Source organism: Ambystoma mexicanum, chromosome 1p (genome assembly GCF_040938575.1).
Source record: "Ambystoma mexicanum isolate Mex_15411 chromosome 1p, UKY_AmexF1_1, whole genome shotgun sequence".
Taxonomy (NCBI): Eukaryota; Metazoa; Chordata; class Amphibia; order Caudata; family Ambystomatidae; genus Ambystoma; species Ambystoma mexicanum.
This window is the reverse complement of record NC_090921.1, coordinates 1,157,568,990-1,157,641,078: the sequence shown is the minus strand read 5'-3', so window position 1 is coordinate 1,157,641,078 and position 72,089 is coordinate 1,157,568,990.

Here is a 72,089-nt window from a genome sequence, read left to right as displayed (position 1 = left end):
CATCTTGTGATATGGTACCCGATATAGGCAAAAATAGTGGCAATAAACAACATCCCACACCTGTCGATACTATCATTATAGAGGATTCTGTAATTGAAAGACTACCTGTCTCCAATTCCTCCCTTACACCAGAGTGCCCTTTCAATGGGATTGAGAGTTGTTCTGATATTGATACATGCAGAAAAGCCTTACTGCAAACAACGGTGCTAATTCACACCCAACAAACAGGTGCTACTGACCTTATCAGCATTCAAGGGGAATAATACAAAGAACCAAAAATTATTAAAAAGGCGTACAATTCATTGTTAAAATGGTTGCGCAATCTTTTAATAATTGATTCCCTGAAAAGATCGTAGAAGCTGCTTAAAAGAAGAGAGTGGTCTGGAGATTCACCCTGTTAGCCCGAATGGTCATTTGGCCTCAAGTAGGCTGGTTGAGCATTCTGGATGGTAGGGTGACTTAATCTATAAAGTTATGCAAGGAAGTCAAGCAAGGTTGTGTGCTGGCTCCCCTGCTATTTAATCTATGCATCTCAGATCTCCCTTAGCGATGCAGGCCAGTTCAAATTGTCCTCCTAGGATCAGAAGGACGAGGGTCGCCAGCATGTTATATGCTGACGACTTTGTCATTTTCGATCATACTCTCTCTGGATGTAGATCTATGTTAGAGGAACTGGCACATTATGCAAAAGAGAATGATCTCGTAGTCAACATTGAGAAAACTAAGACTATGTGAATTTCCAGGAAGAGGGTTAACAGAGTGGTGTTGACCTCCAAAGTGGTAAATGTGGACTACATGGATCATTAGCATTATCTTGGGTTGGAGATGAGTGCAGGGAGTAATTAACCCTACATAATTTCTATTAAGTAAAGAAAAACTGCTCTATTAACTAACCATCTTTGCAGTTTTTCACACCCGACCGCAGGCAATTCGCTTGAGAGCATATTTCTATACAAGCAGTCCTTCTGCCAGGCTATTTTATACAGTCTTGAAGCACTGAGAATGAAGGATTTGAACCGGCTCAACTGTGTGGAGAGAGTTTTCTGGAGGAAGATATTGAAATTTAGACCATCATTATCTATGGAATTGCTGCATTTAGAACTCGGTTTGATTTCATTAGGAGGCCAGGTGGAAAGGAAGAGGGGAGAATGATACTTAAAGGCCAAATTGTCACCCACATGCCCCATTTTGAAAATTTTGGGTACCAACTGCGGGAGGGATCATCTTACTAGTGGCAACAGTTTTCATGATCTTGTAATGACTACATTTAAAACCATGAATTATTACCCAAAATGGAAAACAAGGGGCGGCTATCAAGTTTGAAAAGTCTCATTCAAAGCCAAATATTAATTATGGGATTGGAACACAAATTACAATGCTATTTCCACCCTAAAAAGTCTTTGGGCCTCATTATGAGATTTCTGCAAAAATCGTAGCCATTACCGGCATGGAGGTATTAGCGCGTCCATGCACCCTCGACGCCGCCAATAGCGGCTGATTATGAGTGCGCGAGCACGCGTGAACCCCCATGCCGGTAATGGCTACACCGCCATGCCGCTAAAGGCCCTCCAACCCCCGATAGCGCCATCACGGGACTTGCCGATACCGCCTCCGCCAAGGAGCAACTCCTTAATAATGACCCGGTAATAACAACATGCAAATACCGGGCTTGCAAAAAACCGGCCCCGGAAGTAAAGTCATTGCGTCAGAACGGGAAATGTGCCGGCGGCCATCTTTCAAAACACAATCCATTGCAATCCTCCCAATCCACCAGTGCTACAGAGGAGAGACCAGGGCCATTGTATACATCATGTCCAAGGCTACCCGTAAAACCATCCACTGTCTGCGCAAGAAGCGCTTCTCCGATAAGGAGTTAAATATGCTGGCACATACCCTTGATGCCCATGCCGATGAGGTTTTCACAAATAACCTCAAAAGGGAGGTGCAGCTGAGGAAGAAGGAAATCTGGGAGGAGGTAGCACGCAAGGTGTCAGCGGTTGGCACCACCCCCGCACACTCAAAGACTGTAAAAAAAGATGGGACGACCTCCGTCTCAGGGTCCAGAACATCCTGTCCAGCAATCGTAGGGAGCCAATGGCCACAGGCGGGGGTGCACACTCACCGGTGAAACTCATGAGCTGGGAGGAAACCTGCAGCACAACCATCCAGATGGAGTCGATAGTGGGCTTTGGGGAAACGGAGACGGGTGCCGCGACATCTGGAGATGGAGGTAAGTGACCCTGCAAACCCCAGTAGGCCAAACCATGACAAAGCACAACTGATGTGAAAGTGAGCCAAGCCAAGGCAATGCATGGCCCATCATACACACATTTACAGATCCATGTTCAGATGGAGGCCCAAACCCTGCCACACTGAAATGCATGCGGTGTGCCAATCCCATTACCAACAGACACCCAACACACAGGGACCATTTGCATGCCATACATCACACAAACCCCAATACAATGGCGTACGCATCAGTGCCGAATGGAGACGCCACACCTAATGGCAATATGCCCCCCCTTGAAACTACCCTGTGTGACACCCCTATAAGATAGCAATACATGAGAAATGAAATACTGTACAGCACCATCTCATACATCTTGCATGTAACACCATATCTGAGGCCCTTCATCTCTTCTTCCCCCACAGGCACTGATGGAGAAGGTGGCAGTCAGGACCCTGCCACAAGGCCATCTACGTCCTGGGCCAGACTGCCGGGCACTGGCCAATCCACCTCCGGGGCAGCACCGTGGCCCACAGTCCAACTCAGGGCAAGTGCACAGGCCATGCAGGTACATGAGGACACCACAGCAGCAGACGAGACTGCGACCATAGAGCTGCCAACAACAGCTGAAGGGGAGGCTTATGGCACCCAGTCTGCTGCCACAAGTTCAGTGGGTGAGGCAGCAGCCACAGCCCCACTCAGTGACGTGGATGTTGGAGCGGAGGAGTACGTGGACCTAGATGGAACAATCCATGTGGAATGTCCACACACCCCAAGCCCCTGTCCACCCACCAACACGCCACTCAGGGCACACTCTTCATCCCCATGCTGGATTCTGCAGTTCTACTGCACAGTTCAGACCTCACTACCACCCCTGAGGCCAGCCCTGCAATGGCCCACCCAACCTCAGCACCCTCAACCTCAGCAGCCCCCGCTGACATGGAGGCATGCCTGTCTAGGGTGAGGCAAGGCAGGACTCGATGATCGAGCTGGTGCGCCAATATGTGGCTGACGGGGAAGAAACACGCAGAGAGATCCATCAGGCCAATGCTGGGACCATTGCGGCCATTAACACCAGTGCAGTCATGATCCGTGACAGTTTGGGGGCCGTCACGCAGGTCCTAACCAGCATGCTACAGCACATGCAGCGCCAACAGCCAGCACCGGCGGTGCCAATACCATCTGCATCCACCCCATCATCCACACCTGCATCCTCCACCCCCTCCAGCTCTGTGCGGATGATAAGGCAGAGTGCAAGGCAGACCAAAATGATGCCCCTGGACACTAAAAAAGCCTGCGAATAGTGTGGGAGGACAATGGGTGAGGGGTGAGTCGGTGTTGGTGGTATTGAGGGGATTAAGGGGGTGTTCATTTGGGGGTTTGGGGTGTTCATATGGGGTATGGGGTATTCATTGGGGGGTATGGGGTGTACTTTGGGAATGGGGTGTACATTGTGGGATATGGGGTGTTCATTGGGGATGGGGTGTTTGGGTGTTTTGAGGGGAGTGGGGAGGGCATATGAGTGGTGGAGGGAGAAAGCACTGTTTTGTAAATTACATTAATACACCCGTTGTGTTTGAAATCATTTAATGCCTGGACATTGTTCATTTTGTGTGTGTCCATTCAATTCATGACAGCACAGTGCCCAACTCCCCACACACCCTGTGTCCATGTCGACACGGTCCCAATGCTCAGTGTAGCACTGACACATAACCATCAACATCCCTGTGGTTCCGAAGTAATCATCAATTAGCGATTGGCGTACAGCACGGCCATCTTGTGCATCACATACTGGCAGGGGTGCTGCTCCTCCTCCATCATCATCCTCATCATCCGTACCCGGTGCTTGCATGTCAATGTCAGGTGGCAGTGGTACGTTTCTCCGGATGCACATATTGTGCAGCATGACACAGACCATGGTGATCTTTGCCACCTTCTCAGGGCCATGAAGGAGTGCTCCACCAGACCTGCTTAGGCAGCGGAACCATGCCTTCAACAGGCCAAAGGTCTGCTCAATCATGACACTGGTACGGGTATGAACCCGATTGTACTCCTATTCGTGCCTGTTATGCAGGATCCGCCCAGTGATAAGTAGCCACGGCTTCAAGGGCCAGCCTCCATCACCTGCATGGGAGCACAATGAGGTATGTGTGAGTCAATCAGAGCTGACACCTTTAGGATCCACGCCCATGGCCGCAACTATTTGGTGTTGACATGCACATGTCCTTGTATGTATGCACACAGATTTATTTGATGCATTATGTACTGAAATATGGCCTGCTTGTGCGTCTTGCATTTTGTCATTGATGTACGGAATTGGTCTTATGTATGGCATTGATGTGTCAGGTTCGGGTTGGGATGTTCAGGTCATAAGTGTTTAGCTCTGGGTGCATTGTCCACTCACCGCCCATTCCCACCCATGAGAAGTATGCATCCCCCCACCACACAACCCGGATGCACTGCTATGGGCCAGTCAGGCAACTCACCAAGCAGCCAGGCACGTCCTCCAGCATGTCGCTCCATGAAGCAGGGTAGCGTGGAGTTACGCAGCACCATGGCATCATGTGTAGATCCGGGATATCGGGCGCAACAATGTGTGATGATCTTGCTGGAGTCACATACCATCTGCACATTGATGGAGTGGTATTGCTTGCGATTGCGGTGCACCACCTCATTGGAATGAGGGGCCACCAATTCTACATGGGTGCAGTTGAGGGCACCAATGCAAATGGGCATGCCTGCCAGTGCATGGAAGCCTACTTTGGTGTATGCAAGCTCCTGGCCAGTCCATGGTAGGGAAATGTGGATGTTTGCATGCTTCAGGAGGGCATCAAGCACTTGGGTCAGCATGTGGGACAAGAGTGGTTGTGATATGCCATGCAGCTGGCCCACTGTGTGCTGGTAGGTGCATGTTGCCAGGAAGTGGAGCACAGACACCACCTTTAGTAGAGGGGGATGGCTATGCGGATTTCTATCAGGCTGACAATGTTGTCATGTATCATGTCCACTATGGTGGCGATGGTGTCCCGTTCCAACCGGTACAGGGTGTGGATCTGCTCTGGGGTTAGATTGAATGGACTTGGTCTGATGCGAGGGATTGGTGGCTGCCTACGTGGTACCACTGGTGGAACTTGCTGGGCCTGGCTCACCCTCCTTCTCCTCCTGCATCTCCTCTGTGCTGCCTGTTGTTGTAGCTGTAGCTGTTGTTGCTGTTGTTGTAGCAGTACAGGCATGTACTCCAGCCCCATGATTGCAAGAGCTAGTGGTATCATGTTGGTGTAGGAATGGATGTGGTGTGTGGGTGTACTCCTTTTGCACTGGGACAGGCTCCATTGACTCGACCTGTGCTGATTGTTTGTACTTGTGTCAGTTACATGCACTGCAGGTTGCTATTTGTGGGTGGTCCGCGATGCCTGAATTGGCGCCGTCGTGCAGGCCCTAATTACCGCCATCGGGATGCCTTCGTAACTTGTGATGTCCTCCTGTTAGCGGCATCCCGGTATTGGCGCCGTGAAGGGGCGCGTGTACGCGCGCATGCCGGTAAGAAGGGCCACAGTATTGGCGGGTTGTCGCCTTGTAATGGCCCGGACCCGTTAACGATGCTGGTAATGCCATTCCGTCTTCCTTTTTTCATTACCTCCATACTCGTAATGAGGCCCTTATTCAAGTGTCTAGAGTGATGCACATTTCTTTGAGCCCTAATCCTGCAATACGTAGGCTCATATTGTGCCTATAAACTAATCAGCTTGCACTACTGTGAGTATTGGGCTCTCAAATGAAACTACCATTAGATGAAAGAAATAGTTGCATCTGTAAATGTCATGGCTTTTTGGACACATCAAAAACATCTATGTACAGAGTGTACGATTTTGAATACTCTTTACATGTGTGCCCACAAGAATCTTGTAAGTGACTACAACTCCATAAAATCGGATGACTTTTGGGCTATTGTTTAAATTCTGCCTCAGTTTCAGTACATATTGCCCTTTTTAGGTTTGGAAGCAAATAGGAACCTTAATAGATATTGGAACAGACCTATTTAGATACTGATGGCATTCTTAACATTCAATTGAATGTAATTGTCAGAAGAATGCTGATTCATTTACACACTGCTTATTTGCACATGTCTATGAACTGTTTACTGACATTCTTGCCTATACTTTATCTACCCACTCGCATATTTGCACATGAAACTAGACTACTATTAGTGTAGTGTGGAGAGTGAATAATTTGGTTTACAACAATATTCAATATGTTTACGTATCTGTGTATATATTGCATAGTTGCCCATATGTTGATTCCTTAAAATTGCACTCTATTTTATCTTTTTGCTTGTCATTATACATGGTATAGGAGTCCATTGTCAATTGCAGTATGAGTCGTATTAATGTGTATCATATTAAGTCTATTTTGGGGTTTTATGAGGAAGTATAACCATGTATAAGAGTTTATCTCTATTGCTTAATCCTTTAATATTTGTATCTGGTTATGAGGTTCTTTTAGGATATGCAATGTTGTTTGAAATACATAAATAATAGAAAAAAAATGTTAAGACAGGCCAAAGGAAGCAATAGCAGACGAGAGGGTAGAGGTAAACAGTGAGAAAAGAGGTGAGCCAAGAATGGAGCCCTGAGGAGCACCACGATGCAAAGGAAAAGACGAGGAATGTTTACCATAAAGTACAATCAGTTAAGTTGGAATTAAACCATTGTAATAGAGAATCGTAAATACCCGTGTGGAAAGAGTGCAAAGGAGAATAAGATGATCAATGGTATCAAAAGCTGCTGAAACATCGGTCATGAAGAATCAAGATTGAAGAAAGGTTAAAACGAGGAACCGAGGGAATCAAGTTGGTTACACTAAGAAGAGGAGATTCAGTGCAATTAAGAGGATGGAAACCCGAATGATAGAAATAAAGGAGAGAATTGTGATGAATATAGACCGAAACCTGAGTATACACTCAAGACCCTTAAATTAAACAGATAAGGGAGGAACAAGAATGATAGTTGACGAATAATGATCGAGAAAAGGTATTTTGCATACTTAAAATTGGTAAGGAAAACAGATGTGGAGAGTGAAGTATTAAGAAGAGAAGTAAGAAATGTGAAAAGATGTCAGAAGTCCTTGGGAATAGAAGGTGATGGGACAGGATAAAGTGGGTAATCATTAGGGTTAGCGTGAGATAGAAAGCGAGTGGTGTCTGATTCTGTAAGAAGTGGAAAATAAGATAAGGACAAAGAGATAGATAACGACAGGAGATCTGCTGCCTCCCAAAAGAGAATCCCTCCTTTGGTTACGAAGCAGAACATGTGTCTGTTAGTTATTGAATGCACTGGCAATGGCCAGTTAAGTAACCTACAACCTACTGAGCTTAAGTAACTTGATTAAGCTACTCAGAGCCAGCAGTGGCTGAAAAGCCGCTGGTTTGGACAGTGTACTGTATGGCATATACAAATACCAGCACAAGCCCATCTTTAATCTCAATACAATCTTGTGAGAGGGCAAGCTTCCACCATTTTAGAGGATGGCAGTCTTCATCCAGTTATATAAGAAGGGGGCAGGTCCTTACCTGAATCTTCTTGTCCCGTTACCTTGCTATATTGGTTGGGCGAATTATTTGGCAAAAGAATCCATGTACGATTTATGGATTGGATATCTGGAAATTAGGTGTTTACTGATGCATAATTTTGGTTCAGACAAACACTTGAGACAGAACATTAGATGTACAACTAATTCTCTTGAAACATGTCCATGTTTAGGCAACATGCATGTATGCTACCTTTCTGTATCTCACATCAGATGATCAGTCAGGCCACTACCTCTTAAGGACAACTTTAAGAGAGCTGGTCTTTCCGGCTGACTTTCTACCCATCATTATGGAATCGCACTATGACAGAAGAGCAAGAGTAACTTATGGAACTGAAACTGAATTTGCTCAATGATTCTGATTTCAAAAAGGTGTAGAACAGGTCTATGTCCGGGTGAGTACTCTATACAGTGTTTATACAAACGTGTTACTGGCTGTTTCAAATCTGGAGTAATTGAGCAAAAATGACTTGGGGATGCCAGTATAATATATGAGAGAAAATCGTTATGATTTTATATTGCCTTTTATCAGGACATGTACGTTTGATGAATTGATATGACATGGATTTAAGTTTCTATATGATTTGAAGTGAAGGATTTGTTGAAATATGATTGATTTAGCTTTAATCTAGTGTATGATTTATTATGGCAATAACCGCCGAGCCGGCGGGCCATTACCACCTAAGGTAATGCCCCCGGGACCTTAACGGTGAACCCGAGGGCATTACCTTAAGGTGGTGATGTCCCGCCGGCGAGGCGGTTATTGCCATTAGTATTCCGGGGTTTGCAGTGTCGGGATACTAGTTTCACGAAGTTTGCAGTCCCGGAATACTAATGGCCTGCTGAAACCTTTTTAAACAGCATTTCATTTGCCATTTGAAAAAGTGTTGCAGCAGTACTCGTAAGTTCAAGGAACACTAGAACACGTGTATTGCTTCATTAATACGGAGCATCAGGGCGCCATTTTGGGCCAACTTGCTCCATACTAATGAAAGGGAGGAAAATAAACATAAAAAATGGCCACCTTGGAAAAGGAAGATTGGATTACGTGTGGTCCCTTCTCCCTTTGCATTGTCGCCTGAAAAAAAGAAAAAAAGAGTGTGTACCCAGCACGCGATGCATGCAAGTGCGTCCACGAGATTACACTGTGGTATGGCTCAGAAAGGAGCCAATCCACGTTAAGTGTACCCGGTGGATTCTCGCTGCTGGGTACTAATAAGCAATTATTTATAAAAGTATACTGTTGGATTTGTATGTGATTGTATGTTGTTGTTTAATTTAAAAGAATGTTTTGATTGATTATTCTAGTCACAAGCAATGTTCCCTCTAACTATTTATTTCTGTGTGCGATAATAGAATGCTGATATGCTACACCTTTCATGACCTTGTGCCCAACTGAGGTCTGCTATGAGTCACTGGGCCTCATTACGAGGTAGGAGGTAAGTAATGGTCCTTACCGGCATGGAACAATTAACGTGTCCGCGTAGTAACCAGCCCGCTAATTGCGTGCCATTACTAGTTTGCGGGCACGAGCTTTGCGCATGCCGGTAAGGACATTACCGTCATGCCGCTAAAGACCCCAAAATCGCCCTTAGCGGCAGCAAGGAAAGCGCTGATAGCACTACCGCCAACCATGGATTTGGTATTAGCGGTCACCGCTAACAGCAGTGACCATAAATAAGCGGAACCGGAAGTAGCGTCATCGCACAAGAACGGGAAAGAGCACGGCGGCCATCTTTAAAAACACAATCCATTGCTACCCTCAGCACCCAGGACCTGCATCACCACTTCAGCAGCCCCAAATTTATCCAACACCACATCAGAATGCCCAAGGCCCTGAAGCAAGGTGCTGCGTGCCAGCGCAAGGAACGTTTCTCAAATGAGGAACTAACAATGCTTGCCGACACACTAGCTGCAAGTGCAGAGGTTGCGTTTGCGCAATGATATGCGGCTTCCTTCCCAGATAAGGAAGAAGGAGATCTGGGAGGAGGTGGCACGCAAAAGTCAGTGCGGTGGGCTCCACCCCCCACACTGTAAAGGACGTGCGCAAGCGCTGGGATGACCTGTGCCTCCGTGTCCGGAGCATACTTGCAGCCAATAGGAGCCAGGGGATGGGGACAGGTGGCGGAGGAGGCTCCCCGATCAAGATGACACACTGGGAGGAGACATGTGCTAGCACTATTGGCATAGAGACATTCGAGGGAGTGGGGGAAATGGAGCGCGTTGTGCCGTCATCGGCAGATGGAGGTGAGTGTCCACACAAAACACTGCAATGCAAAACATGACATTGTTCCCCAAATGTGACACTGAAATCAGACAATGCATGGGGCATCACACACACATGTACACAATCCTGCCCATATGCTGTGCACATCTCCATCACATCCCCATGCATGCAGCACCTCATACATGTGTCACCCAGATGTATGCCTGAATGAGCCACCCATATGGCAAGCAACCTGTATGTCACAACTCAAATTCCAAATGCACAGAACTGCGGCAATAACAACATATGCATGATGCATGTTGAACCATAACCGATGCTGTCCCTCTCTTGGTCCCCCACAGGCTCACAATCTGACAGTGAGGACCAGGACTACACATCGCAAGCCCCAACCCTGATGAAGAAGGCCAGGGGCATGGAAGGAGGCACCAGGCCTAAGCACATCAAGGAGCACTGGCAAACCCGGACCGTCGCAGAGGCCCAAAGCCACCCATGTCGATACGTCACCAAGGCGTGAAAGGGTGACTGACAATGTATTGGCACCCACACCAGCCACTCCCACCACACAGGAGCCAGTGGCAGAAGGCTCACTGTCCGCTGCTAACAGCTCAGTTGGAGAAGTAGCTGCCACGGCACCCCTGTCTGATGTAGAGGAACCATGCCAAGCACCCGTAGGACAGCGCACACCCAGCCCGCAGCTGTCAGCCCACCACAGCCCACGCCCCACATCCAATGCCAGCAGCCATGAGCTGTCTGGTGGTGAGTCACTGGCAGGGAGATGGAGTCCCAGGGCAGCTCACCTGATGGCGGACATATGCCTCAAGCTGTGCGAAGATCAACCAAAGGCAGGGGCAGAGACCAGGGAATCAGCCTCATCCAACAGCAGCAGGAGGAGCTCACTGCACTGGTTGTCCAGCACGTGAGCGAGGGTGCCCTTGCGAGGGAGGAGTGTCAGGAATATGCCCAGGGTATAAACTCACAATAGAAGCCAGTACACTGCGGTTTGCGATGAGTTGGCAGCTGTAAGATGCAATGGAGAGCCAGCGTCCCGCAAAGGGACTGGAGCAACCAAGCACCTCCTCCTCTGCCAGCTCCAGGCAGAACAGCCCCCTGCACAGATCCGTGTGGTCCCTGCGTCGGCCAGACTTGCAACCACCCAATGCTGGTCGAGGACGTGGGATATAGGGGCAGCCTGTTGTTGGTGACCCTTGAACACTAATGCTGCACTGACGTGCACTCCATCTTTGAGGGAGTTGTGGGGGGGAGATGGTGTTTGGGGTAGTTGTGGGGGAGGGGGGAGATGGTGTTTGGGGTAGTTGTGGGGGAAGGGGGGAGATGGTGTTTGGGGTAGTTGTGGGGGGGAGATGGTGTTTGGGGTGGAGGGTTCATGCACTTCCTAATCACTTAATGGTTAATACACCCATTGTGTCAAGTACAATCACATGAGTTACATTGATTATTGTGTATGTGTGCTTTATTGGTGAACAGTGCACAGGGTTCATGTCCCCCCAACACCCAGTGCCCTGAGTCCCACATCCATTGCACCCTCTTCATCCATGTGTATTAGAAATATTGGTCTATCAGATGCTGGCGCACAGCACGTCCCTCCTGTGCATCGCCACCTGCCTGATGTGCAGCCCTATCTTCTCCCTCCTCCTCATCCTCACAAGGCGGTTGCAGTTCAATGTCAGGGTACAGAGGCACGTTCCGTCTGATGCACATATTGTGCAGCATGACATATGCCATGATGATCTTGGACACCTTCTCATGCCCGTACAGGAGTGCCCCACCCGACCTGCTAACGCAGCGAAACCGTGTCTTCAAAAGGCCAAATGTCTGCTCGATCGCCACACGGGTATGGGTATGTGCACGATTGTAGTCTTCTTAGTGCCTGTACTGCGGGTTCCGGACAGGGGTAAGGAGCCACCTCTTCAAGGGATAGCCAGCATCACCTGCATGGGTGCAACAATGGTTATCTTTAAGTGATTTCATCAAATTGAACCTGTACCTATCACACACAAGCCTGCATTTATTTCTTGATCACATCAACATATCCATGCATGAATGGAGGTAATCAAAGTAACTCCAATGTGTGTGGTCACATGATCCACAGGTGTGCGTAGCATTGTCTAGTTGATGCAGGGGTGTCCTATTCCTTGCGAGTGTTCATGCACTGTGCTTGCCTACGGCAGTTGTTGCCATGATCTAGGTGATGTGTAGTTAATTGTGTCCTTTGATCCTGTCACTGTTGGAACCAGACTCTTGGTGATCTCCCATTCCACGCTTGATGTCCCCATGCTGGCATGCTGCACTTCTGTGGTGGTGTACGAGTGAAATTCTGTATATTGGCCTCATATGATTCCTTTGTACGCACTCATGGACGCATGTCCGTTGTGATGCTGTTCATCTGTCATTTGCATTGGCCATACTAACAGTATGCCGCTGCATTGTGTTGCAGAGGCGACGGTCTGATTATGTGCAGTGTACCTGTGCATGGATATGGTATGGTTACAGTACTGGCTTGTTGTTATTTTTTTTTTTTTTTTTTTATTATTTATTGTTTGGCTGTATAAAACAACCTTTCAACAATTACAAAAATGGAGAAAAACATATCAAAAACATATTACAATTCAATTCATCAATATATAACACATTTTTAAATTTTGCACCTGACACCCAATATATTAAAGATTTTTGTAGCAGCAGCATTTTTATTTTTTTTTATTTTTATTTTTCCTTTCTTTCTTTCCCTTCTATCACCATTCTCTCATGACAGCATTCACAATCACCTTGGATATACTTCATTTAAAAAGCCCGTTGTTGCTAATCTAATTGACATTCTCTTTGTACCAAAAATCAATAGCCATAATTCTTCCATATTAGTTACAGTTTGCGTTGTAAAGCAATTGAAATAGTATTTACAACGTATGACATATAATGCAGGACAGTAGACAATAACATGTTTCAGCGTTTCTGCGTTTGCAGGATCCATACAAAAACGGCAGATGTTCTCGCTGGCATCAATTAGTTTTCGCCTAAATAAAATATCCCTTGTGTGCCACAAATTTAGACGAAAACGAATATAGTCATCTCTGAATTTTGGAGATGGGTATTTTAAAATGTATGGTTCCGCAACTCAAAATTTTTTATGGCCAAACTGGGCAGTGTTCCAATCTTTAGAATGGGAACATTTTTCCAAGGTATGTATCTAGTCTTGCCGATATAATTTAGTTTTAGCCTGCGTTGGATTATGAATTAGAATATCTACGGAGATGTCCGCATCTGAAAGGATATTTATAGCTGTGTTTAACCAGCATTTTGGGTATTGATGATCTGAGTACAGTAAATATTTACCCAAGATACCGGATATGTCTAGACATTGTAATGACAGAATGCATTTTCTCAACAAGGCTATCAATTTCCATGCAATAGTACTGTATAGCGATAGCAGCCCTAATTCAAAACGAATCATTGCAATGGGGACACAGGCAGGCAAATTAAAAATTGAGCGCCAATATTTTCCTTCTAATCGATCCCACACTAAACGGGGCAGCATCGATGCAGCTTCAGAGCCATACGAGATAATGGGTTTTACTTTCATGGAATAGAATGATATTATATGATTACATGTAAACTTTCCAAATTTATATAAAATGGCCTTAGATTGGGAAATTAGGGTTTGCAGTTTCAATTCAAGTTCTTTTTTAAACACCTTATCATTGTTACCCTGGGTGATCATAATGCCCAGGTATTTATATGTTGAGGTTAGAAGAATCGACTCCTTTTTTATGTACCACTTGTATTGGAAGTGTTTTGTCATTTTACGATTTTGGCACATCATAATTTGAGTTTTCGTTAAGTTTACAGTCATAGCATTTTCTACAGTATACTCCGATAATCCATTAATCAAACGTTGCAAACCTGCAGGAGTTTTTGATAATAGAACAAGATCGTCTGCATAAAGGATCCATGGTATCTGTTCTTGGTCTAATTTAGGAGCATCAGAGTTAACATTCTGAAACTTTTCACCCATATCAAGGATGAATAAGTTAAACAATGTAGCTGCCAAGATGCATCCCTGTTTTAGTCCTCGATATGTTAAAATGGGGCGGGTTAGTATCCCGTCACGAGTAAGACGAATATGAACTGATGTATTTTCATGAAAGATAGAAATTAACTTAACCAAAGAATAGGGGCAGCCCAATAGTAGCAATTTTTGCAGCATTAGATTGCGATCTATAGAGTCGAAAGCTTCCTTGAAGTCTACAAAGGCAATGAATAGCGATTGTTTTTGCTGACAACAGAGTGCCTTGATTGCAGTCAAGGAGACGATATTTATAGATATTTTACCCTGGCTTGTTGTTATTGTTGTGCAGTTTACGTCTTGCATATTGGATTAAGGTGTCAGGTTCAGTCTGGCCAGCTTTGGGGCACAGTGTATTGAGGAATGGGCATTGTTCATTCTCTCAACTAATCTCAGCCAGGTGAAGTATGCATCTCTCCCCCCCAATCTCAGCCAGGTGAAGTATGCACCCCCCCAATCTCAGCTAGGTGAAGTATGCATCTCTGCCCCCAGTCCCCAATCTCAGCCAGGTGAAGTATCCATCTCCCCACCCCCATCATCTCCCCACATCACACTGCCATGTATTTGCCATGCAACTCACCAAGTAGCCAGGAACGTTGTCCGGCATGTCGCTCCATGTAGCGTGGTATCGTAGAGTTCCACAGAACCATTGAATCATGAGTTGATCCGGGAAATCGGACACAACAATATGTGATGATCTTGTTTGAGTCACATACCATTTGCACGTTGATGGAGTGGTATATCTTACGGTTGTGGTACACTACCTCCATGGCATGTGGGACCACCAGTTCCACATGGGCACAGTCGAGGGCACCAATGCAACTTGGGATGCCTGCCAGTGAATAGAAGATAGAAGCCAACTTTAGTGTTGGCGATCTGCTGGGCAGTCCGTGGTAGGGATATGTGGTCGCTTGTGTGCTTCAGGAGGGCATCGAGCACTTGGTTCAGTGTGCGTGAGAATAATGGTTGTGATATGCCATGCATCTGCCCAACCGTGTGCTGGTAGGTGCCTGTGGCCAGGAAGTGGAGCACAGACACCACCTTAAGTAGAGGGGGGATAGCGCTACGGATGTCTATGAGGCTGATGATGTTGTTGTGTTAGGTTAGGTGAATGGACTGGCTCTGATTTGAGGGATTGGGGGCTGCCTCTGTTGTACAACTGCCTGCACTGGTGAGGCATGCTGTGCCTGTCCCACCCTCCTTCTCCTCCTGTGCTGCCTGTTGTTGTTGTTGTTGCTGGTGTAGCAATGCAAGCATGTGCTCCAGCCCCAGTATTGCAACTAGTATTGGAATCATTTTGGTGTGTGAATGGGTCTGGGAAGGGGTGTGGTGTGCTCCTTTTATGCTGGCCCAGTGTACATTGCCTCCACCTGTGCTGATTGTGTGCACCTGTGGCAGTTGAGATCACTGCACATGGCCGTTTACGGGTGGTTCGCGATGCCGGTTTTTCCGCCATGCCGGTATCCACTTTTAGCGCCTTCTTCATGCCGCTATTTGCATGTCGGCCTGAAATTTGATGTACTCCGGTTTATGCCAAGCCGCTATTGCTGGCATGTAGGGTCGCGTGCCCGCGCCCATGCTGCTATTAGAGGCGCCGTTATTTATGGTGCCGCTAATAGCGGGTTGCCGGGGCGTAATAGCCCAGAGCGGTAAGCGATGCCGGAAATCCTTTACTGGCATTGTTTTTCCCTTACCTCCTACCTCGTAATGAGGCCCACTGACTGAGTTTGCTTAGTGACCAACTACATTAAAGGCAATTTGAGGGAAGCACAGCCATTGATTTAAACATGCATTGAAAACCCAATAGCCTGGTCTGGAATATAAGCATTGGCAACATGTATCCAGGTACTCACAACATTCACAAGCTATTACAGTCATATCAAAAGAAAGTACCGCCATTTGTCAGTTATTGACATAATATGCTGTTTTACTCTTGTATCAGATATTGCAATGATATACCAGGTAATGCTGTGAAAGGCCGAGTAATTCAATATCAGGGGTTTTGATCTCAAGCGCTCACATGATTGGCACATGTTGCTTGTAAAACCCAAGTTCCAAGTCAATATGTAGATACAACCACCACTGTCAAGGACATTAGATGTTAGGAGAGCAGTGCCGCTGTGCTTAGTTATTATAGAAGTGCCAGATTCTGTAATGTTCAGTTAGCTAAGAATCACCAGGACCATCTATGCCCGGTTAAAATAGCACTGACACTTTCATGTTATGTGCCATGGCTGGATAAAACCACATTTACCCCCAGTGCAGTAAGGTCAGAAGGCACTTCTTCAATCACTACAACACTGGAAAGTAGCCCTCTGAGTTCCCATGTGAAATTGACAACCTATGAACAAAGGGAGAGTGCCTTCTGGTTTCTGGATGTTACAGCAAAGATACAGGTGCCTTTCAGTGCAGCCTTGAATAAAGAATAAATGACATGTCTGTTTAGTAGAGCAATAGGACACAGCACCTCCCTCCTTTCTGATCCCAACCATGGAGAGGACACATGCAGGTTAGAACAACCTCAGTGGCCTGACAGCCACCATCCTGTTACACGTTTACCTATGTCCCTCAGAAGAACCCACAGGCACATGACAGTTCTGGATGTTGCCAACTTGGCAGAGTTCATGCCGGGTTCCCATAATCTCAATACCTCCCTCCGGGCCCTCACAACAACCTCTCTTTCCATGCTCCACACTTGACCATCGCTGACCAGAACAGAAACTCCTCTCCTTTGTAGGCTCTGAAATGGGTCAGAGAATTCTCTCATCTTCCCAGGTATTATGGATACTGGCAATTTGACTCTGACACACTCACCAACCTTGATGGTACACTCAGATGATGACGTCCCACTGATATATCACTTTGTTGTGACAGTCTTTCTCATCCCCACTCTTCTCTGCACAGCCCCAGCATTCGCAGGTATCCATTCTCTATGTGCCAACTTCCATTTTCCTCAGTGCATTGAAGAGAAAGGGAACCAAGCCACTGAACTGGGTACATTGCGGTACGTCCATAAATCCTGAACCATTGTTTCCCATGGTTCCCCTGCACCAGACTCTCGTTCATCACCCCGTTAAATCCCACGACCTGGCCATTGCTATGTGGATGATTGATAGAGGTGCTAATGTGTTACATGTCATATCATTGTAGGAAGTCAGCCATTTACTTTGCAGAGCTCCATTATCCAAAACCAGAAATCCAGCACCATTTGTCTGTCCAGATTCACACAAATTGGAGCACAAAGAAGCCGACAAATGCATATAGCCTTAAAGATGTATTTACAAGTTCAAACAAAAGAATGTCCGGATTATTCTTCTTACAGCAAATTGTGATCAAATAAAGTCTCTTGCATGGTTCCAGGTCGGGCTGGTACATGCTCCAGTTTCGAAATCCAGAGGTTAACACTTGCCTTTGTCTTCAGGTAGTGTTTTTGTGGTTCCCATACCTTTTTCCAATGAGTATAGGAATGTAGGGCATACTTGCAAACAGTTCTTAGAGATGGTCTAATTTATAGAGTCTGATTTACTGGAATGCTGACTTTCTGCTAAAGAGATCTGCCCTTCAATGTCTTCGGAGCTGGGCTCAGGGTCCTCAGAGTCCTTTGCCGACCTCCCGGATTTGGAGTCTTTGCCCTGGAGATAATCCCACCCTGACCACCCTTGTAATAAGCTCTGTGAATCTTGGTGAAGTTGCACCATATGATAGCTCCTCCACTACTGAAGTCGTCCCTGGACTGATTGGGTCTGTCGGAACTACCCTGCATTTTCTTACGTTTGAGAGTACTTTTTCTGCTCCCAGCTCCTCGGGTATTGTAATTATACCTACCCCTCTAGTTTTCCTCGGTCCTTCATCCCCAGTGGTAATGCATCTCGGTTCCTCCACCATCCTCTGCTCATTATCCCTAGATTTTTCTTCTCTTGCAACTTCTACTATCTCTCCCCTCCAAATGGCACCAATCCCTCCTTCAAATTCATACCACTTCCGTTCCAACCGCCACTTCTCTCCTCCACATAGTACCGGGATTACTAGTGTGAATTAGTTGCAGTGAGTAGTACTTTTGTGTTTCCCATGATACATGGGCAAGCTGGCAAGAATTGTCTGTTTATTGGTTATCTTCCTTGAGTACTGCACACCAGATTTTCCACCTGTGTTTTGCTTTTCCCATACACTGCAGGAGTTCTACAAACTCTGCAAGGCTCAAGAGTTTGAATCAAACATTCCCTTGGCAGTGGTGGCGAGGGAATCGATGCACCAAATATTCTCTGGGAAGCCCCAGAAAATGAATTGCAACCCCATAAAGAGGGAGATTTGGATTTCTATGCGTTATTTGGGTCTCTTAGTGGGCGGAAATCACTCACCAGAACTGTTCTTAGAGCAGTCTCCCTGGGGTTTATGTTTGTTCCTCTCTCCCAGGTAGTTAGTCGGGGTTTTGGAAATATAAGAGCCCTGGTGACTACTCCATTGGGTATTCTGGCTGCTGCCCTTACCATAGATTTAAAGGGGCAGTGGGTGGTAGAAATGTGATTGCCTTGGTGACTAACCTGTTGGGTCTCTTGACGGCTCCTTGCTTTAGTATGGGGACTCCATTCGGTGGATCTGGTGATTCCTGTATGCCTTCTCTGGATCCAGCATCCACTAGCTTGGAGAAGGCACCTTCCTCTTTCACCACTCCACTGTTTGTCCCCAAGTTCAGACACAAGACTTTGTCACACCATCTTTCTTAAAACTGTGTGCATCATGCAATGACCTTGGCAATAGAAGAAGCATTGGCAAGACCCTTCTAAGGCCACTTGCTTCTTATAGTGAATTAAAACAATAGCATATTGCTTATACTGGCGGGAAGGCATCTGATCGGCCCAACACGGTTAATGCTTAGTTTGTTCAAGGTCCTAGCAGGGAACTCCACAAGCATTCACACCTGAAAACCCTTCTCACTAGCATCCCAAACCCTAAACTCTTGCAGAAGCCTATCCACAACCCAATCCATGACTGGCCACAGTACTCACTCTGGCATACACTTTATCACTGGGGTACCCATGCAGGGATGAGCTAGCTATCTTGTATCTCATGCTGTGCGGTGGCATTATCCCATCCCCTCTGACCACTAACTACCCTTCTAAAGAGAGTTCCTCCAGAATTTTCTGATAAGAGCAAACCTCTACCATTTCAGATGGTCACCTTTATGGTACAAATTCACAGTCCTCAGTTAGGGTGAAGTATGCTCTTGATGCACCGTGCCACATTTCTTTAATGAACTGCCCTCAGACAATCCAAGCACCAATATAACCCTCAATAGACATTCTCGATATGTTCCCTCCCCGTACATTCTACAAGACATTAAAAAGCAATGTGCCAAAATAATTTCTTTTCCTGTGATATGTATGACATTGAAGGTATACTCTTGTAGTCTGTGAATAAAGTTCATGCATCTCGGGGACACCTTCAGACACTGTGGCTTCCATAGTGAGCCAACCATGGGCTTGTGCTTGGTCTTCAGGATGACTCACTGAATAAGGCTCTCTTTGGTTTTACCCCCCTTGAGCCTATATGGTGTGACTCAAGCAATTGACATATTCTGTAGGGATAATTTCACGCTATAAATGAACTGACCCACATACTATTTCATCATATTTTTGTATTTTGTATTTATTTTATTTATAGAGCACTCCTGGCCATGGGGCATCTGAACACATATCTTACAGAGAATATAGTGTTAACACAAATATAAAGTAAAGTTACATAGATTACAGTGTGTAAGGGCAATATACAATATTGGATGCAGAATAGTAAGAGATATATCCACAGGTAACAGAAAAAGGCACATTTACCTTTACACTGGGGAAAGGTGCGAAACGTGGTCCTAGAGCTTCCCGCCAAGCATAGTTAGTCATACAAGTGAAGACTTGCCGGATTGAGTTCCTATGGTACAGCCCGCCCAAATGGTGAGTCTTATGCTTACTGTCCCACTAGATCAAGATCCAGGAGCCAACGTTTAGTATTGCACTTGAATAATTGGAATGATGGTTTGGCTCTAAGGGAGAGGGGAAGCATGTTCCAGAGCTTGGCCACCAGGACCGGGAAGCTAGAGCCTCCAGATTTTTTAAGCTTAAATCTGGGGATGGACATGGTGTGGGTTTGAGCGGTTCAGAGAGGCCTTGTGGATATGTGTGTGGAGACTCTGTTGGAGATGTAGGCTGGTGCAAGATTCGCCCTTGCTTTATGGGTTAGAGCAAGCATTTCAAGGGAGATTTTATGATCTACCGACAACCACTGAAGGTTGCGTCTTGTGTCTGATATGTGGAGTTTCTTTGGAATGTTGAGGGCAGCCCTGATGGCATTATTTTGAGTTACTTGGAGTTGATTCATATTTTTATGGCTGGTCCCTAAGTAGAGGGTGTTACAATAATCAATCTTTGCCATAACTAAGGTTCTGGCCAGAGTAATGCAATTGGGAGTTGTGAGGAATGGCCTGCATGCAGTGATTAATTTGCACATGTATGCTGATGATGCAACTACTGCGTTAGTTTGTCTAGTGAAGGAGAGAGTAGCACCAAGGTAAATACCCAAGGTTTTGGTGTTTTTAGACACCAAGATAGTGTTGCCCTCAATGATGAAGGATTTGAAGGAAGTGTCTAATTTATTAAGTCTAGCATGTGATCCAAGGATGAGTAACTCGGTTTTCTCATCATTTAGACAGAGACCATGATGTGCCATCCAGGTTTGGATAACTGAGTATATTTCATTGATGGCTTTCATGTCTATTGCGTGGTCTCCTGTGATGGGGATGAGAATCTGGGTGTTGTCAGCGTAATTGGTATACGAGACACCCAAATGGTCAAGAATGTCGAAGAGAGTCTTTGTGAAGACATTATACAGCGTGGGCGAGACACATGACCCTTGCGGGACTCCACAGAGTACTGGTGAGGGTTCCGCTGATGCAGAGGGTGAGAAAACCCTCATAGTTCTGTTTGCCAGAAAGGATTTAATCCAGGATGCAGCTGTGTCAGAAAAGTGGGCAGCGATTTTCAGGTGGTGGCAGAGTGTTTGGTAATTAACTAAATCAAATGCCGCCAATAAATCGAGCAGTAACAGGAGGGCAAGTTTTCCCTTATCTTTTATGTCTTGGATTTGTGTTATAGGGTCAATCAGAGCCGTTTCCGTACCGTGTCTCAGGGGGAAACCAGATTGTCTAAGGCCCAGGAGGTTGTGAGTTTCTAGATGAGCCTGAATTTGTAGGTAAACTGCCCTGTCCAATTTTTTTTGTAAGAAAGGCACAGTTGTAATGGGTCTGTAGTTGGAAGGGTTAATAGAGTCGAGGGTGGGTTTTTTGATTAACGGGATGACCCAGGCATCTTTTAGATTGTCTGGCACAATTCCTGTTTTAAAGGAGGCATTGATGAAATTAGTAATGAAAGGAGCGAGGTCGTGTGCGGCTGCTTTAATGATAGGTGCTGGACACAGGTCACCCTGACAGTTGGACGGTTTGAGCTTCCTGTAATATTTTCTACTTCTCACGTGGACAGTGGTGAGAAGCTAAATGGCTTGGGTGCGGGCTCAGCTGTGGTAATATTAAATAATGGAGGTTTGAAATCTGGATCTGAGAGTAGGTTACATTTTTTAGAATTGATTTTGGTTTGTAGCATTAAAATGTTATCGAGGAGAGCCTTTTACATGTTGGTGCACCATAATGCATCTGGGATACACTTGTCAGTGGGGGCAATAGGCGATTCCAGTTCCTTGATAATCTTGAATAGTTCTTTAGTATTAGATTCCGCTTGCATGATACATTTATTATAGGTGTCTTATTTGACTAGCATGATAGCTTCTTTGTAATTAAAGGAGGCTGTAAACAGGGTAATTTTGTTGGCTTCAGACAGACAGTTTTTCCAATGTGCTTCTGCATTTCTCTTGGCTCATAGATATAATATGCAGTTTGAAAACCTCAGCTCAGCATAGAATGTCTACATCCAAGAAAAAAAAAGGAATGCACCACTTAAATATGACATTTGTAATCATATGAAAAAGAAGTAACAAGATAAACACATGTCATTTCACATTTTATATTGGTGAGAAAACAGCCTTATTTGCCATATACCATTTCTGGACAGATAAATTCACAGACAGCTCAGCGAGGCAAACACACATTGATGCCCCTCTTTACATGTTTGCTCACGCAACAGAAGTTTCTCTTTTCTTTTAGTGAGATTGTTCATACATCAGCATGTGGTAGGACACACACAGTTATCTATGGCCTTGGCAGTTATTTATGTATTCATTTATTTATTGGTTATTTGTAACACACACTATACAGCAAAAATTGTGTTTCAAGGCGCATCAAGACAAGTGGCCAAGGGAAGAGGAGGAGGGGACAAAACAAAAACAAAAACGTTCTCAAAAAGTCTTGAAACATTCTGGATGTGCAAGTGCTATAGCATGAGAGCAGGGGAGAGAGGGAGGAGGGGAAGTGCAGGAAGTGTGTAATATGGAAGAAAACAAACAAAAAGGGCCATGACTAGGTTGTGAGATGATTTGGAACATGCAAGCACTGACCATGAAAAACAAAAAAAGAAACCAAATGGGACAGAGCGGGAGCAAGGGAAGTGCAGGAGGGAAGGAAGGTGAGAGGTACATTTTAATACAAAAGAATTTAGAAAAGTGCAGGAACAACCAGGTAAACTGCATTGAGGAAAGACCAGACATGCAATTGCGACAAGCAGGTTTGAGTAACTGAATCCTGGAAAAACCTCGCCTCATGGAATGAGGGGCTACATCAGGCATGCAGACAAGAAATTCAGACTAAGCAGGTATGACTGTACTGCAGACTGGAAAAGCCACACCTCATTGAATGAGGGGCTACATCAGGCATGCAAGTATGGACAACAGGTAAACAGTGTAAAACACAGCAGAGGCAGCGAAAAGGGCTATCTGGATGTTGCATGTAGCTCAAAAATGCAAAGCACAGCAACGTTGCAAAGTCAATCAGAGGTTGCAGGTAGGTAAGATGCAAAACACAGCAAGGTTGCAAAGCCAATAAGTGGTTGCAGGTAGGTAAGGTGCCACACTTGGCAAGGTTACAAAACGAATCAGTGGTTGAAGGCAGGTAACATGAAAAACAGAGCAAGGTTGCAGAGTCAAACAGTGGTTGAGAGAAGGTGAAAGCAAGACGCAGTGCAGACAGGGGTAAGTCAGGCCAGAAATAAAAAAGCAGGGTCAAAATGGATAAGTAGATAACATGGCAAGCCTCACCAGGAAGTGCGAGGGTTGCTTCGGGCATGCTTAAAGGCATGGGCCCCTCTAGATCAGTGAAACCCCAAAAGTAGGCTAGCGGCCACACCAGCCACACCAAGTGAAAGGAAGTCGGACAATGGCAAACTCCACATGTGAGGCAGGACAGGCGTGTGGAAAAGGTGAGCCAAGAGACTGGGGGAAGGAGCCAGAAGGCACGCGCTGGCTGGGTGCAACCCAGTAGATGTCAGGAGGCATGGAACACAATAGGCATTGGTTAACTACCTTCATTGCCAGCAAGCAACATCCGGCAGGGAGGTGAGTAGAATAAACCTGCAAGGGTGGCCGAACTGAGTGCAGGAGGCACATGCCAGAAGAAAAACACCCTGAGGTTGTGGGCGGAACAGCTGCAGCAAGCAAATGGAGGTAGTAACGCAGCCCCAGTCAGACATCAGAGGCAGACAGCAGCGCCAAGCCACAGGAGGAATTTAAGCAGCATCAGGAGAGGGGGAGCAGAAAGAGTGAGAAGAGGTGAAGTGCTAGAAGGGGGTACACATGGTGAAGAGGTAATGGCAGGATAGATTCGCAAAGTGGGCAGGCTCCAGGGTGGCAGGTGGCAAGGCCCTTCCATGCCCAGACAGGCCCAGACAGGAGCATCAAGACCCTTAAATGGGGTCCTTTGGATGGGGCTGACTTCAACTGCCAGCTCCCGACAGGGAAGTTCAAAAAGACAGAGCCCCGGCCAATCCGCACTGTGGAGGTGGGCTCGAGGCAGGATTATTCATCGGGATAAACAAAGGCTGCAACGGCGGCCATCATGGAGCGGGAAGTATGGCTCTGAAGAAATAATGAAAGCCCTGCACGGGCTTAACTTTGGCGAAGAGACCTCCACATCCAGGCCACTCTGTTACATGGTGCAAGATGGAATATGCACTGGCCCAGACAGGAACATCCAAGACCCTTAAAAGGGGCCCTTAGAGGGAGCTGGCTTCGCCTGCCGGCTCCTGACAGGGAAGTTCAAAAACACAGCCCCGGCCAATCTGCACTGCAGAAGCAGGCTCGAGACAGGATCATGCATCAGGATAAAGAGAGGCCGCAAAGGCGGCCATCATGGAGCGGGAAGCAGCGCTCTGAAGATATGATGAACGCCCAGGAAGGGCTTACCTCTGATGAAGCGATCTCCTTACTCAGGCCACGATGTTAAATTGTATAAAAACCTTTGCCAATTCATGCGAAATCTATCTCTTCGCCTGAGAAACAAAATGCATTGAAAACAGATGCGTTTGTGTCGCCTGTTTATTTTTTGTCATCCTTGTGCTTCTTTGTGGACATGCCACTTTCTAGTTACAGTGTCAGAGCCCTGCTCATCATCATCATCATCCCTATTGGTGATGAGAACAGGTTAGACTTTGTAGAACACTGGCACCAGCCTAGTGTCTGATTCAGTATAGAAAGTTCTGTAAACATTCCAAACGTTCCCAAAAGTTATTGCGAAAACTCTCCATCACAACATCCTCACCATGCTGTCCTAGTCTGACATGCAGGGTGGCATTTTGTCTCCATCCTAAATGAGGGTGTCATTTGTCTTGCCACATAGAATTGGAGGGGTACCATAACACTTTAACATTATGCCCTGTGTCCTGTATTGATGTTGGGGACTTGGTTTATCCACGTTGTGCTTGAAATCGCCTCATACAAATGATACAATGATAGTGTAAGGTGATCTGGAATCAAGGAGCGCCCTCACAGGCACCCAGCTAAATAGACATCCTCCTTAGGTGCTACATTCCCTTCCCACAGGCCTGTTATGACCATGCTGTGTATGTTAGGTGGAGACTCCTGTGTATGCTCTGGTACGAACAAGACTTTGTTTTTATTCGTTTCTGGCCTTTTGGTTTTATGTTTGCGTTGCAGACTCTGTAAAAATATCCATCTTTGCTTCATGCAAAGGTGGACATTTGGTCAAGTAGCCAGGCACAACTTTGAGTTTCTCCTGAGGTCAAAGTATCTGCATCTGAAACATTCCACTCCCCTACCTGACCAGCTGGTCTTCTTGTTAGTGCCAACCTCACACATGTCCACTTCATTTACTTTATATACCCTGGACCATGTTGAGCAGTAGATATCGCTATCTAGGTCTTCTGCCGACAATCTGTTATGCTCTTTGGATTCTGCCAGGTTTATGGATTGATGCAGTGTAGGATGTTCACTGTGGGACATCCCAAGCCTCTCCCTTATTTGCTTGTAATGAAAGTGCGCCATCAACTGATCCCTTCTCACTTCAATTGACTGAACTTGCAAGTCATGTTCATGGTGTGGAGACCTGCAAGGCACAGTCCCTTCTCATTGAGAATGTTTGTACAACTCGTGCCTCTCTGTGACTATATTGACCTTTTGAATCAAGGACTTTTCTAGTTGCCTAATTGCTTTGCTGAACATGCTTAGCTCTACACCTGGGCCTAGTGGGACCGGACACAGGGTGCTAGATAACTGGTGCGCTTCACACCAGAAGCTGCAGAGCAGCATTTAATACTCCCCGTAGACCACAGAGTCCATAGCTCCAGCTGCATCTAAGTACTCGAGGAACACTTGTTTCCAATCTTTGCAGAGGTTTGGGTTTCCCCTCACATTTGCAGAAAGGTTGGTGGAGGTTCTTTATGTTGGATGATAATGGCAATAAGGATGATAAGAGGCACAGTCAGCACATCCCTTGTTCTCTGGGGCCTATAGCGTACCCTTTTCCCTCCCTCTGCTAGAATTCAGACGCTTTGGATGTGAGGGTCTTTGGCCATGGAGTTGGAAGGAGATAGGAATGCATACCACCCTTTACAGTGCTTTGTAAGACATGACTCTCTTTCACTACTGCATCACTAGCAATTAGTTAGTTGAACCATATTGGTTGACCCTTTGCTCTATATGACCGTTATTAGTTCCCTCCAACATCCCTACAATGCTGCAACGCTGTGTTAGGGTTTCATACTCTTTAAGTAGCGAACTGCGGGCCCTGCGCTGCTGAAAAATGTCCAGTCTACACAACGCACAGCAGAGGCTGCATACTTTGCTCCTGGACAACATGGCTAAGGGCTTTAGCGGCGTGCTGGGAAGGTGACGTGTGTAGCGAATCAATGCAGAGCTCTTGACCTCTCTTGTTTCCTGGCTACGTGACATGGCCATGAAGAGACTTCTCGGGGCACACTGGACTGCATATGACATGCACACATATGTATGCTCTCAATTCCCTTTTCAATACGTCATGTTGGGGCTGAGACACGCTGGCTTCAATGCACCGTGAGGCACCCAGAGGTAGGGTTGTCAGCCACAGGAGATGAATACACATACGGAGTGAGGATGAACGTTCCCTCAATAGGCTCATGGAAGGCACTAGCAGCTAGAAAAATAGCCCGCACAGAGCGAGCTCACCCTGGCCTAAGCAGCAATATGCGGGTCCAATAAGGTCACACTTGGGCTGAGCAGCAGGATTTCCAGCTACTGATTGGGGACACCTCACCTGGTAGTAAAGAGTGAAGATCGGAAGGGACCCATTGGTCTGTCTTGTGAGCCGGTAAAGGACAGTGCTGGCAGGAGAGAGATCTGGGTACCTCATTGCCAGTTGTTGTCTGAAAGTTCTGGGAAATACCACACGGAACACAGGTGGAAGGCGAGATGGTGCTTCTGCTTCTTTATTCACCACAACAGGGGAGAGCAGCTCTCTCCCATCTAAATTCCCTGGTACAGTTAAAAGCCTGGGAACACTGGGGAGAGTCCCTTCTGCACTGTGTACATTTACATCAAAGACACAAGAACCACATTGGACAAAAGGTAAATTGCCTGGCTGCTCAGCAGGCCGCACAATATAACAACTTCATTATACCCAATTAGGACAACATTTTCCCATTTGATTTAGTGCACTTACCTTCAGATACTATTTTGCCCAGAGGCAACACCCATGCCACATTTAGCAGAGAGAGGCAATATTCCAACATTCATAGCTGAGCAAGTAATGTCAGTTTTCATAATTCAGAAAACATAGTAATTCAAGATTCCAGTATAGCCAGTTAGCACTTCAAGCCCACACTCAATTCTGGTTTTGTGTAAGTGTGTGTTTGTGTGCGCGTGCGCGCACGCACAATTATATAGCTTGTGTGCATGCAGTGTTTTGGCGTGTGTTAAAGAAGTATAAAGGTCCCAATATTATGCACAGAAACTATATGGTGTTTGGTTAGAAATGAAGAGATTGCAGAACTCTTCTATAACTAGAGTGTGTCTATTAAGCCATTTACAATAACACATACGAACACATCCTTACATGTGTGGATTTAGCTACACAGAATTTAATATCAAGACATCTTTATTTGCAGGTGGTATTATGCAGTACATACATACCTATGCTTCTGATCATTTAGAGTGGAAGAAGGAATGTGGTACATTTCAGACAACATCTAATAATAAAAACGCAACTAAACAACAGTTATTGGCTGGACTCAAGAATCAGATCTTACATTATCTTGCGATCAGTTTTGGAATCTGGTGGTACAAATCTGCCTTGAAAGAAATCTCTCTTAATACAAACATACATTAGTCAGCTTCATATGTTGGTCTAAAATGATGTATTCCCGCTCGAATGGAGTATGTTGGTTATGATATGTATGTTATCTCACTGTTTGCATGTGTGTGAGACTACACATGTACATATACTGCTGCCTTTATTTTAGTGATCCAGACAATACTACAAACATTCATTTGGGGCTATAAATTACTTTTCATCACTTGGAAAAATGTAGTCATCCAAAGCTGAAAGGGGTGGGCAGGTGCTTCCGGATGCACTCACTCATTACTGAGCTTCCCAGCTGAAAGACGTGAACCTTTTCTTTGAATAAGTGAGAGCAAGGAACACCTTTGCTTGATATCACCTCACAGGACTAAAGATTAGACTGCATTACAAAGACATTACTATGAGAAACCTTGCCTTTTTCCAGCCTTATACTTGGAGAGAGCTAGTAAATTCAAGAAGAAGTTGCTATGAGTAAGTCGGACTTACTAACGATGTATTTGAGTAATACAGGAGTCAGAGTTACTGTGATTCATTACTTTGTGAACTGAATATCGCGTTCCAGGTTTAAGTCAAGGGTCAGTCAGAGTATCCGCTTTGTGAGTCAGCCTTATATATTCATTTGGCCTTTGCAAATGATGTAAGAAAGTCAGATTAAAGATGTTTTGGATGTCTCAAAACATGAGTCCAATGATGAATACGTTGAATATTGACTTTGGTAAACAATACACATCTACTTGGGGGAGCTGTGTGCTGCCTGCAATGTTAAAGAAATTAGCAACAATGGTAAATTAAAGAGAGAATTCCCATATCTGGACTCTTTCTTTGCAGTGAACAGTTTCATAGACTATAATAGTTTAAGAATGGAATAATGGAATGGTAACCGCTATGGAAAACATTTTGCACTATTGCAGATCAGGAAATGGACCACAAAAACAACAAAAACATTGATTATAAAAAGGAAGGATATACATATTTTTCTTTACTCAAAGATATTATTTCAGCTTCTATATCTGAACTATGTAAAAGGATGAGCACTACATTGGGAAATGAGGCAGAATAGTGTTCAGTTTGAGGGAGGAGTTAGGAAACGTTGGACCAGATTGATAGATTTGACCATATTTGTTCATTATCTTTGCTGTAACGTCATAAGTACTGAATACCCTTTAATATTCCCCAGACACAATATTTCATTTTGTACGGCATCCCTTACACAGTTAAAGAACTTCATAGATTTACAAGACATATTTCTGATTACTGTTTTCTTTGTTAACAAATTGATGATTCTACACATATTCTACACTGCCCTGCAATTTACAAATGGTGGATAAGAGTATTCACCAGGTTTGCAACAAAAAAAAAATCTAAATACATTTCTCTCTTGATTAATGGAATAATTCATATTAATTTTTGAGCAGATTAACGATGGAAAGAACATTATTTTGCATTATGACTATTTTGACCTAAGAAAGGACGACATCACCTCAACCCTCATCGACATTCACTTGCTCCCATTGTTGGCGCGGATCACCTTTAAGTGTTGCTGCATCACCTATAAGGCAGTCGTCCTCAAGTCGGCCAGATACCTCGTGGAGAAACTCAGCATCTCTTGTGGACAGCTCACCACCAGAAGCCAGGACACGTGCAGACTTGAAATCTCTGCCTACGACCCAAAACTTTGGAACCTCCTCCCTGTCAGCAACAGACTCAATACAATTCAGAAAAGAACTCAAGACCCACTTCTTCAAGGTGTCTCTCCTCCTCCACACTTAGACCATCACGTCACCCCTTGAGCCACCTGACTCACTAGACACCCCCACCCCTCTCCTCCCCGACCACCCATTACAGCTGTACCCCTCCTCTGTCCCCTTCTGTCACGGCTCGCTCCCTTCGCTCCCGTTCCCGTCACTTGGGGGCATGTTTTGTTTTTTTTTCCCTACTGGACATTTCCTCCGAACATTATGCTACAGTGCTGTGAAGAATTGGGAGCGCTAAAACCTTATTTTCCAAGTTACTTCCCTTCCGGATCCATTCCAGGTTTTTGGCAGCCAGCATGCTACATTAATCTAATAACTATGCTTCCCAGAATGCCTGGCTCACTGCCTCACCTCCTCCCTTGCAGGACAAGGTTGGGTGGAGGATAGGCAACATCCGTGGCAGCAGGTGCAGCAGGCGGCACGCCTGAGGGGTGTGCTCGTTAAGGAGCTTTAAAAGCCTCAGTTTACTTCAGTCCAGCGCTGGTCATTGTTGCAGTGTTCCTGTTGTGACTGGTCCCTTGTTCTTGGTTCCTAGTTTTTGTGCCTGGTTCCTAGTTCCTGTTTCTTGTTCCTCTGCCCTGGATTTCGAATTTATGTGCTTAATTGATTTCTGATTTCTGGATTTCCCTTTCTGTCTTCCTCTGTCTGCAGGCAGCCTTTCTCTGTGCTTTACCCTTTGACGCTGCCCAATTTGCCTGTGTTCTCTGTTTCTTTGAAGCTGTCCTTAGCTACTGAAAAACTTGATGCATTAGTCTTTCCCTTTATAGATTTAGCTTCCTGCCTTTTCTCCTTGGATGGGTGGGAAAGGTTTCCTTTTGTGATATCATTTTCCCTGCTCCTGATCCTTACTTTCTATTGGGATCCATTCCATGTTTTCCATTGCACTTCTGCATTTATTTCCCATTGATTATTAGGTGTGGGGTGCTGTTGTAACTAGTCCCAGTGTGAATGCCCTTTGTTTTCCTCACTATTCTATAATCACTATTCCTACTTGCCCCTTGACTAGGGTCTTATGTATTTAGTTTCCTCCACTCATTGCTGTTATAGCCTTCAGGGTCCCTATTTGATCAACTGGGCTCATGGGTTTACTGACATTCAAGTGGTCTTTCCGGTCCTCGTGAGTACTGTTTCTAAGTTCCTTATTCAGTATCATCCAGAGTGTCTGCTCACAGATCCTGTCCTTGCTTGCCCTCTACGTGGGCTTAGCGCTGTCAGTATCTGTGATAGCATAGTGGGTAAGGAGTTTGCCGACTTTCCTTTCAGTCATAAGGAGGTACTAAGTGCTTACCCCACATCCCTTTTCATATTTGGTATTATTGTTTCACTCTATTTGCACTCCTGGGTTTTAGTATACACGAGTCTTGGGTATTGTATGCACATTGTTAGATTCAAAGTTGTTCACTGTGTGATTCCGTGCACATTTCCCTTGCCATATTCATTGCCTTCTTCCTTTCTTAACACCTTCTATATCCTCCCCTGCTGTATATCTGTTCTGTTCTTACCACTGAAAAGTGCTCCGTTATGCATCTGTACTGTTGTATACCTCTGTAAAGCGCTCTGTTGCTTCTCGATAAATACAATAATAATCATAATAATCATATATTAATGTACATTGTATACATAGAAATAATTTGAGGCAGGCAGTTGGTGGAACAATTTGGTAATGCTTCCACTCATTAGTACTGTTAGAAGGAAAGTATGAAGGATGGAAATGACAGAAACGCATACAAATATTTTATGCAACTGATAATGTGATATTTATTTTTTTATTTTATTGTATTCACAATAAATTGGGTAAGACTAGAATAGTTCTAATTTTGAGTTTTGCACAATGAAACAAGCATTGATTATGAAGGTACATTATCATAAAAGGCCACATCTGTATGAGACCCAGAAGAAAGGCTAAAACATTTGATAGAGCCCGGAAAGACCTCACTGGTACGGGGATGAGCATTAACAACTTTGGAGCATTATGATTGAAAGAATGAAAGTGTGAACGTGCATGGAAGGTGATGATTATAATTACCTCTGCGGCATAGCAAAGGAAAACGTTAAGGAGATAGAGTGAAACTAGGGAATACAGGAAGGGTTGAGCGAGCTGAAAGGTATTTAAGATAAGACATGGCTAGAGAGTGAGAGCTGGAAAGCAAGAACCAGATATAGCCAGGTGCTTAAATGGTGTCTGGAATCAAAAGTCCATCCACAGCTGGATTATTGCCAAAAGTTAAAGTGGATATGCCCCTGTGATTGAGAACTCAGTTGCTACTTAGCTGACAAGATTCCAATTTTAATGCCGATCATGTTGTACAGATGGCGGTGTCCAGTCATTTGGTCGACTGAAAACTGGTCGAATGACATTTGGTGGATGCAATTTGGTCGAAAACCAAATGGTCAAATTTGTTTTTTTAATTATATATTTATTTTTCGGGTTTTCGTTTTTAAAAAAAAGGTTTTTTTAGAAAAAAAAAGGGGGTTGGGGAGGGACCCCCCGTGGGGGGACCCCCCCAAAAAAGGGACCCCCCCCCCAAAAAAAAAGGGGGTAAAAATAATTAAAAAAAAATTCGACCATTTGGTTTTCGACCAAATTGGTTCGACCATTTGTCCAGTCGACCAATTTTTTTCGACCAAATGACTGGTAACCCAGATGGCTCACACTGAGAGCAAGCTAATTCATTGCTAGAAGCCTAAGATAATTACTGCTTGACAAGGGTCACATTACGAGTTTGCCGGTATACAGTAAATGTGCCAATAGTACCGTTTACCAGCACTTGTACCGGGCAAGTACGAGTTTTTCAGAGCACAGTTAATGGAATTATTGGCACCAATACCACTTCATACGGAATTACCGACGCTGGTAATACCAGCAGCAAAAATACTGGATGGGCTGGAAACCTGCGCTGGTAATACAGACACAGTGGCATCACCAGCACATTGTGAGATTGGATTGCCGGTAATACTGACAAAACCAAGGCGGAGATGACAACACCTCAGAGCATCCGGTGGACACAGGTGAAGCAAATAAGCAACAGGTGCACCCAAATCACCTAGGTGTACCCAATACACATAGGAAGAGAACAAAAGGGCCACACCTTCCCCAAAAACACTCCCAACACAACCATGCTGCCAGTCATTGTTGCAAACATGGAGCTGGAGGCGCTGCATGCCAGTCTACAGCTGCAGGGGCTGGAGTATCAGCAGAGGCAACAGGAGGCCAGGGAAAAAAGGAGGAAGTGGAGGATGATGGTGATGTTACGCTCACCTGGTATCCACGGGACGCCACCCAGCCCTGGTTGGATGATTTGCACTCTCGAACCCTCTCCCGGTCCCTTGGTAAGGCCTCTGGTTAAAGATGGGTCTGCAATATAGGAGAGCTGGATTCAATACCAGATTGTCTTTATGTTTTCCCACCTCCCTTGGCCTCAACTCCTTCCTCCCCCTTGGGCCCTCATCTCACCATATTATTGTAAAAGGTGGATTCTCCACCCTGCTCCTCGTGGCAGGGGCGCGTAGATGTGGGAGGGAGATGTGGGGGGGAGCAGCGACCAAGTTACTTCACTGGTACATGCCCCCTCTGTGGGAATCCAGGCCTGCTGCGACTCCATAGGTTTGCTGCTTTTGCAGTCTCTATATGCAGTTCTTATGTTCCTCTTAGTTCGAATAATAATGTCTTGCTTCTTTCCTTTTAGGTATGGAAAGGTATTTTGGTGTTGTCATCCAGTTTGAAGATGAGCATGGGCCGGTAGGCAAAAGCACGGTGTGCGCAATGCTGTCCGGTGAGTAATGCGCAATGCGTGGCGCTGTTTCGCCTTTTATATTGCTAACCTGTGTCTTTTCTTTCCTTGCAGGTTGCGATGTTCCTCGCCGAGCGCCATAATGTTCCAATCATGATACTGACCAGGAGATGACTACCCAGGTAAGAATTGTGTGGCTTTCTTCATTAGGGAGGAAATGTGAGTAAACACTTACGAATGCTGTCTTTCTTTCTCCTCTTTCCAGGTTATGGTATTCCAGGATGCATGCGGTGCCGGATGATGGAGTTCGTACCTTCAGGTGAGTGGAAATGAAGTTGGCGATGGATTGAAGACAGGACACTGTTCCAGGTAAGTTTCGTAGTGTTCTTTCTCTCTCTGCAGGTCCTTGGTTTCAGGTAAACTGGCATCAAAGAACTGGACACGGTGAGCGTAACGCAAAGCATGTTCTGGTGTTTGGGTGTGGTTTAAATAGTCTCAGGTAAAGTAGTCCAGGTAAAATAGTCCCATGCCTGCCACACCCAAAGTAGTCCAGGTAAAGTAGTCCCAGACCTGCAACACCCACAAGACTAGACCGCATAGCTCAGTTCCTTGTAACTGAGCTATTTGTGTGCCTCCATGTGGCTGAACCCCCCCAAGTTAAATAGTCCCAAATAAATAGTCCCATTCTAATGTTGGTCTTCATGATAGTTATGAGTGGTTTTAAGGCCTTTGACCTGGCCCTAACTGGAAGGCTGACTTGGCAGTGAGGGCCAGGGGCGAGGGTCATGACAGGTGATACAGGTGGCGAGGCAGAGGCGTGCAGTGATCTCTCACACAAGAGCCACACGCGGGCCCTCATTGACAGGCAGAAACTACCCCTGTACCACCTAAACAAGGAGACCATACTTGACCTCCTGACCCACATTCAGGCGGACATTGGGAGCAGGATCAGAATCAGGTCAGCCATGCCATGGATGGTAAAGCGGGTGTCGCTCCTGCACTTCCTGGCTAGTGGTACATTCCAGTACTCTGTAAACCAGCTGCATGGCATTTCCAGATTGCCTTCTCCAGATTGCTGGTGCAGGTGTTTGAGGCCCTCCTCCACCGTGTGGGCCAGCACATCACCCTCCCTAACACCAAGGCACAGCTCAACGCCACCAAGACCCACTTCTACGCAATTGTGTCATGACCAATGTTGTGGTCGCATTGAACTGCATGCAATGCATGTTGAACTGGTGTCCCCACTCGCCTCACAGGAGGTCTATAGGAACAGGAAGCAGTTCCATTCCCTGAATGTCCAAGTCACATGTGATGTCGACCTTACCATCACGCACTGCTGTTCCCCATTCCCAGGATCAACCCATGACACAATGGTCCTGTGCAAGAGCATGCTGCCGGCCTACATGGAGTGTCACAGAGGACAAAGGACCTGGATGTTGGGTGAGTACATGTGCAATCCAATCTCTCTTGCAGCATGGGTGATAGGCAAAAGGGGAACTACAATGTCACAAATGCATGTCCAGAATGGTCCCTGTACATGCAGGATCCACCAGTGCTCCCGTCAAATGACAGATCACAACACACAGGAGTAGTTCATGACTGGGGATGCATCAGTTTCTGACCGGGCCTATTCAACCCCAACATTACAACCACATGAATTGCACTACAGGTACCAGAATGCAACATCACCAAACCGCCATGCAATGGCAGTGAATAGTTTGGCATGGCCACCTAGGGGAATCACATATACATCTAAGGGCACTCGCAAATCCCAATGTCAAGCCTGGAGATGACTGAAAGCAACACCAATTACCTGTGCCTATCCAATGACACGCACAAGACTGGAACAAGCTGCCCAAACCCACACATACCTGGTGTAAGCTCTGGGGTATAGGCCAAGACTAGGTGCAGGGCCCACAAACAACAAAGTGGCCCATGGTGACACTGTAAATTGTGCCACTCAATGACACCACAATACACGGGATGAGACACTGCCAAACAACTACTGAGGGCCACTACCCTGCCATCAGAGCTGGCATGCATCATCATAAATGCCACACCGACTACCTCACATGTACCCCAGACTCACATCAGATACCATGCATGGTGGGAGTGCAAAGACCCAGACCCCACCCCCTCCCATGACATGGCACCCTCACAGTCAAATACCAAAATGCAATGTGTGTTGCCCAAACACTGTGCGCATGTATTTCCATGCCAGACTGGACAACTCCCATGGCATTACAATACACATGCAAGGATTGGAAAGTGAAACAGTGTGGCACAATGTGAAATGGCACATGCATGCACAGATTGACACCATTGAGATGCCGCGTGACAGGCAATACCACTGCCAGGCATTATTTCCCCCTTGTAGGTGACTCTGGATACCCACTGCTGCTGTGGCTGATGACCCCTCTGAGAAATCCCCAGATACTGCAGGAAATGGTACATAATAGGGCCCATGTGAAGACCAAGGTACCCATTCAGCAGACATTCGGCCTCTTTAAGGCCCAATTCAGATGCCTACACTGGTCTCGGGGTGCACTGATCTACAGGCCAGACAAAGTTGGACAGATAATCTTGGTCTGTGAAATGTTGCATTACATCTACATCAGGCACCACAAACCCCCTGCCCCCAGATCTGGACATGCCTCCCCCAGAGGATGATGCTGTCACGCCAGCCGGTATCATGCATGTGCACACTGAGTACATGGAGGCCAGGGATGGGCGCATGGCCCGGAAAGAACTGCTTGAGAACTCTTTTTGAGTTTACCCTCCACTCTGCACACCCCTGGCCTTTATAAATATCATGCACCATCACAGTAAACACTTGCTTGAAAAAAGGAATTTTCTGTCATTTCTTCAAGTGAAATGTTTTGTATTGTAATGTGAATAGCGGCAACCCCAAACACCCAACTTCCCCTGCATTCCCTTCCCTCCCTCACCCTACCCTCTCCACACACCCCCTGCCCTCCACACACACCCTACCCCTCCCCCTCCCTGACCCTCTCCCACATAGACACCTGCTCCCCCTGCCCACCTCACCCCCCTTTCACCCTCCTCACACCCCCTTTCACCCTCTTCACACCCCCTTCCACCCTCCTGACACCCCCCGCCCCCTACCAACCCCACCCCCCCACACACCCAGTGATGCACCCTGCCAGTGTTTTACAGTCACATGTGGTGCCTCTTTGTCATGGGGCTCTGTGCCTGCTCCTTTGATGACTGGAGTCGCTGGGAGCAGCGCGTTGGGGTTCCAGGCTGGGAGCCCTCAATGGTGGTGATGGAGGTTGCTAGATCAGATCCCTGGCCCGCATGCGCTGCAGGGTCAATTGGATTCTGTGATTCATGGCCTCAGCTGTGGCTGAGGCTACCTCATTGCAATCATGCACCCTTTGGGCAAGGGAGAGGAGGGCGGCTTTGGCATGTCCGAGGGACCTGACAGTCCTGCGGCTCAACCCCTGCATGCATTCCCCATCAGCCGCATCTCATTGAGCTGCTGTTGTGCTATGACAGAGAGTTCCGACTGCCTTTCCTCAATGACACACAGACATGCATCCAGTGATAGTATGCTGGGCAGTGGCTGTGGTGGAGGGCTGTGTTGTGGGCCAGGGCTGGAGCAAGTGGAGGCGTAGGATGTGTTGTTGTCCTCCTCCCCATCAGTGGTGGTGACCCTGCCAACATGGACTGGTGGCTGCAGGGCCGGTGGTGGTGTTCACGGCACAGGAGGGACAGCAGCACGGGGTGCCCAGACTGCAGCCTGGTCAGGCCTGCCAGAGGTGGCTCTTGGGGCTGGTGTGTCTCCCTGCTGACCGGTAGTGGGGCCACTAACCACTGGTGTGGTGAGGGCGGCAGACACAGGCACTGCTTATGTGCCACTTGGAGCAGTGGGTGGTGATGGCAGGGCAGCAGATGCAGCTTATAGTGCTGGAGCTTGTGCTGGTGGCCCTGCTCTGCTACCTGTACCAAATGGCGGGAGGTGTGGACCTTGCAGGTCTGGCTGCAGATGACGACGGTCCAGCTCTGTTGCTGGCTGTGGACTGTGTACCTGTTGGGAAGAGATGAGCATTCTGTTAGTCATCTGGGAGCCATGTATGTGGGCTTGCATTACACTCATGCAACATTCAGTGTGTCATGCTCTATTAATGTGGCCGCTTTAGGGTCTTGGGCTTAATTAGTGCTCCTAAATATAGGTGGTGGGAGTGCAGATTGTCTGTTGGCATGACATGGTGTCTTTTTGTTGTGTGTGTGGTGGGCCAACGATTCATGTCATGGACGTCTGTGGCACTCATGGGTGCTTGTCATGTGTCCATGTGTGGGGCTGTACTTTTTTGCTATGGTGCTTTTGCATGGCTACGTCTGTTTGCATCCCATGGCATGTGTGTGTTATCTGCCCTTTAGCTTTGACGGACATGTTTTGGGTCAGTTCACTTGCACATTAGGTGGTTAAGTGTTTGGGGATGCATGCATTTGGACACAATATTTGCATTTACATGGGGTTTGTTGTACTTACCATCTTCACCTTGGGTCCCAGCTACTGCCTTTGCCGTCCCACACCCTCAAAACCCTCCATCTGCAGGATGGAGCTGCATGTCTACTCCGAGGGCATCAGGTGAAGCGAATGAGGTGCCACCGTCCTTCCTCCTGTGGCAGCTGTCTCCCTCCTGTGCTAGGAGATGAGGTCCCAGACCTTCAGGCAAAGATCATCCCAATGCCTCTGGCAGTCCCTCTTTGTATGGGGGAAAGTCCACACTTTAGTCACCCCCTCAAGCACCTCCAGCAATATGATACTCTATCTTTGCTGGCTTCTCTTTCTATGGCCAGCCCCAAAGAGTGCCTCTGAGTGCTGCACCACAGTGTCCACCAGTGCAGTCAGCTCGGCCTCAGAGAATTTGGGTTTCACAGATGGCTGTCAGGGACTCGTGTTTTTTTGGCTTCCTGACATGTTTGGCACCTCCTGTTGCAGTGGATGGCAATTGGAAGTGGGGGATTCAAAGCCAGGATGTTTAAAGATGGCCACCAGTGAGCTTTCAGTTCCAGCAGTGATGCGATTTCTGCCACCGGTACCAATCAGTCTTCGGCACCGGTATCAATCGGTCTTAACGACACAAATCTGCAGGTAATACCCTTGGATGGCTGCTGATACCAGTGATTCCGGCATGCCGCTATTACCATTCCTGGCAGTGGGGTTTCTTGCTCGTCTAAGTTTCGTAATTCGCAGGAAATTCCGGCAGTCGCCCCGCTGGAGACAGTAATACGGGCACTCTGGAATTGCTGGCATTTTACCAGCAAACTCACAATGTGGACCGATGCTTTTTTTAAACTAAGCATTCAATTGGGCCTTTTTTAACATGGCCATGTAAAGCTCTACTTTAGTAGCTATCATTGGTAGAACACCTTTGGTTCAGAACCACATACCTATGCATTGTGGGTATGTAAATACATTGAAATGCTTGCATGTTTGAGCCATGGGAGATCACTGTTATGGTTGTATAGGGCAGAGCTATTTAATACAAAGTTTTATCAACCCAAGGTCTTTTCTGTTAATGCCTCAAACCTAAAAACTGTGCAAGTGGGAACTTGTAGTCAGGTGAGTATTTGCTTTCTCTTGGAGGACCACACAGCTTGACACCATTAAGTCCTACAATTGCTGGAGAGTCTGGTTCTCAACCAGCAGATCCTGAATGCCTGGCTGGAACATGACAATTTTGGGACAAGTGGCAGGGAAATTGGTTATTGTAGTGGGATGTGTTAACTCTACTCAGTGGATTCTCCTCTGGAGACATGCAGGGCAAACACTGGTGTCATATCCAGCGCCAGTTAATGGAGGCAGGCCAATGTCACCATTCAATAAAGGGTGGGAAAATGTTTTCAAGATGTCTTTTGGGATATACGTTGTGTGTGAATAAGATAAATTCCTAATGGAGGAAGTCCCGTCCCCTGCACACTTTCACAAGCTCATAAATGAGCCAAGCTGATAGAGTACATTTTTAGAGTACATTTTTATATAAACACTCTGAGTATATAGAGAAATAAAAACACTAGTTCAATTAAATAGTAGACACATAAGCATTTTGTGGTATCCAATGATAAACTTCAACACATAAAGTGAGGATATTTCTTCATTAGTGTTGTTATTATTCAAAAGTTCATACGTGGCCCAACGCGTTTCGAGATAAACATCTCTTCTTCAGGGGTATATTCAACATTTTATATCACATCTAGAGAAAAATGTCAAAAAAACATAATTACTTATATAGCAGAGTACTTTTAGATTCTGGTTGCATTAGTATCCACAACACACTTGTCTTCTAAAAAAGGAAAAAGTCAATTCTTGTAAATGTATGTTCAACTCCTAGGTGCATGATCATTCTAAAAAATAACGTTGTAACTCAGTATTTCAACATTTTGGATGCGTTATCCATTTAGATTTTGAAGTCCACAACACGCTTATCTAAGATAAATGAGGTCCTTTCATTTGGAACAATTGGATAAGCAATATTCAAATTGCCAATCTATGGCTGTGACTCTTCTGTTAGTACATTCTGATTATTCATAGTGGAGGTGTTCACTAGAGTGATCTAGTTTGGGCAAGGTACCTTCATCGTTATCTATTGATGCCACAAAGGTTTACAGTAGAGTGCATAAAATATGTCTTCTTAGGTCATAGAAGTATGGTCAAATGTTTCTATGAGCTTTCCCAGTTTAGGGTAAGTGTCGCCCCAGTCTAAGACTTTTGACATGGTCAGAATCATATGACTAGATCCCTATTGGAATCTAAATCCATCTGGGTAGCGGTTTTAAAGGGGGACTGAAGTTCAGTTAGGATGTTCTAACTCCAATTAATAGACATAAGGTAGCGATCTTACCCTTAGGAATGGTCCAGAAATGGCCAAAGTGTAGGAAGACGATTGTTAAGGAAGAACACCAGGTAAGTATGTATCTGTGCGTTAGCCTGCGTTCCGTGTTCCAGAGTCAATAAGATGTAAATAGTAGAGTAAGTAAATGAATATAAATGGGAGTGGTAGTGCCAGTAGAGGTAGATGAAAGCTTGCCTCCTGGGTAAAGTATCCAGAGAAAGGGGTGGCTTGATGGCCACGTGAAGGGACGTGCTCTTTGGGAGCTCCTGTGAATCTGCCACTGATCCTTGCTGCAAATGAACATTTCGGGTGGAAAAGCATGCAAGCAGCACACCCCGGGATACATGAAAGTCCAGGGCACACTGTGATGGCAGCGCGCGGCTGATCAGCCGTAAACTGAGGGAGCCGCAGGCGTGCAAAGAAAGTGGAACACCCAAGATCGGGAGTCGGCTAAAATGGCGGATCATAGACAACGGGCCGAAAACTGACCGAAGAGTCATGGCTGCATGCTGAGGTGGACGGAGCCACGAACAAGCCTGCAGCGGCGTCAGGATTTGTGGGCATTTGGCCCGCAAATCAAACTGAGACCCAGCCAGAAGGGGCCCGCCAGATCAAGGAGAGGATACCGGGTCCCGAGACGGGGACGGAAGAGGCGGGTGGTCCCTGCCTGCGCCGCTTGCGGGACACGGCGGAGGGCGGAGGCGGGGCGCCCCGGACTACATCAACGCTGCTACACGCGGTACAGCGGAGGGGCTGATGCAGCACTTCCCGTGCTGCCGGTGGGTCCCCGATGAGCCCGGAGAAGCGATAGCCCCGCGGTGCCAGAACCTGGGGGGGATCAGAGGACGTGAAAAGTGCCGGCAGAGATTCGGGGTGGCCGCAAGTGAGGGATCGTAACTCGGCGGCCCCGGTGAGTGCGTCGACAGGCTGCTACCTGGCACTACATGAAACTAAGCAGGGAGGCCTGTGATGAGAGCCTCCCTGTACACTGCAAGCCCCGCTCAATCGCATTAGAAGAAGCACGTCACACGAACAGCCAGGAGAAAGGGAGGGGACGCCGTGCTGCCTGGGCGGGGTCCCAGTCCTGAGGGACCCACCATCAATACCAAAAAACAGACCAGGGAGGTTTACCCTAGGATGCACGCGGGGCTCAGGGGCGTGCACTGGGAGCAGCCTGCACCAAGCCAGGCACCAGCAGAGGCGTCGGGAACGCTAATGCGGATCCAGTAGCTGTGGAGCCCAGTCAGGGCCTAGAGCAGCAGGGTGGGAGCGAGTGAACGCTTCTTATTGCCGGTGACTGGTGGGAGTGTAGTGTCGGCCTGTGCAATAACACAGTGCTAGTCCTGGCACATGGGAGGACACAGCCCATTCCAGGAGCACAGCAGGAAAGCGGCACACGCCCCTATACAAATGAAGCGGGCCCAACACCACGCAGACCTTCTAGAGAGAAGTGGCAGGGCTGCACACACCTAGTTGGCGCGGCGCGATGGCTAACAAAACGGTGAGACCAAGGAGCAAGCAGCCTACGCTAGATGACTACGCCAAGATGTCGCCGGGTGTGGAAGGGGCCAAGAGAAAGGACAAAACCACCACTGAGACGGCAGAGGCCCCGGGTAAAATCCAGAAGGTACTTGCTGCAATTGCGGACTTGAAAATCACCTGGGAGTCCAAATTAGGGCTGGCCATGAACAAATTAAAGGTGGCACTGGATCTCAGGGTCGGCGCGGTCCAGGAGGAGGTGAACCTCCTCAGACAAGATGTGAGAACATTGGCAGAGCGCACCGGGGAGCTGGAAAAGGAGATGCCCCGAACACGGCAGATTGCGCCACCCACAAATCGGAACTTCATGCCCTGGTGCAACGGGTGGGCAACCTTGAGAGCAGAGCAGAAGAGGCGGAAGGGCGCGCCAGATGTAATAACATCTGTATCATTGGATTGCCGGAAGGAATCGAAGGGCCCAATCCTACTCAATATGTTGAAACTATGCTGCTGGAGGAAATAACTGGAGGGGTGCTGACCCAAGGGTTTGCAGTCGAGAGGGCGCACAGGGCGCTGGCGAGAAGGCCTCCTCCAGGGACGCCTCCCAGACCATTGACTGCGAAGATCCTGAATTACCGAGATCGTGAAAAAATACTTGAATTCTTTTGGAAAGGTGGGACAATCGAGAGGGGGCCGGCAAAAATAACTGCATACCCAGACTACACCTTGCAGGTGCAGTACAGCAGAATGAACTTTGGAGCAGTGAAGAGGAGATTGAGGTAAACAGGCCACAAGTACATGCTGCTTTACCCAGCCAGGCTAAAGGTGTTTCACTGGAATAAAACTCTGTTTTTTGATACCCCAGTGGATGCCATGGGGTGGCTAGACATGCAGAGCCACCCTCAGGAGTCGGGAATCCAGACTGGAGCTGAAGAAGATAAGTAATACGCGGCCGTGGCACCCAGGGTGGCATAGCACGAGACACTGGGACTAGAATATAGCATTAAGCAAGGTTTATAAGGGACGTGTTGTATAGAAAGTACATGCTTGCGAGATCTGTCTGAACTGAACAAGTCTAACCGGGCTAGCGGGAGCTCCCGGGAGACAACCCCAGAACCCCCATATTATTACGCTTAGTTAGGTCACTAGTAGCTTTGTGACACCCCGCGGGGACCCAGCCCTCAGCATTTCGAGGAGGGACCAGACGCGGGTGGGCCTGAGATCCAGGGATGGAGCTGGGCATTTGTTGGGGAGGGGTGCGGAGTGGGGAGGGGAAGGGTTGTGTGCAGTGGGGCGTAGTTGGGGATGGAAGGGGAGGGGAGGTTGCTGGGGTTGGGAGGGTGAGGAGCCGGACACAGTGTTATCGGGAGCCGAAGGGGAAGCTAAGAGGAGAAAGGGGATACCATGTCCATGGCGTCGGGTAATCTCAGGGTGGTGACCTGGAATGTGCGGGGCCTCAATAATTACCTTAAACGGAATAAAGTGATGGTGTATCTTAGAAGGATGAGAGTTGACATTGCCTTGCTACAGGAAACCCACCTTACTAAAGAAAAACTAGAGGTGGTTAAGAGAAAATGGAAAGGAAGCGTTACGGGAGCCACATACTCAGCATACGCGAGAGGAGTTATTATATGGGTGGCACCGCATGTGCCGTTCCAGCTGCTTGGGTCCACTGTGGACCCAAAGGGGAGAATGGTGGTGGTGGAGGGGCTTCTGGAGAATCGAGCAGTGAACATTATAAACTTAAATGCCCCCAACCAGGATACAGCGGCCTATTTTAGGTCTTTATATAGGAAATATGCCCCCTGCTGGGTGGAGCGATACTATGGGGGAGGTGATTTCAATTGCACCCTGAAGCCTAGGGTGGATAGGTTGGATGGAAAGCTGGACAAACCAACCCCAGCAGCCAAAGCACTCGGGGCACTGTTGTCAGACCTCAAACTGGTGGATGTTTCGAGGAGGTTGCACCCGATAGACAAGCAGTATTCACATTACGCAGCGCCGCACGACCTGCAGACTGGATTATGTGTTCGCCCCCGAGGAGGTAGTGAGAGAAATGTTGGGAGCAGAATATAAGGCCAGGGTGCTCTCGGACCATTCCCCCTTGGTCCTGGAATGGCGATACCACCCCCCTAGAGCACGCATCCCGACATGGAGGCTTAGAGCCGAGGCCCTACAGGACTCAGGATTCCGGGAGGACCTAATGGAGGCCATCATAGAATACTTTGACATCAATACTGGTAGTGTGCAATCCGTAGGAACGGTATGGGAGGCTTTCAAAGTTGTGGTTCCGAGGGGTAGCCATATATAAATCCAGGGGGCTCCAGGGGGGTATTGAACGGGAGTTACAGGATACGGAAAGGGAGATAGAGGACTTGATGCGTAAAGGGGGGACCTCCCGGGAAGACGGGATAAGGATGAAGGAGCTGCAGGGGGTTAGCGGAGAGCTTTGGGACAGACTATGCAAGCTCAACTATAAGAGATACGTGGAGAGTCAACATGCGGGCGGGGACAAGCCAGGGAGATTGCTGGCCTGGTTATATAAAAATGAGACACCCCGGTCAGTGATTAGAGTTATTAGAGGAGAGGATGACCAGATTTATGATGCCCAGGACGGCGTGAATGGATAGTTCCTTAGGTTTTACAAATGCTTGTATGAGGATGCAGGCAGCGACATGGGCCAAGAAATTTCGGAAACACTAGAGGACATGGGCCTGCCCACCCTAGACTATCTGGAATGAGCGAGCCTAGAGGCCCCAATTACCGCGGACGAACTGGACGCAGTGATCCAGCATCTGCCCACGTGTAAGGCGCCTGGGTCAGATGGACTGCCTAGTGAATTTTACAAAGCGTATAGGCAGGAGCTGCTCCAGCCGCTGTTGGCCATGTTCAACGAGGCCTATGAACGGGAGGAGTTGCAAACTGATACACCCAGACCAAACAGGCTACGTTCCCGGCAGAAACATCACTGACAATCATAGGAGGCTACACCATGTCATTGACCAAACAGAGAATGACCCTAGCGAACTGGCCATTGTGTCATTGGACGCAGTGAAGGCCTTCGACTCAGTTAGGTGGACATGGTTGATGGCGACCCTAAGAGGATTTGGGATGGGGCCAGGGTATGTGAGATGGGTCAAGATGCTATGCAGTTCCCCGATTGCTTGGGTTAAAACGGGCACCCTGATTTCAGACAAATGGCAGCTCAGTAGAGGGACCAGACAGGGATGCCCATGGTCGCCTATGTTATATATTCTAGCGCTGGAACCGCTGGCAGTTTGCCTCAGGCAACAATACGGGGAGGTGGGGATCCAAACGGTAGGGGGGACACACTTAATATCGTTGTATGCTGATGACATGCTCCTCTACCTGCGCTTCCCGGAAGAGAACCTGCAATATATCTTGGAGGTGATGGATTGCTATGCCACCCTCTCGGGCATATCGGTAAACCCAGGGAAGTCCAGCGTGTTCCCCTTGGGGAAATACAGGGGCATCCCACCAGATAAGCTGCCCATCTTGCAGATACCCTGGCAGACCGAGACGTTCCGATACCTAGGCATAAATGTATACCACAGTATAGAATCAGAACACAAACACAACACAAAGAAGGCGATTGAAGGCATTAGAAACAGTATGGTGTTCTGGTCTAGATTGCTCCTGACCATGATGGGAAGAGCAGCTTTGCTTAAGATGGTTGTGCTGCCCAGACTGTTACACTTTTTTGTGAATATCCCGTATTTGATTCCCAAACGTTTTTTTGTTAAACTTCATGGCATGTGAGGGGCTTTATTTGGCACAACTCCAGGAACAGGCTGGCCCTCTGGAAATTACAAAACTCGTGCGAAAGGGGGGGCATCAACCTGCCGAACTTTGAATTGTATTACCTAGCAGGACAGCTACTATACGTGGCCAGGTGGTTGTCCGAAGATGAGTCGGCAGAGGCTAGGCTTCTGCAGAGAGACCTGGCCCCGTATTTTCTTAGGGAGACAGTGTGGTTGCCCAGGGCAAAGGTGGTGGGGAAGGAAAGGTTGCTGGTGCTGGGCTGGGAGGTCTGCCGCAGAGCGTGGCGTACTGTGGGTGACCAGGACCCGCTCTCTCAACAGGTTCCGTTGTTGGTGCTATGTGGCGGAGACTCTCAGCTGATAAAGGCGGTCCGCAGATACTGGGAACCGGTGGGCGTGGCCACCCTGGGTGATATATGGCGGGATGAGGAGACGCTAGGATTCCAGAGCTTGATGGAGGAGACTGGGGTGCATAAAGGCCAACATATAGTGCATGCTAGACTTATGAAGCGGGTGAGGGAGAGGTGGCCCAAAACAGTACTTGCAGAACAACCTGATGCCACCATAGAAACGATCTATGATGTCTCGGAGGGTGGCCACGAAATATCTCGGATATACGAGTTATTGGGCACGAAGGCGAGGAGGGAGCTACTTCAGCTAAGGCATGATTGGGAGGAGGAGGTGGGGGGACCCATGACAGATGGCCAATGGGACAGAGCCCAGAGGTACCACAAGAAGGTGTCCCGGAATGCAAGACTCCAGCAGATCCAGTTATACGTCACCCACAGGGCATACCTGACCCCCGGCAGAATAGCCAAGTTTGGGGGCTCGGCTGTACAGAAATGTCCCAGGTGTGGGGAGGAGGAAGTTGGGCTGCTGCATATGTTCTGGGCTTGCCCGGAAGTGAGCAGATTCTGGATAGAATTGAAAACGAGACTGGCTAGCAGTGGGGTGGAGCTTGACGTTGGATCTGCCTGGGCATGCATGCTTGGGAGCTTCCCCAGGCCCCGAAATCTTAAGCATATTAGCAATATGAGGGATCTGGCGTATATCTTGGCCAAGCGCAGAATTGCAATGGGCTGGAAGGCAGCCCATCGGCCCAGACTGGAGATGTGGTGGGCGGATCTCCTTAAGTGGGCGGAGGCAGAATCGGTGGCCTGGTATGAAGCAGCCACCAGAGGAGGGGAGGAGGAGGTAGGTCCCCTGTTGGCCTGGAGACAACTAGAGGCTTCAATGGTAAACCCCCACCAGACTGAGGGTGAAGTTATGTTATGTTATGTTATTTTATCTTATACCACGCCAAAGCCCGTAGGCATCCAGGCGCTGAGAGACAGAAACATGCAGGCTACCCGTGAGGAGAAGGGGTACTAACGAAAGAGATGGGTCTTCAGCTGTTTCCTAAAGGAGAGTAAGTCCTCAGTCTTACGCAATGTAGCTGGTGACGCATTCCAGGCCTTAGCGCCTTGGATATGAAACACTCTGCCCAGCCCACGGGATCGTTTCACACGATGTTGGACTAGTAAGAGGTCTTCCGCTGATCAGAGCCTTCTTGAGGGTTCATAAACATTTACAACATCCTTCAAATAAATTGGTGCAGTCCCAAAGACGCATTTATGACAGATGGTGAGTAGCTTAAACCGAATTCGGGCCTCAACAGGAAGCCAGTGTAGCTTTTCCCTAGCAGCAGTATTGGTTCTGAATATTTCATTTGGTAGATGATGCGAATAGCTTTATTTTGTACCTTTTGGAGTTCAAGGATGTTGGCTTTGCTTGCCCCACATAGGAGAGCATTACAATAATCCACGCGTGGTAGAATAACAGCTCTCACCAGTTGTAGACATCCATTTTTTTATCAGTTGATATACCATATCTACCAAATTTTGGTCTGTGTCATGATTACCCGTGATGTCAAGGACCAATTGGAAGTCATCCACATAATTGCAAAAGAAAATCTGAAAAAATTCCAAATCATTGCAAAGGGGGAGGATGTAAATATTAAATAATAAAGGGGAGAGGCAGGCCCCCTGTGGAACTCCACAGGTCAACAGTTGAGGTTCCAAGGCACAGTCCCCCCAGTATATCTGTGATCGACGACCCTCCAGGAATGATCTTAGCCATTCTATAGCATTTGCAGAAAGGCCCCCAACTGACTGCATTCTCTCAAGAAGTATGTTATGATCGAGCAGGTCGAAAGCTGCCAATAGTTCCAACAGCATCAGCAGCCCCGACCTGCTTTCTTCTAGCTTAGAAAGCATATGAGTCTGCAAGTCCAGGAGGGCGGTCTCAGTGCCATGATGGCTTCTAAAACCTGACTGTTTAGTATGAAGTATATCCGCCATCAATACATAATTCTGCAATTGGATGGTTGCAACCTTGTCAATAAGTTTGAGTAGAAACAGGGTATTTGTAATTGGCCTTAAATTGGCAGCATCAGAGGGATCCAGTCCGGCTTTTTTTAGTAAAGGTGAGACTGCAACATTTTTCAGTGGCTGAGGGATTTTGCCTGACCGAAACGAGGCATTTGTAAATCTACATAAGAAAGGCGCAAATTGTTCTTTGTGCTCCAAGATGATTTTGGATGGGAGGAGTTCACCTGGGCAGTTGGTAGGCCGCATAGATTTCATAATGTTAATCATTTCTACTACAGAGGTTTCCTTAAAGGTGAAACCAACTGCAGGTTCAGTTTTGGTGACAGTGTTGGGCATAGAATTTTGTTCAGTAGACTTTGGTTTAACATCAGGTTGTGATGCCTGACTAGACAGAAGTATAGTCTTAACTGTGAGCGATGGGAGAGTCAGGATTTCCTGCTTGATTTTGTCTTGGGCTTTACGTAGTTTATCCGCAAAAGCTTTCTGCACACGGTTGCAGTCCTCAATGGTAGGTTTAATAGTGGAACCACAAGCGGTGGGTTTTTCCCAAGATCTAAAAGGCGAAAAAGTTCTTTGGTCTGATCACCTGCAGAATTGATTTGATCATTATAATAAGTTTTCTTTGCCTCGAGAATTGCTAATTTGTACTGCTTCTCTTTTAGCTTCCAGTCCGACAAGTTGGCCATAGAACCATCTAAGTAGAGGACATGGATGTGATGATGTCAGAGATATATGAGGAAGCTCAGGAGGATGACACTGGAGAAACGGCTCAAGTTGAGGGGCGTAGGGGGAGGACAGTAATGTGTATCTAATAATGGAACGTTTTAATATTGATTGTGAATATCCTAAATAGTTTTAATGTTTGGAGTGTTGTTTGAGAAATATAAAAAAAAATGTGGAAGTATCCAGAGAAGGGAAGTTCTTCTCGCGTCCGTTCCCGTGATTTCAGTGTGAACCAAGATGGCCGTTCATATAGCGGCGCTCGGTTGTTACGTCACTATGTTGTGGCGTAACGTGACGTCACTAATGTAAACATTGTTTTTTTCTTTTATTCTTATACAAAGTACGCGTAACAAAAAAAATGTTGTTCAGTTAACATAGTGTTCTGATAGTTAAAGGTTGTACATTGTGACGTCGAGATTGCATAAACGCCATGAAGTATGAAGTCCGTGATTACGGAAGAAGTATTGAAACGTGGACTCAATAGTGAGTAGAGGAAGGGGCCCCTTTAGGAATTGGTGGAATGGTTCACTGCCTGCATAGGATGATAGGTAAAGTGGTGCTGGATCTGCATGGGAACCGTGTCTCAAAATATGATGAGAATACCGGCTAATATGTGTGGCTTGGACAAAGAGCCCTAGTATTTGCAAAACGAAAATGTAAGTAGTGCCCACATGTAGTAGATGGTACCGATATAAATGAAGGAAAGGGTCTAAGTAGGATAAGGGCAGGTGGTGCCCAAATAAGTGCAGACTGTAATCAGTCTGGAAAAAGAACTGTCTCTTTAGGAAGTGGTCGGATTGGATTGGTCATTCGTGTCTGGGTAATTGCTAGGTGCATGGTTGAAACAGTGTCTAGTTGACTTTAGCTTCCTTCATGATACCCTGTTGGATACTTACATTCTATAGAGTTATGGAACTCTTGTGCATTTTAGGACATGCAATTCATAGTGGAGACCTTGTCATCAAGACTTACATTCTATTGAGTTATAGACCTCTTATTCTTATTGTAACATACATTTTATGGTTTAGAACCCTTGTCAACATAAAAACAAACATATATGACATACTGTCCCAGGGGTAAGTGTCAGGAATCTGAGGAAAGCTTCAGGTCGGCGCTTCTTGCTTTGCAAGAGGCGATAAACTACATTTCCCATGAGGCGTGGGAGAGGTGTAGTTCTTCTATCGCGCGCTACAACAGCTGCTCATTAGCAGCAACGGTTAAAACTCGCCGCCGCCTGTGCCTCGGTGCAGGTAATTAATGATTTTCAGCACGGGCGACGGCAGCTTAGGAGCAGGCATGCAGAAATTCTCAGACGCCGAAGGACTCTTGGAGTTTCCCCGTACCGCAACGGTGACGAACAGCTGAATAACCACAGGCCGCGGTGGTGAGGTGGGCTCCCATAAGCTTCGGGCATCGCTCTTCAGGGTCCGGATGTCCTTGTGAGGTATCCGGACCATCAGTTAAGTGTTTTCATATTCTGGAGTTGCTATATGCTTACTTGTTTATTAATTGACTACTTCGACGCTGTACTGGGTGTGTGAGGTAACACGCCCTAAGATACATGCCATGCATTAGACACGCCATTTGTAGAAAAATGCTATAAAACTCTGAAAGGATAAAACGGGGTACTGAGAAGGATATAAAGACTATGTAAAGAACACGCATGGGTCCACACCGTACAAGGGCATGTTCGTATGTGTCTTTTTTCCTAAATCGTTGTTTGTGGCTTCATTGTGCCCGACGGGCCATGTGTCTCGAGTCTTCATAAAAAGGGACACCCTTTTGTTTGTGCCATTTAGCTTGTAAGAAAATCTATGTGTGTTCAAGAAATGACTGTCCAAGTCCTACGTTATGTTCAATCCATATGTTATGTTCAAAGTCTATGTTCTAGGTTATCCGCTTGTATTCTATGAGGTGCAAAGTGGAGTTTAAAGAGCTCTTATGATTCATATGTAACAAGTTCACTACAGGTATAGGAGGTCAGGTTAGGCATTCAGGAAATAGAGGTTCAGGAATATCGCTGTATTGTATGTATTTGCTTGTGTATGTTCCCCTCCTTTCCTTTGTCACTCCATCCCCTTTTCCCTAACTCCATCTTCCCCCCATTGGCTGCCACGTGGCTTCCTGTGATATCAATCTTCAGGCGCCCGTGCCAACCACGATGGGAGGGGTCAATCTATTTGGCTTCTGTGGTTCGGAAGAGGGGATTGAGACCCCTATTCCCTTATAAGCTTGACAGTAAGAGACTTACATTCTGGGTGGTGCCCATCACCATAAATCCTCTGGAGCTGATTAGTACACGTGCAATCTCAGAAAAACTTTTTTGAAAGGATCGTAACTATTTGTAAAGTTGTATGTATGTTACGTGAGTGAATCAGTAATGGATTGACTATAAGAATGGGCCCAAATAAAAGTCTTCATTTAGAACCAATGGTGTTATTGCGTCCAATTGGTGAATCCAATTTAATTCTCTTTGTGCCAATCTTTTGGCCATGTCTCCTCCTCTAGGTGCTGGTCGAATCACTTCCAGTACAACTACTCGTAATTGGGATATATTATGTCCATTTTCTTTAAAGTGTCTTGCTACTGGAAAAACTGGTCCGAAGAGAAATTTCACAGAAACTTCATGCTTCAACTCTTGCACAATATTACAAGAGCAAACAAATACCAAGAGGCTTACTTAAGACCAACACTGTGTAAGGAAAACCAATCATTTGTCAACAGATGAGAACAGATATTAAATAAATGTTTACTAGACCTCATTGTACTGACCATCGAGGAGTTGTCCAAATCATTATCTACAATCAATCAAGAAATCGAAGAAGTCACACTACAACTATCTAAATTAAAAACAGGGGATCAACTAAAAACCATACTGGAGGACACAAATAACAAACTGGATTCTTACAAGAGGGACATAGAACAATGGAAGATAAGAAAATTCCGTACAGACACTTTGGACTATGCAAGGGATATTGTTTACTCTTGGCAAGAGTTTTACCAAAACTCAATGCCAAACCCCACCAGACCGACAAGACCACAGGCACCAAACAACAGCACGGATAGCAGCGAGGCTACAAGTGGAGAAAGGGAAAATACAGATAGGAATCCACCTCCAAGTCCTAGAAGACCAGAAACAATTGATAGAATACTACCAACACCACCAGGCCCATCAACCACCCCGACACCGGAAACACCTTTTTTAGGAGGAGACCAACCCGCAGAGGGAAAAAGAAAACAAAGACTGAGGAACAAATAACAGATTCAATAATTCTGAACATTTCAAACAAAACGCTCACTAAAAGCCAGATGGATGCATTGAATCTAGGCATTTCCTTTATCCCCACGAACAATACTAGCATCTTTGAGGAAGAAGTTAATCTCTTTAAATTGATCAGAAAGATGGAACCTAAGGTATTCTTTGATGGTTTACCAGACCTGGGAGGACAGAAACCCAAATCTGATTATTTGGAAATGAAAAACAAGAGCACATTTCACCCCCAGATAAACCACCCTGTCATTAATCTGTTCAATCTTAAAACCAAAAAAGATCTCAGACGACTAAAATATAGCAACAACCAGAAAATGAACATTAGGAGTCACCAACTCAAACTCATCAAAGAATTATCAGAAGACATCTCGGTCACACTCAAATCAGCAGACAAAGGGGGAGCCCTTGTCTTGATGGACACTAGCTTATCCAACGAAGGCTGCCTCAGACTCTTACAGGATCAACAAACATACCTCATTTTAGACAATGACCCCATGATATCAATCTGCACCATGATCAAGGAAACATACATACAACTTTACAAATAGTTCCGATCCTTTCAAAAAAAAAAATTCTGAGATTGCACATGTACTAATCAGATGTAGAGGATTTATGGTGATGGGCACCACCCAGAATGTAAGTCTCTTACCCCTGAGACAGTATGTCATATATATTTGTTATTATGTTGACAAGGGCTCTAAACCATAAAATATATGTTACAATAAGAATAAGAGGTCTATAACTCAATAGAATGTAAGTCTTGATGACAAGGTCTCCACTATGAAGTGAATATCCTAAAATGCGCAAGAGTTCCATAACTCTATAGCATGTAAGTCTCCAACAGGGTATCATGAAGGAAGCTAAAGTCAATTAGACACTGTTTCAACCATGCACCTAGCAATTACCCAGACACGAATGACCAATCCAATCCGACCACTTCCTAAAGGGACAGTTTTTTTTCCAGACTCATTGCAGTCTGCATTTATTTGGGCACCATCTGCCCTTATCATACTTAGACCCTTTCCTTCATTTATATCGGTACCATCTACTACATGTGGGCACTCCTCACATTTTCGTTTTGCAAATATTAGGGCTCTTTGTCCAAGCCACAGATATTAGCCAGTATTCTCATCATATTTTGAGACACGGTTCCCATGCAGATCCAGCACCACTTTATCTATCATCCTATGCAGGCACTGAACCACTCCACCAATTCCTAAAGGAGCCCCTTCCTCTACTCACTATTGAGTCCACGTTTCAATACTTCTTCCGTAATCACGGACTTCATACTTCATGACGTTTATGCAATCTCAACGTCACAATATACAACCTTTAACAATCAGAACACTATGTTCACTGAACAACATTACAATGTTAACTGAACAACATTTTTTTGTTACGCGTACTTCGTATAAGAATAAAAGGAAAAAACTATGTTTACATTAGTGATGTCACGTTACGCCACAACGTAGTGATGTCACAACCAAGCGCCGCTATATGGACGGCCACCTTGGTTTGCACCAAAATCATGAGAACGGACGTGAGAAGAACTTCCCTTCTCTGGATACTTTACCTAGGAGGTAAGGTTTCATCTACCTCTACTGGCACTACCAATCCCATTTATATTCATTTACTTACCCTACTATTTACATCTTATTGACTCTAGAACACGGAACGCAGGCTAACACACGGATACATACTTACCTGGTGTTCTTCCTTAACGATCGTCTTCCTACACTTTGGCCATTTCTGGACCATTCCTAAGGGTAAGATCGCTACCTTATGTCTATTAATTGGAGTTAGAACAACTTAACTGAACTTCAGTCCCCCTTTAAAACCGCTACCCAAATGTATTTAGCTTCCAATAGAAGACGTATTTTATGCACTCTACTGTAAACCTTTGTGGCATCAATAGATAACGATGAAGGTACCTTGCCCAAACTAGATCACTCTAGTGAACACCTCCACTATGAATAATCAGAATGTACTAACAGAAGAGTCACAACCATAGATTGGCAATTTGAATATTGCTTATCCAATTGTTCCAAATGAAAGGACCTCATTGATCTTAGATAAGCGTGTTGTGGACTTCAAAATCTAAATGGATAACGCATCCAAAATGTTGAAATACTGAGTTACAACGTTATTTTTTAGAATGATAATGCACCTAGGAGTTGAACATAGATATACAAGAATTGACTTTTTCCTTTTTTAGAAGACAAGTGTGTTGTGGATACTAATGCATACATAATCTAAAAGTACTCTGCTATATAAGTAATTATGTTTTTTTGAAATTTTTCTCTAGATGTGATATCAAATATTGAATATACCCCTGAAGAAGAGATGTTTATCTCGAAACGCGTTGGACCACCTATGAACTTTTGAATAATAACAACACTAATGAAGAACTAACCTCACTTTATGTTTTGAAGTTTATCATTGGATACCACAAAATGCTTATGTGTCTACTATATAACTGAACTAGTGTTGTTATTTCTCTATATACTCACAGTGATTATATAAAAATGCACTCTAAAAATGTACTCTAACAGTTTGGCTCATTTATGAGCTTGTGAAAGTGTGCAGGGGACGGGAGTTCCTCCATTAGGAACTTATCTTGTCCACGTATATTTTACAACCCATATGCCAGAGTTGAATGTTATCTCCCTTGCACCTTAAAATCATTAAAAGCATTGTTGTGCTACTAAAGATTTTCTGAAATTAAGGAACTGCGCAAAATAGGAGTGCAAGGTGAATACACCTGTTGATTCTACATACGCTTTGTGTCCCCATTAACCTATTACTTGAGGAATTAGGGGGTCAGGGTATTGCTTTCATGGCCATGCTGAAATCACTCATCTACTGGGCACATTTTCTGCTGTAGAATAGTTGTGACCAAATACATGGCACTCGTGTGAAGTGTGTATCCTTCAGGTGGCCTTTAATCTTCTTTGGGATAGTCAGTGAGCATGGGGTTGGGGTCTTTGGAGTTGACAGAACTATGGATCAATTTCTATGGCATTACTAAATCTAACTTGCAGAGGGTGAAGTCATCTTACTGGGAACTACAGGAACACACAATTATAACTCAGGGATGTCCTTAAGGGAGGGTACTTACTTTTCTCTGAAATGTTGAAGGGGAGTGAGTCTTACCTGGAGCAAATGACTAACATTACATGTGCTCTCTATAAATGACATTCTCTATCGATATATTTCCCCTTGATAGAATTATGGTGACAAGAACTCTGCAGATGCTCGTGCAATAATTCAGTTGTGATCCATTGTTTGACTTGTGCCCATTATAAAGAAAACTGAGAAGGCCCTATCTCAAACCTTAGCTGTTAAACTCTGGAAAGAGGAAGGTTTCCTTATGGCCATGTATACCTCTTTTCCGACTGCCACCTTTGGGGTAGTTTCCTTTTTAGCCTGGAGCCTGGAGATTTAGAGATCACATGAGCCGATGAAAATCACATAAATGTCCTTTATGAGTTGGGTATGAATAGAATGGTTTGTAATGTTGCTCTACTGCTTTAAGCCAGAGGACTGCACGCTCTGAACTGGATATGCTCTCCCCCGATGTTTATTTTTTTATAGTTTTATATTTACATTTGCAACTATTTTATTAATTGCATTCATAATGTTGTCTAACATGTTTTGCATATTGCAAAAGCTTTTGCATTAACAATAAAAACAATGATGATGACAGCTTCCATTGAACTGAAGGGTAGACACCAGAGGCGTTGTTAAGGGGGGGAGCTGAGGGGGCTATAGCCCTGGGTCTTTTGGTGGTCGCCCCGGATAGAAGCTCTGGGGTTACAACCAAAAAGGCTAGCTAGCCCCCAGTCCCAACAGTCCCAAAATATGCGTAGCCCCAGATCTTTTCCAGACCTAGCAACACCCTTGGTAGGCACCCATACCCTGCTGAATGTGAGGATGAGGCCTGAAGAACAAAGATAAAGTGTGTCATGGTCTAAGAGGCATGCACATCTTTCAAGATTCCTTTCTGAGAGCAAACCATTGCCAGAGCAAGTATTCATAAGCTTTCCTCGGGCAACAAGCTAAGGACCAGCCCAGTACCTTCCTCCCTTGACCTGGCATCACAAGCTGAGTAACACCCCTCCTCCCCCCAAGGCTCCCTGTAACCCTTGCATGGATCCTGGACCAAAAAGGTAAGGAGAATCAGCCAGCATTGTCTCTGACCTCTGTTGCTGTCAAGAACCTTTCATGGAGCTACCAAGAATGTCAAAAATCGTGAGGGTGCTTCATCCAAACCCTGCAGCATCCTGTGGTCTACTTCATTAATGTCTTTCAACCACAGACCCAGTGTATCACTTTGCTGCCCACTGGGACAGAAAAATCAATTTAATGTCTTTGCGGATAACTCTATGGGCCTCATTACGACCCAGGCGCTAATGGGTTAACGGCGCCGCTAAAGGCTGCGGCGCCGTTAACCTATTAGCGCCTAATTACGCGGTCCCTTTGCGGGACCCGACCTTAACAGCTGGTGTAGACCAGCCGTTTAAGTAGGGACCCGCAAAGGGACCTTGGTGCTAATTACAGTGCCGCAATTTGCGGCACCTTATTTAGCGCCGTCCCCATTCCCATTGAGCCCTATGGGTCAAAAATGGGAAAGGGCAAGGGCCATGGAGCAAGGGGGAATTACCGCCCCGCCAACCTTGTAATGGGGTGGTAATTCCCCCTTTCTCCATGGCGGAGTCGGTAACTTACTGGCATGGACCATGGTGCTAATAGCACCATGGTCTTCCGCCAGGGTCGTAATGAGGCCCTATGCCTCTATGGGCTAGGAGGATAGCTCAGGGGCAACGTGCTCGCCTTGGAAGCATGAGGACATAGAGCAACACAGGTCCATGCTTAGAAACCCATGGGTATTAAGCACTTCATAAATAACCAATTACAATGGCGACAAAATAATTTCAACATCTGAATAATTTCAAAAGATCTAAAGAAAGCCCAAGCATGAAGTTTTGAAGTGAAGCATAGTGCTGGTTCAGCAGAATTAGCCCGTATTGCTCAGCCTTTCGCTAATTTTAGTAAGTGGTACTCATCCGAAAATGATTGCTGCTACATTTGGCCATGCATCAAAATGTGGTCTGAAATAGCTGAGTAAACTCGCTGTTAAGAACCCACTTTCAACGGAAAGGTTTGGCCTTTCACTAATGGTGGCTGGGAAGAATTAGTGAAAGTACACATTTGTGCACGCCCGGAGAGCCTCAAAGAAGGTGCATCAATCCAGGAGTGCGCCAGGAGGGCACAGTGGGGTGAGGATGAGGGTGGGAGGTAAGGATGGCAGAGGTGATGCAGGTAAGAGGGGCAAAGGGCAAAGGAGACGGGGTGGCAGAAACTGCAGGGGCCGAGGTGAGCAGGTGACTGAGGCTAACAAGGGTGTCCCCCACATGAAAAGAAGCAGTTGAGTGTGGTAAGCAGGGTTATGTGCATCAGAGAATGGGCAGGACAGAGCAGGCGCAGACAAGTGATTTCCCCACAGAGCCAAAGCCATACTCTGGAAATAAGGCATCAGAAAAAAGGGTCTCCTCGGAATTCGCAAGGATCCATTTGCTGTACAGGCCCAAATGTTGAATTCTAGCAACCAGGACGCATCCAGCACTGACTGTTGATATATTTGAACATCGCTCATGACTTCGCACATTCGAATAACCTGCGAGCCACTCCCAAAAATCTGTTGTTAAATTGAAACGTTGTTGGAATACAGGGGTTTCGGGAACTGAAATTAGTCTGATCCGACTCTTGCCTGCCTTTACAGTAAAGCCTGACACAGAGAATTGTGGTTTTGAATGTTTGTCTTTTCATTGCATTCCGGTAACCATTTTTTAACCTTTGTTTGACTAAGAACTATTTAGCTACTCTTGTAAATATTTAACTGTACGTGTTGTCAACTCAGGAAACGTATTCTAGTTTTGATAATTCATTTTGCTTTTTAAAGTAATAAAGAATTATACTGTTATCTGACAGCTCACTTCATTTTATGATTCCTGTCTTGGCTACTTGGCTACAGCTACCTTAAGTGAGTGGAGGCCACTTAGGGCTGACACAAGCCTCTTTTGTGTCTGAATACAGTCAGATTAATGATTGTGATCAGATTTAACGCAGCAAAAACCCTGACATTCAGCACTTGCATTTCAGTCAAGTCCATCTCAACACACAAACCTAACAGTGATGGGGGTAATATCCTGGAGAGGGCCAGGGAGGAAAATATCAATTGTGGGGTGTGTGGGGACCATGGAAAGAGGAGAAAGGTACTTGGTGAGTACTTGTGAGGACAGGAAAGAGTTTTGGATTTTCAAACATTATTGGGGCAATACCAGGGGAATCCCACAGGCATGGGTAGATCAATGCCGCTGGATATGTAACTTGTTGCCATTATCTGGAGAGTATGAGGGAAATCCCAAAGGAATGAAGAGAGAGTGTCAAGCAAGTATTTGTGCACCTGCAGTGATCACATCTCCTAGGCATGGGATAATGGGTCTCAGTGCTGAGGGTCATGTCTAGTGGGCCCCAAAGAAACCTGTTGGTGCAACATGTACAGAGGCCATGGCCAAAGGCCATCGCAAGAGGGCCCCAAAGAAACCTATTGGTGCAACATGTACAGTTACCAAGGCCGAAGACCATGGGTAGTGGGCCCGAAGAAACCTATTGGTGCAACATGCACAGTGGCCATGACAAATGGCCATGGACAATGGCCATGGCTGAAGGCTATGGCTAATGGGCTCCAATGAAACCTATTGTTGCAACATGTGCCGTGGCCTTGAAATTCAGTAAAAACAATTTAGTTAGTAGAGAATTAAGGTGATCAGATTTAACGTGAAAGATACATAGCAAAGACATCTTTGAAATTCAGTGACAAAAACCTTGGTTAAGGGAGAGGTAAGGTGATCAGATTTAACTCAACACAACCCCTGAATTCAAGCAGTTGCATTTCGAGCAAGTCCACCTTAACTATGTGCACTTGTTGTGCAGCGTATGACCACAATGATGATATAACAGATGGTATCACTGATGGCATCACTAATTACCTAATACATGGCATCACTGATGGTGTCACTAATTGCATCATGCATGACATCACTGATGTCACTGGTTTGATTAAGTACATTTTGAAATATGACAACCCTGTTTTTTCAAACCAAATATATGTGCATATTTCATACTTAGACAGTACAAGTATTCTGCCCTTGTTTCTTTAAATGGCACACAGTGTGCACAGTATGCAATTGAAAGTACATGCAGACATTATTACAAAGAAGAATAGTATGTAAGCATGTAGGTACTTTGAAAGGTAATCTGTTCTATTGAAATAAGAATTATAATGTATTTTCAAAATAAATGACTAAAAATATTAGTAATGTCATTGCTATGTCTATAATTAACTAGTTATTTTCTAATATTCATTTCTTTTCTATAAAAGTATCTGATTTTTGTTTGTATATTAACCAAACTTTGAATTCTTAAATTATATATTTTCACAATGCACACAGGCACGTACTTTCTTTTGTATGTGATTATGTTTTTAGAAACGTGTCATTTAGTGTTAACACTCAAGTACACAATAATGGGGGAAGGTGTGTCAAAACTCTCCCCCGAACCACAGAAGCCGAATGTAGTGGACCCTCACCCGTGGTTGGCACAGATACCTGATTTATAATTACAGGATACCACGTGGCAGCCAGTGGGGGGAAGAGGGTTAGGGAGAGGTTGTGGACGGGAAGGGGAAATGTAGGAAAACCGGTAAGAGGGTTAGGGAATGCCTAAGGTGGATAGGACCAGGGAAGTAACAGGGGACAAACCCTACACTACCTCCTATCACCTTTTGTACCATAGACCAGCACAGAAAAACACTACACACCAATAATCCCACTTAATACTGGGTACTGATATTCATCCTAGAAAACACTTGCACATCCCTAATACCCCTTATAACAGGCACAGGTTGTCATTCATTTGCATGGACCACATATAGGCAAGCAATGATGAAACAGACTGTTGGGATGTCATTCCCACATGAAGAACGTAACACATGGCCCTCTGGGCAAGCAGTTGCAACATGTAAAGTCATGGACCCCAAAACGTATATGGTGAACACACACACTCGGAGAGATCGAGTTGGCAGCACTGATACTCGAGTGTAGTCTATTGTCAGACCCTAATGAGAGCAACCAGGCGTTTTATATACATATGCACAGCCCATTAATAGAGCTTCCTTAACTCTCGCAGAAAAATGAATCTGCAAACACAATGGAGTACCAAAACCCTTCCCACACTTATCTTTTCGTCCAGGAAGCTAATCAGCATTCCCGGACGTAATCTCGTATCGCCCTGATAGCAGCGCGGGTCCTACATTCACCTTCGAATCTGGCATCACCATGAATACACAACATCAAACCCTTCCCGCACTTATCTTTTCGTCCAGGAAGCTATACAGCCTTCCCGGACGTAATCTTGTGTTGCCTTAAGAGCTGCGCGAGTTTCTCTCACGGCATGCCAGTTCAAGAAGGGAAAAAGCAATTGCAGGCGCAGGCGGCTTTCCTCAATCCTGCGGCATGGCTTCAGCACACGAACAGAATAAGCCACACCTGCCGTGCGCCGTTGGCCCTTGATAAGCTGTAGCTAATTAGTGTCAGCTGGCCAACGCGCGTACGGCAAGAACTACTCAATGCCCAGGAGACTGCTGGGAAATGTAGTTTATAGCCTCCAACATGTCTTTTAAGCCTTTTTGAAACCCTGGCACCGCTTTCGTCTCCACCAGCCCATATTCCTAACATTTAGAAAAGAATATGTTCATATAGGGTTATGGCAGTAAGGACAATTATACATTTAAGTGTGAACATTGACTATTTTCTAACACTATTCTTTTTTTTTACAACTACTTATACATATGTATAGTACATGAGCATTTGGCATATGCGTGTATGGTATATGACTGAATTATATAGGGCATTTGAGTATATGTCATATAATGTATGAGTATATGTTGTAGGAGTTTATGTCATAATCGGATAGCTCAGGGGCAACGCAATGCATAGCAACACAGGTTTGAATCTCAGGCTTGTGCTTAGAAACTGGTCCCTGGTATTAATTGCGTTATAAAATAATAATTATAATGATATGTGTTTATGGCATATGAGTAGCGTGCGAGTGTACGGTATTTCAGCATGTGGAATACAAGTGTCTGGCTTAGAAGTGACAAGTGTATTTCATATGGGTATGTGGCGTATCAGCGTATGATGTGAGCGGATATTGAGTGAGTTAATGCCATTAGTGTGCGTGGTTTTAGAGCATCTGGTGCAAGAATGTGTGGCATCAGAGCATGCGGCGTAAGAGTATGCAGAAGGTTCCAGCTCAGGGTGTGCAGGTTTACTGGGGCACAGGGGTTAAGGGTGGTGTTGAATCATTGGAGAAGCAAGTTGCAGGATATGCCATAAACGTATATGCCATATGAGTGTACAGTGTATGAGTCGCATGTGAGTGTCTGGCACATGAGTACTGTGTGTTCCGCGTATGGGCACATGTTGTTTGAGTGTATGATTTATGATGGTGTGGCATTAGAGTATAGGTCAGGTGTGTATATAGCAACTAAGTATTTGGTGTATGAGTGTATGGAAATGAGTGTATGGTGTATGAGTATTTTATGTTTGTGTTTATGAATCATGAATATATGCTATATGACTGTATGTGGATTCAGTGTATGCCATGTGATTGCAAGGCATATACCTATGGCATATGGGGTAAGGCAAATGAGTTTATGGTGTGAAAATGTTGTATTAGTGTTTGATATGCGAGCATGTGCAATATAGGTTTCTGGCTTAGAAGAGCAAGGTGTATTTCATATGGGCATGTGGCATATCAGTGTATGATGCAAGTGGATGTTGTGTGAGTTAATGGCATAAAAGTATGGGACACAAGTGTACTTGGCATTAGTGTGTGTGATGTCATAGAGTGTGGTGCAAGAATGTGTGGCATAAGAGTATGTGGCATAAGAGTGCATGGTATATGAGCATGGCATAAGAGCATGTAGTGTAAGCGTGGCATATGAGCATGTAGTGTAAGAGTGTGGCGTTAAGAGTGTGGCATGGTGTGTGGCCTACAAGTGCATGGCATAAGAGTGCATTGTGTACAAAGCCATTGCGTGAGTGCCATAAAATCATGTAGCATAAGAGTGTGTTCCCTTAGGATGCGTGGTTTTAGAGGACATTTTCTATGAGTGCGTTGCATACAAACATGTATCTTAAGTCTGTGTGGTGTAAGACTGTCTGGTGTAAGATTGTGTGGCATTGTATTTATTAATTTATTGTGCATTTGTAAGGCGCTTATACAACAAGTAAATTGTATTTCAAAGCGCCCACAGGGTAAAAGAGAGGGAACATGGGATAGAAAACAATTAATACACTGGAAGATAAAGACAAACCTAGTAGGCCTTGTGAGCATTCAGAGAATGCAAGTGCAGTGAGAGGAGAGGGGAGAGCGAGAGGGGGGTAAGTGCTGGGGTGCAGGTGCTCATGACTGAGAAACAGTTGTAAGTTCCCAGAGTAGGAAGTGCAACAGAATTTTCATCTGTAAAAAATAATAAACCGGTAAACGCAGGCCTACATTGGCAAAGGCCAGTGAGTGCCAAATAAAGTGCTGTTTGTAGGTGGAGGCTGAAGGCGATTAGTGGGGGCCGCCAGGGCCCCAAAGGACACATATGGGCCCTGGTCACCAATCACAGCGACTGTGACATTAGCAGAGGAGGGAGGAAGAGAGGGAGGGGTGAAAAGGAAAGTCTTGAGGAGCTTCCAGTATTTGAGGAGGACCGGCTCAAGGGGAAGAGGAAAGGGGGGCTGTTCCATAAGAGGGACTCAGCTGAGGTAAGCCATCGGCCTCCGGCCCTCTGTTTAGCAAATCGCTTGACACGCAGCACAGAGAGTTGGTACCAGAGGAACGTAGAGGTATAGAGGGAGAGTATTTTGTAAGAGCAAGCTACAGATAGCATAATAGTGTGTGGCGCAAGAGTGGATGCCATAAGTGTGTTTGCTGAAAGTGTGTGTGGTGTAAGATTGTGTGGTGTAAGGCAAATGAGTGTTTGCTGTGTAAGTGTCTGGTATGTGAGTATATGCATATAACTATGGTATGAGCGTTTGGTGTAAATTGATAGGAAATGCATATGTCCTATACATCTTCTATATGCATAAAACTCACATTAAACATAGGTTTGGCTTTGATGCCAGTTTTTATACATGTTGGAGATGTCCAAGAGATTTACATTCCATGCATGTATGCATTTTACATCTCCTATGTCTCATATGCATATGAAAACTGATATCAAAGTCACTCCTGACTTTGATACCAGTTTTAATTTGTATAGTAATGTACATGTACAAAATATCCATCTCCTACACGTAATTGAACAATTTGTGAAGATGGTGCACATTCATTCTTCATATGTCAGATATGCCTCCGATACAAATGAAAACTCACATGATAGTGAAGTCTAACTTTGATTCAAGTTTTTACATGTATATGAGGCGTTTTAAGAGTTTTACACTTTGTACATGCACAGTTTACATATCCTGTACATCTCACATAGGTATGACAACTCACATAAACATCAGTGTTGACTATGATGCGAATTTCCATACGTACAGCAGTGTACATGAAGGAAATGTTAAAGGCATGGTCTAGTAAAATTTTTTATTGTCCCTACGGGTCGGCCATGTTTTTTTAAGCCTAAGTGGCTCGATTTTAGAAAACTTTCCTATGGACCTTACCCGAGTTTTCGTCCATTAAACGCACGCGAAAACAAGCACCACGGAGCCGCCTTTTTCTGATAATCCTATCTTTTCCCCCATCGCCCTGGCTGACCTGCTTTTGCGGCACTAAATCAATTCCCACGCCCCTGAGCCTGTCATCAGCAGACTCGTACCGCACATTTCCCAACGCCAAAGCATGTCTCGTGTCAACATTCGCTGCGCTTCAGCTAATGACGTGTCGCCATGGAAATGGCAGGACACCTCTTTCCTCAATAAGTATAAACAGACCGTTTCACAACACACAGCAGCAGATTTTCAATTCCATTCCTCTCTCTGTGTTACTTTGAGTATTCTGTGACTCGTTTCAGTGCTCTGGTCAGCTACCTTCGCCGCTTGTAGCCCGTGTGAACAGATACCAGTACCACCGCTATAAATTATTTTAGTTTGTTTAACACACAATGGCTACAATAATGCCCTACATGTACGAGCCCGAGTATACCGAGGAGGAACTACTGGAAAGGGAAGCACGCGAAAACGATGGGGATTCGGACGGCAGTTGGCAGGACGAATCAACAGATGAAGAGCCTGGGCCTAGTCGAATGGACGGCGTCTCCACCTGGTGCACATGCAATCGGTGCGAGCTAATGCCGACCGAGGAGGAGAACTGCTGCTGCCGAGAAAACTCGGGATGCCTGGCCTACATTTCAGAAGGCGAGCCACGACCGCAATGCATCACCGAGCTGCCAGACTTCAGGGCAGCCTGCCTCACACGGGCCGTGTTGAGAATAATGATGGTGCTTATGCACGAACTTCGCGCAACTGTTCGTCCTCGTAATCCGAGTAACGAGTAAGTATACTCTGCTTGTCATGCCACTCCTATTTCATGTTCTTCTACTATATCCAAAATTACATCTACATATCTTTGTAACGCATGTAAGTCGTTCAATAGTGTGCATTGTCTAGATAGCATTTGTCCGTGCAGAATGCCATTAGTTACAAGAATTGTCATTGACAACAAACGTTTATTAAACTTATCTTGGTCATTTAAAAACAGTTTGTTTCATTCCTTTTCACAGGTGGTACAGGCTGGTGGCCTATCGTTCCTTTACATGGTGGCTCCACGGGAGGCTTGGGCACCGCGTTCGAAGAGTGATACCCGCCTGTGCCGTTCGTGCCATTAGAGAAACGTTCCCGAGTGACAGCGGTCAGTACAGGGGATTTTCTCTCGCTGTGCTGCAACCTGAACGGTACAATGTTTAAAGTCTTGTATTTTTGTGTCATCAAAATAAGATACAAAATAAAACACCACATATATTTTAACAACGGTTGTTTCGATTTTTTAAATGAATCAAGTGTGTCTCCATTCAAGGATGGACGTCAGACATCTGTGCTCCGAATGGGTGAAGGTCTGGTCGCTGTGAAGCAGGGTGGTCACTATCTATCTAATCTAACATAACATATTCTCGATAATGCATGCACTAAATAACACTTGTTCAAAGTCTTTCAGTGGGTTATGTCTCTATAAAAGTCACACATATGTCTATACTAACAATTACCATTGGATTATACAGGCCTTGGGTCTTGACCACTAAAATAGACCGGTTGAAGTGTGGGTCTGTGCTCACAAGAATCTCCGGTATGTGGCATTTGTTATTGATAAGCAACGATATACTATCATTGATATAAAGACGATATACTATATATTGATATAAAGGTGGTTCGCGCTGGTGGATGCGCGCTGGCATGGGGGGCTGTCAGGGGCGTGAAAGGCCAAGGTGCCAAACTGCATGTACACTTCAAAAGGTATCCCACGCCAAGGGGCCATTGCTCACATGGCCTCCTCAGACCCCGTGTCTCCAGCCAGGCCTCCCCTTGAAGCAGGCCGCCCCCCTGCAATCCACATAAGTGTGTCTCCATTCAGCAGTCTTCCTGTGCCTTATCTGCATGCCCCAGGCCCATCCTTCCCACCCCCCTCTATCAAAGGCGGTTCGCACACGGGGATGAGCGCTGGCATGGGGGGCTGTGACGGGCGCAAACGGCCAAGGTGCCAAACTGCATGTACACTTCAAAAGGTATCCCATGCCAAGGGGCCATTGCTCACATGGCCTCCTCAGACCCCGTGTCTCCAGCCAGGCCTCCCCTTGAAGCAGGCCGCCCCCCTGCAATCCACATAAGTGTGTCTCCATTCAGCAGTCTTCCTGTGCCTTATCTGCATGCCCCAGGCCCATCAATCCCACCCACCCCCCTATCAAAGGCGGTTCGCACCCAGGGATGAGCGCTGGCATGGGGGGCTGTGACGGGCGCAAACGGCCAAGGTGCCAAACTGCATGTACACTTCAAAAGGTATCCCACGCCAAGGGGCCATTGCTCACATGGCCTCCTCAGACCCCGTGTCTCCAGCCAGGCCTCCCCTTGAAGCAGGCCACCCCCCTGCAATCCACATAAGTGTGTCTCCATTCAGCAGTCTTCCTGTGCCTCATCTGCTTGCCCCAGGCCCATCCATCCCACCCGCCTGTATCAAAGGCGGTTCGCGCCGGTGGATGCGCGCTGGCATGGGGGGCTGTCAGGGGCGCGAAAGGCCAAGGTGCCAAACTACATGTGCACTTCAAAAGGTGTCCCACGCCAAGGGGCCATCGGTCACATGGCCTCCTCAGACCCTGTGTCTCCAGCCAGGCCTCCCCTTGAAGCAGGCCGCCCCCCTGCAATCCACATAAGTGTGTCTCCATTCAGTAGTTTTCCTGTGCCTTATCTGCATGCCCCAGGCCCATCCATCCCACCCCCCTGTATCAAAGGCAGTTCGCGCCGGTGGATGCGCGCTGGCATGGAGGGCTGTCAGGGGCGCGAAAGGCCAAGGTGCCAAACTACATGTACACTTCAAAAGATGTCCCACGCCAAGGGGCCATCGGTCACATGGCCTCCTCAGACCCCGTGTCTCCAGCCAGGCCTCCCCTTGAAGCAGGCCGCCCCCCTAAGACCACGACATACATACATCATTCATTCACAAACACACCCCTGTTTCTAATACTTTATAAACCACTTGATATGTCTCATGAGAACATCTTTGTGCTTTGCAAGTCAACTCCTGAACGTGTTACCTGGCAACCACTGAGATCTACGCTAATCTGCTCGTCGTCGTGCTATCCGTGAACTTCTGTGACCGCTTAGAGCAAACCCATCAGTATGCTACCTGTGGCCACCCACCTATTCTCCTGCAACATATTGCTCTGCTTGCTGAATCCAACTTTTTGTTGGTCAAGGTAAGGCCATGTATCCTAGTCATATTTCGCAGATTTTTAAATTTCTATCTATTTGCGAGTTGAGTACACAATAGTGCTAGGTTCATTGGTCTCATTGCTATTGACTTGAGTTTCCATTGCTATGCTATCAATAGATCTATTTATTTTCATCTGTGTCTATTGTCATCGAATTGCACCCTTCGGGGGTCCAGTCTATAATGTAAGCATGTTTCCTTCTCGTGCAATACAGAACATCCAAGGGATGAGTCACATGTTCAGTTTTTAGTCACATCATTTATACATTTCTGCAACTTATGCAAATACTAAGCCCCACATAATGAACTGGTATAGTTCCTGCGACCAAAACAAACCTTGCATTGATCATTGTATGATTCATTTACTTTTGTATCAAATCTTTATTCTTGAAGATTGTATAATAATGTCGATATTTACTTTTCAGATTTATCAACAATGCCTGCCTGTTCGATTAGCGGTTGCCCTTCGAAGACCCATGCGAAATCTGAAGGCACTACAATGCATGTATTCCCGAAAACTGTTGATCGAATAAGAGAATGGGTCAGACATTGCGGATATCCACTGGATGAGCTGGAAAGTAGAGTCCAACAAGTCTTACAGGACAAGAGGGGTGATCGATACCGCATCTGCAGCCGGCACTTTTCCTTGGACATGTACACAACATCTTGGGTAACAAAGAAGAATAAACGGCGAACGACACGGAAATTGCTCGAAAACGCTATTCCCACTCTATTCGTCCACATTCCGCCACCGGTGAGTCAAGTGTCCGGATTTAGCTTTAGGCCTTGCGGTAGTGTGTAGGTATCGAAACGGATTAATTGATATTGTAGGTGTTCTATCCCTTGTAATAATTTCGATATTGATATGAGTGTATAGTTTTTTTAATAATGACATTTACCAATATATTCTTTTTCGATTTCATAACCCACAAACACAATGTATATATATGGGAACAGGGAACTGTGCTGTATTGAGCATTTTACAAGTATTCTGTCGCCTTACATGGCTATTTTTAATATTGGCATTTCATTATCAATCATTAATTTACCTTTACAACTTCTTGACTATCCCTTGAATCTGAAGCAAGAACATTCTACATCCTTGACGTGGTCGCAGTTATCAACCACTTCTAGCGCGTATCAGGTAATCTTACTAGGCTAATCCGCTACAAACCTGTTTTATGCATGTCAAGTAATATTTTTATTTTATCGTGTAATCATTTTACAGAATGTTTGGTTAGTGCTTTCCAATTGATATACACCTTAGTTATCGTCCACTGGTGTTTGTTTTCAGTTATAATTAGTGTTATCCATACTAATGCAAGTACTGTCTTTCAGGGAGATGCTGAAGCGTCCGCCACATCTACAACATTTCTAGATGTTCTTCAACAGCAGGAGGTATGGATACTGACAGCTCCATCGAGCGTCATCATCAGAGCTGGAATTCTTGTCGTTTGATTGTTCTACACAATGTTTCATTCGTGGTTAGCCGTTGATATGTACCTGTGCTGTCGACCCCAGGTGTGTGTTATGTTTTCACTATTGTAATCCTTACTAATGCAAGTACTATGTTTCAGGCAGTTGATGGAGCGTCAACCCCTGCACTTGATGCAGAGCCTGACATTCAAGTAATTCCAGGGGAAGTGGAAGCGGGACCGTGCGTGTACGAATCGGCGCAACAGCTTTCGGAAGTGCGCACTACATTTGCAACATCCATAGATATTCTTCAGCAGCACGAGGTATGGATAATGACAGCTCCATCATGCGTGATCATATAACGTGATTCCATTTGCTATACGTTCTTCCCTATTAACGCAAGTGCTGTGTTTCAGGGAGACGACGAAGCTTCCACTACAATCACAACATCCAATTTAGATGATGCAGATGTAAATAAATCAGAGAAATAAGTCGATGAAATTTAATCATATTTAGAATTTCCTTGATTCTTTTGGACAATGCATCATTTGCGGTTATCTCTTTATATGTACCTGTGCGTTTGACCCCAAGTGTGTGTTGTGTTTCCAATATTGAAAAGCATACTAATGCAAGTACTGTGTTTCAGGGAGATGCGGATGCCTCCTCTCCAATACAACCATTCATGGCAGTCCATGCAGAGCCAGAGGTATCGATACTGACAGTTCCATCGAAATAGATCATCACCGGTCGAATACTTGTCGTTTGATTGTTGCACACAATGTTTAAATCGTGTTTGGCTATTGAGATGTACCTGTGTGTTCGTCCTCACGTGTGTTTTATGCTAACAATATTTTGATACATAGTAATGAAAGTACTATGTTTCAGGGAGACGATGGAGCCTCATTCCGTGCTGTCTATGCGGATACAGAAAATATAGTCGTTGCAGCGCAAGAGGAAGGGAGGACATGCGGAAATGAATCGGAGCTTCAGCGTGCAGATGTTGAAGGTCGAGTCAAAAAAGTTGCAAAGAAAAAAAACAAAAAAAGGTTAGTTACAAACAGTTCATAACTTTAAAAAAATGTTTGTGCTGGGGACTATTTTATGTTTCTTTCCAGTCAATTCTACTACACTACATCTTGTGTTTAAACTGAACATCCCTTTTCCAATCTCGCCTCCAGTTACCCGTGGGTGTCAGAACTATACACACACAGACAGTGAAGCGAATGAGAGATGTGGCTTGCCAGACCGTGTACACTATGGAGGAACTATTAATTGAGGCGAGGCGTGTTCAGGCTCGAGATGCTCATGTCCAATGGCCAGAACATGAATTAACTGTGTTTGGAGACTACAGCAAAGTTGCATTGGACCATAGCTACAGTGCGACCGCACCACCACAAGAAGATGTTATTGAATGTATTGAAGATGGCTCTGAAGTAGTTGCAGATCAATTTACACAATCTACACCCGCCAAACATTTGCCACCAAAAAACCTGTCGACATTGTTGTGTTCTCCCATCAATGTTGAAGTAATAGATGTCGAAATGATAGAGAATGAACTAGCCGCAGCATCCATAGACGCATCAGAACTTGATATCAGCGATATTACTTTCCAATGTGTTGAAATCTCCACAACGTCACAGGCCGAAACAACGTTGACGCAGGATGACAGTCTAATGAAAGAGAGCAAATACATTGTATTCGACAGTTGTTTGATAGAAATTATAAGTATGCTGAAATGTGCGCATTCCATTAGAGGGAAAGTATGTGGGAAGCCATTGATTAATGTGACTCGTCAAATAAAAGGCAGTAACGTCAAAATAAATGCCGCCTGTAGATTAAATCATAGGTTCTCATGGTCTGCACAACCGATGCTGGGGAAACTGCCAGCAGGCAATCTACTGTGTGCAGCTGCATCACTTTTTAGTGGCTCCAGTTTTAGAAAGTTAGAGGCTTTCTTTCAGTTTGTGGGACTCCATTTCATTTCTAAAGCGCTGTAGTACATATACCAACGTGATTATCTGTTTCCGGCCATTAGTGATGCATGGAAAATTGAACAATTGTCTCTAGCAAGTACATTCGAAGGCAAACGATTCAGGCTAGCTGGCGATGGACAGTGCGACAGCCCTGGATTTTTTGCCAAGTACTGCACCTACCACTTTCAGGACATGGATAGTAAGAAAATTGTGAGTTCGGTGGTCGTGCAGGTAACACAATGTACATCGTCAGTGGCCATGGAGAAACTAGGATTTATAAAATCAGTGGAATATCTACAATCAAGGGGAATGCACATCGACCTCATAGCCACGGATAGACACGTTTCAATTGCCAAGACAATGAGAGAGCAGTTCCCACATATTAAACATCAATTTGACGTATGACATCTTGCTAAATCAATCAATAAGAAAATCTCGGCTGCAGGGAAAAAAAAGGTTTTGAAAGTATTTTGCAGTGGTCACATTCTATCACCAACCATCTTTGGTGGAGCTCAAAAACTTGTGAGGGGTCAGTGGAAATACTACTTGAAAAATGGCGGTCACTGATGCACCACTGTACCAACGTTCACCGCTGGACAGCAAATGAACATTTCCACCAATGTGAACATGGCCCTTTGTCCCCAGAGGAGGCACGGAAGAAGAAGTGGTTTATTCCATCTTCACCGACACACAAAGCCATTGAGAAGATTGTTTTCGACAAAACTCTATCAAGAGATTTGAGAGGACTGACAGAATTCTGTCACACAGGAGATTTGGAGGTGTTCCACAATATGTGCCTAAAGTACAGGCCAAAGCGCTTGCATTTTAGCTTTCGGGGCATGAAACATCGCACTCTACTAGCGGTCTTGGCCCATAACAGCAATGTCGGACGTGAACAATCTAGGACGAGGGGTAAAGCAAGGATGCCTCGCTACACTAAGGTGTTTTCAAAACGAAGTAAGCAATGGGTGATCAAACCAGTCTATGATGAAATGCAGTTCGACCTTGTGAAAGGCCTTATTGTTGCTCTGTTAGAGAAGCACAGATATGGAATTTTGGACGTTTCTGTGCAGAGCAGTGATCCATTGCCACAGAACATTGCGACTGTGCCATGCCCACCTGAAGCAGAGCTGATTGTGAAGTACAAATCCCGGTTTAAATAATTGCAATACGATTGTCTTTTTGTAAATGAATGTTATTGTACAGTGTACCTGTAAACCTAACCCCTACCTTCACCATCATGGGTGGCGAACAAGCTGGGTGTCATCTTTGAATTCTCTCTATTCACCTCACATATGTGTATGTATATATTTTTCTCATGTCTCATCTCATGTAAATGTAAATGCTGCGCACTGTTAACGGAGGGGAGGCTTGCGTATTGCAAATAATAAATCAAACAAACAAACAATAAATCTCACTTTTAACTCAACTCCTGTGGTACTTTATACTTTCCCTGACCTTCCGCAAAAAATTAAATGTCTCAATTTGGGCTGCAAAGCTCGCAGACAACGGGGACAAAATTGGGGCACTTAGAACGCGCCAGCCAAGTGGGCCGTGGCATTTGGGAGAGAAGCCAGTTCACATTTGCACATTGAGGCGCACTACATAGATGGATTCTAAACTCCAAGTTCTCACAGATGCCTATACTACGTGATGTTGCAAATAAAGAATGCGAAGGACAGCGCCCAGATGAGGCCCACAAGTCGCACTGGAAGTATAAGGGTCTATTGTTTTTTGACCTTTAGACAGGGACCATGCCGAAAGAACTACATTTGAAGGGAGTGCGCAATAACGTAA